General features: G+C 35.1%; 1 protein-coding gene across 1 annotated transcript; it reads left to right on the top strand.

Moving 5' to 3' along the window:
- Positions 1–1,025: 1,025 nt before the first annotated feature.
- LOC106661644 lies at positions 1,026–42,261 on the top strand. Its single transcript, XM_014385180.2, has 9 exons — positions 1,026–1,101; positions 36,756–36,808; positions 38,673–38,805; positions 39,059–39,189; positions 39,327–39,436; positions 39,533–39,678; positions 39,750–39,948; positions 40,018–40,134; positions 41,936–42,261. Exons 2-9 carry the CDS (start codon positions 36,758–36,760, stop codon positions 42,051–42,053), a joined length of 1,005 nt encoding a protein of 334 aa, XP_014240666.1. The 5' UTR covers positions 1,026–1,101; positions 36,756–36,757; the 3' UTR covers positions 42,054–42,261.
- The last annotated feature ends 29,828 nt before the right edge of the window (positions 42,262–72,089 follow it).

Below are 72,089 nucleotides of genomic sequence, written 5' to 3' on the forward strand. Positions count from 1 at the left end.
GTTGTTTTCTCTCTATTGCAGTCCCAAATGACTTGGACTTTACCGCCGATGCGGCAATTGCCTTCAATGTCGGCTGGCTTGTTCTTCTATTGACAATCCCCAGCCATTTTACCTCCTGCACAGCTTTCAATAGCCACAATTTCCACTTGAAAGACGGTGGCATATTGTCCAAGGCTTATATGAATTCTAGTCCTTGGTTTGTTTCCATGAATGCCAGCTCCTGACCCATATTCGGTTTTGGAACCATCTGCAAGCCATATGTGGTCGGCATTAACTGGGATCCCTTTCTACCAAAACCAAGGTGCTCTAACAGGTGTTTTTTATTAGAAATTTTTGGAAGTGAATTTAGAGGTCATGGCATCAGGCATCATCCTCAAAGTTCTGTGTAGTCTTATAGATTATGTAGGCATATGGTATTTAATTAACTATGACGTACCAAATTAAATAAAACAAACACTTCAAAACAAATTCTACTCAATGCTCAATTCATGGTACGTAAGGAATAGGGAATTATATAGGGATTTTAAGATTTCAGAAGTCACGGCGAAAATCCAAAGATTTGTCGCCAAACACCAGTCTCGCCTCGGCCTACACGAGAACGCGGAAGCAAGTCAGAAGGAAGAAAAGCCATTTGAACTCATGTAGTGATTTAATTTAGAAAATTATAAGGCTAATTAAATTGTTTTTAGACCAATGTACAGTTGACGGAGTGTCTGACTGATGCGGTTTGCCAAGGTTTAATGAAAGCTCTTCCGAAGATATAACAAAGACTTACTTTCCCTGCGGAAAAAAGCTCTTCCAAAATCAAACATAAATGCTGAAAAATTATACGTGACGGCAAGGTCAAAAATATGCGTGAGGAAACGCAATCCGACTTTTTCTAAAACTGTTGGCCCAATTCTTCTCCAAAGGCCAGAGCAGGCCGTGCCCAAAATTCGCGTCCCCACCAAACTTCGAAGACGAAGACTAGGGGATGATGCACTGCGCACGCAACCACACATCCCCCGAAGACCCACGAACGGCATCCCGCTCTTGCTTCTTTCAGTCTTCCTGCTATTGTTAGTCAGTGACAACATCTTCATTGGATACAATAGGACTCAGGTAACGCTGTCTGCAACAACTAAGTCAGTCGTAAACAATGGGGGCTCGTTGAGTTTCGAGCTGCAGGCTATGCACTTCTTAATCCAGATTCTGGCCTACTTCCGCCCACTTTAATCACTTCAATAGTTTTTTATGATTAATTAGCCTTTGAGATCAAATAAAAAAACCAAAAGTTACCAATACCATGAAAATCGCAGCAAAAATCTTTTAATTGGGAGAAATTAAACCTAGAGTGACCAATGATTTGAAAAATTAAACAAAAAATTGACTCCAGTATGATGATTGAATCATGAATATGATCCATTTTATGATTTTTTCTTAAGATTACAGATTTTATATTAAATTAAATTGAAAATCACGAAATCTCTGATATCTTAAATTTGCAGTTTCAAGGTTGTAAGATGGGTTTTTAATCATCAAACCTCGTACATGATTATACCTTGACGATTTCTTTTAACTTTTAAATTTTGAAATAACCTTTTCATTGTAAATTGAATATAATTTAAATATTTTTTCTGCAAAACGTTCGTAATCATAAATAGTATAACAATTTTTAAATCTAGTGTGTCTCGCATTGTTTAATTATATATCAGTCTGAAGGGAAAAAAGGCCCTTTTTAATGAAAATTCTACAATAAACTAGAAATATTACCAATAAAAAACGTAAAACCTGCCCACACATGCTAAACTTGTTCTCTCCTTTGCTAATTAAGTTAAAACTGCCTTTATGTTGTATGGTTTCACCATGAAATTTTTGTTTTAGCTAGGTCGGCTAATTTGGATTGAAGATTAAAAATTGGTAGATTAATTAAACATAAGTGAAAAGTCAATATACACTCAAACACAAAAACAACCTGACACTCGTATTATTTCAACTATATGTATGTATTTTTATTGTCATATCAATTACAACATACTAATATTGTTTTTTGGCCTTTAAGTATACATTTTTTTTTTAAGTTGACTATTTTTTAATATGTTTAAACTTGTGTTTTGAGGAAATATTTTAGACGTTTTTATAAAAGTAACCCTTTAATCGAGATAAAAATACATACGCAGAATTCAACTTTATGAAGCGATATTCAATAATAAAATAATAAATCATAAAATGCACCTTAAAGAAAGGAATATTGAAGAAAAATGAAATTTTTTTAAATTATACTGGGATTTATTCACAAATGATGCTGTCTATATGAATCAATAAAAAGAAATTAAATAAACGGTTTGATATACTTACAAAATGGGAGTCTTTTACACAATGTCATATTATACAAGAACGGTTCAATCAATGTTGTCTGAAGAAAGAAATCTGATAAAAATAAAAAGTGATCTTCATAGACAAAGTAATTAATTAATTCTGCGAGTGTCCAGTTGTGAATGCAGTTATGCCTAGAAAGACATCCGCCTAACAGTCAACGAATTAACGTACCCATCACGTCGTCGATTTGGTCAATTTCGAACCGTTCCAACTGGGTCGGGGCCCTTTAGCGGCCAAGTGTGATGATGACATGATAATAGAAATCCAACGTGATCCAAGCGATATTGCAAGGTAGACCGGTTCACTCGAAATGGATTTGTCTCAGAGCCGGAAATCGCCATGGTTAACTTTTTGAAAAACTCTCGAATCAAGGTCCCACGGCAATAGGGTCCGATGAACCTGAAATCTATAACTTCGAGAAAAGAGACAATTTCTTTAAAGCTCATTCCTTTAGGAGGATAAACAGGCCAGAATAATCCAGCCAAAATATCCAAAATACAGACACATCTGGTCTGTCTAATATCGATTTTTATACGAAGGAAAACTTGTTCTTCCCAAAATCTTTTCCTGTGTCCTAATAGACATTAGTCTTATATATTTTGTTAATGTACATTCCATGAAGCTGTTTTCGTATTCAAATGTTTGCCAAATATTCTCAAGTTGAACTGGAGGGTTAATATTTCACCAAGCCATTAGAAAAATTGAAAACGGGTTCTTTCCTTCTTCCACATGCCAAACGCCAGGCTTTGACAAAATATACAGTCTTAAAGACGATATTTTCTTTTCCTCTTTGTCAATGTAAGAATACATGGCGTAAATAACTCTTCTTTAACGGGCGATCCGTCTTGTGTACAAATTTAACAAGTTGTAGTACAATTTGTATATCCTTTAACCAGTTTTGGTGATGTCACCTTACAGCTTACGATTCTCGTTTTATTTCATAATGGCTTCATAAACATGCGATTATACTGACATTTGGTATGATGCATAATCATTTTAAAACAATTTGTCAAGCTTAAAAAACATATTAATACATATATAATATTTTTGCGAGTAAATATATTTCTATGTTTGGATTCTCATAAAGCTTCATAATTACAAATAATGTGTTTAATTTTTGTTTGTTAAGTTAATACATTGTATAGTAAAGAGATAGTGATCAAAAGTAGTATTGGTCGAAGTATACCAATCTTTAAAAATGTATGTTTAAAAAAAAATCAGGAATAAAAATATTACACCTACATGATTATTCGGAGATCGTGAGATGCGGTCTGGTGTGACCTGGGTTTAGAAAAACATTTACTTCTTTTTTAAAAGATTGTGTTTATTTTCTGTCCTGTTGAGAGTGCCCACGACACACAAGAATGACACAATTACGCAGAAAACAATCACTTTGAGCCCTGAAGATGATCCCAATAAAGATCGAAACGTTGGCACGATAATGAAAATGTTTTTCTAAAACCTACTTCACACCAGACCGCATCTCACGATCTCCGAATAGTAATATTTAGTGACCGTTATGTAAAGATTATTTACATCGTGTTCTCACTTTTATGAACTGAATCAACAGATTCACACATGGTGTTATTATACCAATTACTACCGGCGCTCCGAAGAAAGTGTGAAACCAAAACGTCAGAAATAAATCACAACCCAACGAACGATTCATCGGGAAGAAGGACAAGGATTTATCGGGCTATCATTTCAGCAGTGTGATTTTACTTTCATATAAATTGTCAACATTTAAACGACTTACTAAATTTGGCTGTTAGATTTAATTTTTTAAATCAATTTTCTATAATTACTACTAATATTTCGTTTTATACACCAGACAGTTAAAGGCAATACTTCTAATTAATATACTAATAGACACAAGTAAAATTGATAATATAATAGTATTCGTATTAATTACGAATACAATGTACAATCCTAAATTTTATTTGTAGAGATGGCCGCGGTTCCAATTTAATTTAAGAATCTATTGTTTTTAAGTAACTAATTTAGGAATGTACATTGTATTCGTATTATTTGGCTGGAGCGGAGGCGTTGTTCTTGGCTGGTCCTCTTAGTGAATCCTCGTTGCGAGGGATGCTCACACACATAAAAAAAAATAATTAGATAATTAATTGAATATTTACAGAAAAGAGAAAAGAATAGGAGAATCGCTCATAAACTACTCATAAACGACTCCAGAAATGTTAAGGCACAAATTCGCTGTTATGACAGTTTTACCCATTCTTTATAGTATTAAAAGATAAAACTTATTCTGAGCAAATTTTAACCGTCCGTCCACTATCTTTACTCGAAATGGAATGTTGTAAAAATTAGAGGAGATAAAGATCAGACTCTTAGGAAACTAATCAAATACAGCTATAAAATGACTTTTTAAAGTATTTAAAGGAAGTAAGTATTTAAGAAACTTAATTATGTGTGGTGATTAGTGACCGTTAGTCGATGATTATTCGGACATCGTGAGGTGCGGTCTGGTGTGGTGTAGGTTTTAGAAAAATATTTTCTTTATCGTGCCAACGTTTCGATCTTTATTGAGATCATCTTCAGGGCCTGGGATTTACAAACATTGTGCCACTCTCAACACGACACGCAAGAATGGCACTCTTTCGCAGAAAACAAACGCTTTGAGCCCTGAAGATGATTTCAATAAAGTTAGAAACGTTGACACGATAAAGGAAAATGTTTTTTTGAAACCTTTGTACATCACACCAGACCGCATCTCACGATTTCTGAATAATTATCGACTAACGGTCACTAATCACCACACATTTTTTCAATTGTTTTCGTAATCGGTTAGGTTTCGTGGTCTGATTGACCAAATAAATACTTTTCAATTAATTAATCTTTAAGTAAGGTATTGGTTGAGATAAAAAAGTCAGTGTCACGAGCGGGATTCGAACTCACAATCTTCGGCTAAATTCGTCAGTACTTTACCAATTGAGCTATCGTGACTTTTTTTTTGGATTCGAACCCCGGACCTTTATCTTATAGTGATGAGCGCCGTGTCAACGCCTAACCCGTTACGGCCACCGATGCCGCAGGTGATTCTTTAAAACAACTCTCTTGTTGCCCGGGCATACGAATACGGTATGCCTTATATCCTCTTGCTCATCACATGTCGGACATTTCGTTCCCGAGTACTCGTCGTCACAAGACTAGAGGATCTTTAGCGTACGCACCTGGCCTATTCGGCCTTATCGGACGTTTTGATTCTCAAGATGAGAGCTGACGCACCTCCGCATACGACGGAATGGTGTTATCGCCCGCCGCAGCATTGGCGTAGAGACGCCCCAGCCCCTAAGGGCCAAGACAACCTCGCCCTCCGCTTGTCCACTCCGAATGGTCGGGCCCGCATTGTGCATCGGGTCGTATGCTGCGCGCAAAGGGCTAACAGGACGAAATACATCAGCCTGTTCTCCCGCGCACTCCCTAGATAGAGAAAGCCACTCTATCTCCCAGAGTATTGGGGCTTCCCTAGCGTAGAAACTACCGGATCCGCCCAGGCCGCGGTTTTGTTTTAAGTGGAATTGCTAACCACCCCCTAGATGAGCACCGCCTACGGTATCACTGTCGGACAGTCGGGGAAGGTTAAGGTTTATGAGTTCGTGTAATGACCGCAGATGCCATGGATGTCCGAATCCTTACAAGGGTCTTTTTTTGGTGGCCGCAACGGTTAGCGTTGACACGGCGCTTATCACTAAGGTAAAGGTCCCGGGTTCGAATCCAGCGCCCTGCCCTGTTCGAACCCAACATACTTTAAATAAGCTTTTTTCAAAAACACCGGCACCTCGAGGGTTCGTATAACGTCGTTGTTGATATACCCTCGTCAAAAATAATTATGATAATAAATTAAAAAATAATAATGTTTGTATGTTTGAACTTTTCTGCAGTCAGTGGTATTGATGTTAATTTGTCTGACGTGTTCATCAGAACTTTCGTGTCAGTATGATTGAACTATTTACGTTTGATGTGGCCTGGTGGTTTTGAATTAGTGGTTGTTAGTTAGGTTAATAAGCTAAAAGTGTTTATGTGAGAGAAAAATATTTATTTTTGTACTTATATTTATAATTGTTATGAAATTTTATCTTTTATTGATTTGTGTATTATTATTGATAAATATTTTTAAAAAAAATTTGTTATTAAAGGATATAGTTTATCTAATGTTAAATGTACAACATCTCCGTTTAATTAATGTTCGAACGGAAAATCCCGGATGCTGAGAAGGCGAAGTCTTGCTATAATTCATACTTCGTCTATCCGCGACTCCGCCCTTATTTGACCTTTATTTCGAGCGAATTTCGTCCAGTTTAATCCCGACGGACCGTGGCATTTCTTGATGAATGTGTGTTGGTCGAATCGGAGATAATTATTACGAGGAGCATTACAAGAGGAAAGGTCGAGGTCCTTTGTAATAAAATCCGGACCCAAACATCGGCCAGTTGATACAAACTTGCCCTGTTTTAGATCGGCACTAATAAATTGTCAATATATGGATATCATTAGTCTCGGAAGTTATTACAAAACGGCAAATGTAAAGAATTTCGCCAAATTTACGAGGTTGTTGTAAAGACAAAGTTCATCCCACTTTCGCGTCTCACGGTCATCCACCGTTCACCCGTGATAAACACATGGGCGATGCTCCCGGTTGTACGGACGATTCAAAACCCCCACGTAGCACTTAAATTAAAACTTTAAAGAATCTCGTGAAAAATAAATAATATTGTGTCTTACTTACAATATTATTGTCTGTATTTTAAAATCTAGAATTAATAGGTAAAAGTACCGGTCCTATTTCCTCTAACTTGAACGGTAAACAACCGACAAACTAATTAAAAGAGGTTCTTCTTATCCGTATGCCCACTAACTTCTAGATATGTTTCAAATATTTCGTCACATTTTCAAAGCTGTTTTGTGATCAGCATCTGATCTCAAAACCTGCCGGATGAAGGAAGAAAAATATACATGGGGAATTTTTTCCTCTAAGTTAATGATCCCAGTATCGTGTCAATAGTCTTTCAATCCGCATTTAATTTCCTCTTTGAAATAAATAATCTTAAGAAGAAGAAGAAAAGGCATAAGGTAGATTTTAAAAATGTATTTGCCATAAAAATCCTCTACCAATCACTTATTCGTTGCCGTTTGGAGTATGCAAGTATTGTTTGGAGGCCCGGATCGCTCATGACTGAGAGGGTACAAAGTAGGGTATTTAAATATTTACTGTTTAAAATGATGACAGTAGCGAGCGCCTTTATACTGGAAGACTGAATTTGACCGGACCCAATTGATGACAGAAGAATTTTAGCTTCTGCCTTCTTATGGATGATGCTGAAAAATAGGAGATCTTGTCCTGCATTGGTATTAGCGTCCCCCAGCGTCAACTCCTCTCCCATGAGCTATTCTGTTTCCGTCATAGGACGAATTATGGATAGGAATCTAGTCTTTCTCGGGTAGTTCGGCATATTAATCGAGTTGGAGATGTCGCGGATACTTTTTCTGATTTTTTCCTTGGCGACAAGTTTCATTATTTTTATACAACGTTGTTTTTAAATTCTATATTTTTATGCTTTTGTCTGTTCAGTTTTGGGACATTTGACCCGTTTGAACTGCAATAAAATGAATTAAATATTTAAATTTTACATATAGACTATTTCATAAGTCATTTCATAAGTGCCCAGTATTTCCTAGGTTGCTTTCTTTTCCAGTCCATCCACACTCGTCGTCCTCCTTATATCATCCAATCCCTCCAATTCAACTCCTCACATCACACCCGTAAAACCCGCTCATCCCCAATCGACCTTATCCTTCCGCAACATACAACCCATACCTTCGAAAGATCCTTTCTGATCCGAGCCCCTAAACTCTGGAACTCCCTTCCCCTATCTATTCGTCACGCTGACTCCTTCTCCTCATTTAAATCCCATCTTTATAATCACCTCCTCTCCCTCCAAGCAGAGACCTCACGATAACATTTATTATTTTTGTCTTTGTTTAATATACCTCGTAATTTTCTCTTCTGGCCCGCCTTACTGGCATACATTGTGCCACGATTTCTATCTATCTTTTTTTTCCTTTTTTTTTAAATTATGTGACTTCATAGAAGGTTATTATATTTTGTCTCATGTAAATTATTCTAAGGGGACACCAGTCCCAGAATAAAGTTATTTTTCTTCTTCTTCTTCTTCTTAAACTATCATGATCTTCAAAATTTTGGCTTTATAGGATAAAATACATTTTTAATAGGGATTCGGTGTAAAAAGTGGTGTGAAATTTACACAATTAATTCAGGTCCGAATCTTGTCCTTCGGCATAGGCTAAACCTAATCCAAATCAAGGCCGAACAGGAGAAAAACCAGTGCAACGTCCACTTAATATACTCAATAATGGCCAACCGCTTGAAATCCTAAGAAAAATGTTTGTGCATAGGGCATAGATGAACAAGGTGTTTATTCTTATTATTATTTTCTTGAATTATTTGAAATATGAAACAGTGCAACGGCTAATCAATAATCTAATAATATTTTGTTATTTTGTTCGCCAGAGAAGGACCTTTTATTTATTTTTTCAAAATTCAGTTGATTTGTATCGTATTTGTAATTTTTTAAATTTAATTATCTGTAAGTTCAAAAATTCCATTTGTACGTAATTCCCTGGTCTGCAAGCTATACACATTGTAAATTTCTCAAAGCTAACAGATAAATTAAAATTATGTTTTTCCATAACTGAACTAACAAGGCATTACTAAATAAATTAGTGAAAAAACACTAATTATAGTTTGCAGTCGGAAAAACAACCCGGACATGGTGATAGACGGGGTTTTGATTAACCCGACATGCCTTCAGGGTATTAACACATACGACCAGATCATTCGCCATAATACAAGGCTTGTAATTGTAGGCTAGTCCCAGATTTACAATTTGGTCGTTTGCAATAAAAGCTTTGAGTGTTATTCCAATAGATCAAGTTCCACTTAAATGGATTAATTATATCCGTTTTGCACGTTTATACAATTCGCAATATACAATTAAAGGACTTAAGTCTTGTTTTTAAATCGTTACACTTTTCCTAAAACACCCATAAACGGACATTTACTACTATTATATTTTTATCTCAAGAAAATCTATCAAAATGGGAATCAAAAGTTTGTGTAATTCGGATATTCTTAAACGGGCAGGTCAAATCCTTGACATTTAAAAAGAAGGTTTCTTTTCAATGTTTGAGGATTATTAAATTTTCTTTATAAACGGAAGAACAAAACGTGGATTGTAATCCCTTTTTCAGATCTATTGGCTACGATTTTCAACAAGAGTGAGAATTTGTAAAATTCTGTGCTAGATAATATTTTAAATTATAATTACCACACACCCATTCTTATAATTATCAACATCAGTTCAGCTTTACTCTATTATACATTAATCCATAATTCCATCATAATTGAGTGAATTACATCTTCCCTATTTGACATGGGATTTCACGTTTGCTTCATGTAGTTTAAATTCCATTAAATGTGTACTATTTTTAATGTTGTTGTATCATATATCAATATTACATTAGTTGAGTATATTCACCGATGGCACTAACAATTTGAGTCAGATGACTAGTTAACATCGGGGCAGTTGTGGTTCGGTCATTGACCGTCATCAACGGCAAAAAAGCCACAAAGGTTTAACAAAAAAATACATTTGCTCCTTCCTTTGACGATCCTAGAGTTGTGCGCGAACGACGGCAAGATCTTGCCTTCAGCCGAGGTGTGGAAATCTGGCCTTGGCAAGGATGTCGGCCTCACCGGCATTTATGTAACCGTTTCGAACACTACTTGTATAATTTTGGCCAAATGGGTCTAGTACCGATCTTCATCTATTTAATTGTGCTAGTCCAAGTTTGCAAGGATTGCCAGTTTTCCACAGTTTTAACAATCTACCCAATGAAATTTGTACTTAATTTTTTATCACGTCTTAACAGAATTATTTTCAGGATTTAGAGTTATGGTAACTATTAACTTTTGACTTTTCTGTGCTGACTCCTCATATTACTATTTTTTAATTATGTTTCATTTTAAAAACTTTATACAACTTTACATTTATTTTTAAATTCTAGAATAGAGAAACATTTACTCAGGTATACATTTTTCTAATCTTTCTAAATTAACACTTATTTTTTCAACCGATTATTTCAGTAATAGATCGGGCAATAATGTACATCTTTTTAAATATTTCATGTGTAATTATAGTAAATTATAGTATGATAGTACTTGTTTTTCAAGGTATAAAAGAATCCAGTGTATTGATTGACCACATATACGCATGTGATATGTATATTTGTGTGGGTATGTGTCCACCATTTTTATATATATACATTTCTTTTTCTCAGATAAAATTATTTATCATATTAAGTTTATAATTTATCTGACGATTATTTTTTTTAAACTTTTCAAACTTGTGGTTAGATTTTAATAAGATTGCAGGATGATGCATCTTTTGTGTGTCTCTTAAGGCGATTTTTGGGAGTAGTGGTCGAGACAAACCGGTTGGCTTTGAATATTTGTTTATTAATTTATATAAAAATCTGTTATATAGTTGGGTGGTATCCAATTATCATGGTATTTTTTATTTTTTATGTATTTTTACTTTGCCCTTTTTTTGCTAATACCACTGAAGATGAAAAATGCTGTGATGCGTTTGACAGACTAAACAGATATAGCAGTTAAAATACAGGACCCAAAAATTTATTTCTCAAAAAGTCTTTAGCGAAAACTCCATATGGACTTCAATCGGCACATATATTGTCTGAGATCTTGGAAGCACAGGAGAATAAAACATATTTTATCTTCCTGAATCTTCTCGCTGTTTTGCCTTGTTTTGTAGAAAATTCTTATTCATTAGCCTGCTCACTTATTTAACTATCTGTTACTTAATAACTTATAAAATTATTTACTGATTATTTTTTTTTTCCGGCCGGTTAACTGCTTCGGTCATTGCCGGCACCACGCGTATATCTTTCTCACATTTTGAAAAATCTGCACTTTCTACTGATGACTTCATTCTAATTGGCTACTCATCGGACCTTACGGTTTTTGTTGCATTTCTCTTTGTATCCCTCGACATGTGGTAAATTGAAGTATTTGACCATTTACATACACACACTTCATAATACACATTTATACTAATAAACCTATAATAAACCTAGTTTCCTAATATTACAACTAAAGTGGAGGTCGGTAAGATGGTTCTAATCCGACCTCCTTCTATTCTCGCGAATAAATACATTCAAACTTTTTGGACGGGCCTGTGGAGTACTCGATATTCCTCGACAGCCACGTCCGTTCACACATAACCTCTCACGCTAATAAATACGATCATATTAGAAAGGACGCAGCATCTCGGTAGTATTACTACAACCAAGACGCAGTCGACCCTTCCCACAATCATACTACAAATGTATTATCATTAACCTAAATCGGTGGGCCTGTGAATTACTCGATATTCAGTCACAGCCGCACCCATGCATGCTAAACCATTCACGCTAATAAATACGTTCGTACAATACAATGGTGGGGTGAACCACATGTGGGGGTTATATGCGGCTGTAAGCGTTTGTTGATTTTAAATATGTCATAAGTCGATTTGTTAATTTATTAAACTATTAATTTGTTAAATTGTCAATTTATTACTAATTTGTTAAACTAACTTATTTATTTAATTATTTAAACTAACTTATTTACTTATTTATTTTAAACTAAATATTTTACTGTTTATACTGTATTAGACCAACTTATTAAATTAAGATCTATTTATTTTGCTAACATAACTGTTAGTTCTTGGGAAAATTATTAAGTAGTTTTCCCAGTTCTGAACAATACCGTAATGATTTTGTTAATGCAAAGGATTTGTTAATGTAATAGTAAATGGGTGTTTCGTGAACATTTTCCCATTAATATCGACAAAAATGTTTTTCAGGAGGTATGGTACACAAATGGAGATATGCAATAGAGGACGCATAGGACCCCGCCTCTTTCCCTCAAAAAATATATTTGTACGCAAATTATTTATTGTTAGAAAATATGTCAAATAAATTCAATTCATTCATTCAAATCAAACTGATATACAGATCAGGATTATAGGAAATGACCAATTTAAATCGATCATAGGAGGACATCACTTTTACAATTTGCCATTATGGGGCTACATATTTTCATTTTTCCGTACGTCTGAACTTCTTTGTTTCATGTCATATGCGTATCGCCGACTTACATATTACATTATTAGTTCGTACCACGATGATAATAAAGTGTAGTAGATGTCCTTCCAGGTTGTTCTACGTGATTTAACACTCGAAGAGACATTGAAGTGATTTGAGGGTTAAACACGAGCGTTTGCAATATTTCAGAAGAGCGGCCAGCTATTTTATGTATTAGCATATGTAAATCCGATACCCCGGACGGTAACCGATTCTTTCTAACGGGGAGCCCGAAGGACGATACAATAATGACCGGTATTTGGGGCGTCAATTCGCATCCTTGCAAATAATTCTACTCCCGTTTACGCCTTTTTTCGACACATTGGTATTTTAGTCGAACGGTAGATTATCACTGAAAACTGTAATACCGGTCTCGCCGCCTTGTAATTATGGTGAGTAAAGGATAACCGGGGTTGAGTTTTACCAAATAGGTACAATTTTGTATGGCAAATATTTTTTTATAGGCAACTTAACTAACTAAAAATATTAAATAATAATAAAATCGAAATTAGAATTGCATGGAAAATACAAAATTCGGCACCAAGTTGGGACCGGACGGCAAATTGCGTTTGCACTTTTTGTAAATGATGGGGATTCTAATGATTCTAGGCGGATGGGCCCAAAAAAGCTGCTGGATTCATTTGGCTATGAGCTTTTGAAACTCCCATTAACGCCTGCTAATAATAAATAAGAATTACAAACAATTAAAACCTTGGCTAAAAACAATGGATATCAAGAAATATTTATCGATAGTTGTTTGGAGATCGTGAAATGCGGTCTGGTATGACGTAGGTTTTAGAAAAACATTTTCTTTATCGTGCCAACGTTTCGATCTTTATTGAGATCATCTTCAGTACCTGGGATTTATGAGTTGTTTAAATTAAATTGTTTAAATTTTACAAATACATGTAGGATGTGAAAAAAGTGAATTTATACAATGCTAGAAATTTTAGACTCAAGCAAAGTATTTGTACTCAGCATTTGTACTGTAGCATTGTATAAATTCACTTTTTTCACATCCTACATGTATTTGTATAATTTAAACAATGTTTATAAATCCCAGGCCCTGAAGATGATCTCAATAAAGATCGAAACGTTGGCACGATAAAGAAAATGTTTTTCTAAAACCTACGTCACACCAGACCGCATCTCACGAGCTACAAACAATCATTAACTATCTGTCACTAAACAACACACATTTATCGATAGGTTCAAGTACAATGGATAAACAAAATAATTTTAAAAGAAGGAACAAATGGACTCGGCCACCCCACCAAAACTGAATCATTACGTTTACGTTGCTTGCCATACATTGGTGAACTATCAGAAAAAGTAGGTAAACATTTTTACACGAGAAGGTTTTAGAGTAGCTTTTAGATGTGCGTGTTCATTAGAAACATCCTATCAAAACATAAATACAAGGTTAACCACTTGTCAAAAAGCGGGGTTTACTAATTTGATTGTAATGATTGCGATATTAAATATATAGGACAAAGAGGCACAACAAATGAAAACGAATCGGCAGACGGATTGTGATCCATGCCTGTATTATGCTTTGCTAATAATCATTGTTATATTCGTAGAAATAAAAAGCATATAAAAAAAGAAAAAAGATAACGAATTACTTGCCTAAATTGAAATACCATCTTAATGAAACAAAACACAATTTCAAGTTAAATTTAAATGTATTGTTACACAGTTTCAACAAAGAGAGGAACTAGATTGGTTTGAGAAATTTGAAAAAAAAAATTAACCATGAAGTTAAATGCTTAAATAATACAATAGATTTTGATAACCAGCTTCTCACTGGAACGTCGCGTTGGAGGTGGATCGGCGGATCCACTCTTACAATTCATGTCGAGAGACGTGTTTGTAACTCCTTCAAACTGATGATGAGCGTTTAATGCTCGAAATCCGGAACATCGTAAACAACAAATCTGTGAGTAGAATCATCATTTACAAAATGGAATCTACATAGTCACCCCACCTTCATAATTTCTACTACAAATTGTTGTCGAATGCATTAATTTTCTCTTTGATCGTGTCTCCAATGTAGCCCAATAAAAATAATTTAAAAACTTAATTTCACAATTTCGACGTGTTTGTTTGATATTCGATTTATATAATCGGAAAATTAGAAATAAAAAGGGGGTCTGAGCTACTTTGGTTCTTTTGAGATAATTTTGTTCTGTCTATCTTGTTTGGTCTGACAGACGCGTCTCGGCATTTTGCTTTCAACTCCTTTTTTGTAACATCAAAACATTACTTTATGCTGATATTAAGATTGTATTGTCATAAATCCAGCACTGAATGTAACGTCTGACAGCTCAAACTAGCAACCAGGCCGCAACTCGAATCGATGGTGGGATGTTTAACATTTTTGAGTTTATAAGTAATGTTTATTTAAAAAACATAAAATTGGTATAAGTTGTATGTATTTCCTTAAAAATTTACACTTAGTCATGGATCAATGGTGATTGATTTGTAACTATTCGTCCACCAGGAATAACAGTTTTCCCTGAAGGAAAATGTATTTCGGTCTCAATTATGTAAATTGCGAAAAAATGAATAGGGTAATTTATTCTTATTCTATTGATTTTAATTAAGTGGACCGATATATTCTTGTTAGGTAGATAAAACAACATAGAAAATACAAACCAAAAACAAAAAATTTGTTAATACTCATTTTTAATAGGATTTAATTAAGAATAGTAAACATGAAGATTACTCATTTTGTAAGCAAACACCTTTTCTCGTATTTTCTCTATTTTTATCTAGTTGTATTCTCTTTAACCATAAAAAGAACTAGAAATAGAACCATCTTAACCATCTTGAACTAGAAGTTCGCAATATTTTGAGTGATCGAGGTCCCAGGCAAGTGGATGTCGCAGAGGCAGTTGACGTTTTGCAGAGCATGGTATCCCGGGATTTAGAGAAGTAAATGCCAATACGAGGCCTGATAGTGGATCTCAGCCTATTACGACGCAAAGGGAGGACAGAAATATTGTCATTGTTGCAAGATAGAGCAAGGCCTTTATCAACACAAAGGATTCGAAATTCGGAAGTTGCCCTCACATCGTATGCCCCTTTGGGGCGACCTGCAGTAACAAGCCGCCACCAGCAACTGAGGAATGTGGTGCATTCCGTTCCCGATTACTCATCGTCAACAAGACAAGAGGATCTTTAACGTCCGCACCTAGCCTATTCGGCCTTATCGGACGTTTTGATTCTCAAGATGAGAGCTGACGCACTTCTGCATACGACGGAAAAATGTTACCGCCGCAGCATTGGTGTAGTGGTGTCCCGGCCCCTAAGGGTCAGTAGCCACGCTCTCCGCTTGTCCACTCCGAATGGTCGGGCCTGCATTGTGCGTCAGGTCGTACGCCGCACGCGAGGGGCTAACGGGCCGAAATACATCAGCCCGTCCCCCCCCTCGCGTACTCCCTAGATAGAGAAGGCGACTCTATCCCTCTGAGTGTAGAGGCTCCTCCAGCGTAGAAACTTTCGGGAACGTCCCGACAGCGGTTTCGGATTAAAAAGTGGGATTGCTACCCACCCCCTAGATGAGTACTGCCTACGGACAAAGGTCTCTTATCAAGCTCAGCCTACACCTGCTGCACGTAATCGAGGGACGCCATAGGTCTAGCCTAGGTGGTCCGATCCTTCGCTTCCCCAAGGGTACCACGCCGGTCATACGCACAACAATGCAAAGCATACTCGTCAGAAACCGCCGATACCACTACCCTTTTCCAGTCGCTTACTCACGCATTCGAGGGACTGTAGCATGATCATGACGTCCTCAACGCTTACATGCTGTCGTCCGGTCGCAACGTTTCCCGTGAGGACCGGGGATAATACATTGGCCATACGCAAGCTTCACGAAAGGTCCCAGGTAGAAGACAGCCTCTCTCTAAGTTCCCGCCAGGGGCGTCACCACAAGCCACCACGAATCCATCCCAACGTGACAGTGGGCTGGATTCTGGAACATTTCTGTCACCCCGTGGTACAGATGGCCATACAACCCTCCCCCATCTATGCAGACAGGATCTGGTGCACTGGCCCTCGTGTGACTCTGCTAAGGCACCCGACGTCCCTGCCGACCCTGAGGCCGACATAAGACAGCTTGTGCTTTAGAGAGGTTGCCACGCCCTCAAGGCTACACCATTATTTTGTGCCTGGATACCCCCCTTGTAACCAAGGGTTAGGAGGGGTCACAGGATAGAATGAAGGAATTCGGATTGAGAAACAGGGCCGCGGAAGAGAACACGAGGTGAGCCGTATCGGGGTCTCGAGTCTCAACCACATTATACCACCCGTTGTCGCCGTGGTTCCACATAGAGTGGGCCATGACTCCCAGGGTGGGTGTTTTTTTTTTGGTGGCACGAGCGGGATGTGGTGCAACGAGCGCCTAGAAGAGAACACCAATTGGAATGCTGTTATGTTTACTTATGAGTCACGTTTCTGTCTGTAAAGTGACAGCCGGCTCCAAAGAGTCTACCGAGAACGGGGATGCGTACAATGCCCCAGTTCCGGCTCGCTTCTGTGCAGTTTGGAGGAGGCGGTGTAACGGTCTGGGCTGGGATTTACACCGGAGGACGAACTGGACTCCAAAATGTTGAAAGCAACCTCACCGCAGTCCATTATGTCCAAGAAATTATCGAGGAATACATTTCTCAAACCAGGGATCTTCAGGGATTTTCGATATCTGACAATGGCAGATCTCAGAGGCCGAGGTGTTCATCACTGTTTAGAAAACTTAAGAATTTCCCATTGCACCCTTCCCCCATTTTCACCAGACCACATTCCCATTGAGCATATTTGGGATGCGTTGTAGAGAAGGCTTTTCGATCACCATCCGCAGCCAGTTGACCAGCAACAACTGAGTGCAGCGTTAGAACATCTATGGAATGAAATTCCTTATGAAATTAGTGAAAACCTTATTAACAGTATGCCTCATACTGGTGCTCAGATGTTCGGAAGTTGGCCTCATATCGTATGCCCCTTCGAGACGACCTGCAGTAACAGCCGCCACCGTCAACTCAGGAGCACATGGTGCAGCGAGCGCCTAAAAGAGAACACCAATTGGAATACTGATGAGTCGCGTTCCTATCCGTAAGTTTCAGTTTCTTCTTCTATCACTACACGAGATTACGAATCGTTTGATTGCTTCGATGCCTTGCCAAAACATCATCTTACTTCATTTAGGATCTGGCAGGAACTATGGAATGGGCTCCGTCTTGCAGCAATGACAAAATTTCTGTCCTCCCTTAGCGTCGTAATGCGCTCAGAGTATGCTCTGAGAAACGCCAAATGCCTCTGCGATATCCACTTGGTGACCGCGACCTCATTCTCATAGTATTGCTAACTTCTGGTTCAAGATAATATGTCTTTTCACGGTTAAAGAGAATACAACTAGATCAAAATGGAGAAAGGTATTCGTTTACAAAATGAGTAATCTTCATGTTTACTATTCTTAAATAAATCCGTTATTAAAAATGAGGATTATCAATTTTTTTGTTTTTGATTTGTATTTTCTATGATGTTTTATCCACCTAACAAGAATATATCGGTTAATTTAATTAAAATTAATAGAATAAGAAAAAAAATAACTTAAGTGTTGTTGTTTTTTGGGTATTTTTATTTTTTAACAATAAATTGGTGGCTTATCGAATCTAATAATGAAAAGAAGTTACGTTCGGCGCGCGTTCTGGTACTTGTAAGAATATACCAAGGCCGCCGATAGGGTACCTTTTTTTGCGGATGAACTTGAACCTAGAAAGAAACCTGGCAAGAACTCTTTACTTCGAGGTTCATTGGGTTGTTCTTAGATACTGAACAACATTTATTCTTAGGGCGATGATTAATTCTTAACAATATCATTTAAGGTAAATATTGTCAAACGTTCTTTCAGTTTTTTGATTCTGTCAACGTGATGTTAAGTGTGAATTTAACAAAGCTTACGGTTACCACATGTATGAATTGTACTTTATAATTTTGCAAATTTTCATAAAATAAAATTGGCCGTTAAAGTTGATAGCGTCTTTACTGAATTTTATAAGTTAATAACGAAGTTGTTATTTGAGCGTTAGATAATTAATATTAATATAGAGTCATTAGTCCGAGTTACTCTTTCTATGGAGAAATTCAACGTGCCTTCTATTATAAATAATGCCGTTTAATAAACGTCGATAAAAACAAAAATAAAAGAGGAATTCACGCCAAAAGTTATTTAAATTAAGTGTAGCGTACCCTTGGTGGCCGGTGGAATTGGAAAATAAAATAAAAAATAAAATGTGTTCCAGCCACACCCGATTTACTTGCTAGCTTTGAAACAAACTCGTTTCTTTTTGAGGATTGTATCGAAGGTCCTTCTGCAAAACGGAATCTCCGGCTGTACAACTCAACTATTAAAATTAATCTAAAACATTATTTAATTTAATTTATTACCAATGTAATAGTTATTTTTACCTTTACTTCAAACATTTTTTTGGTTCATCCTTAAATAATTTTTGTGGAAAAACCGAAGATGGCTGACTGAAAATCCACGCTGATCCGTCAAGTATAAAAGTATTAAAAATATTTCAATCATTTCAAGTAAATAAAATATTATTTCTATGTAAAACTAAACGTACTCACAAATGTCACGAGCGGGATTCGAACCCACAACCTTTGGCTAACTACGCCGGGGGGTTCGAATCCCGCTCGTGGCACTGACTTTTTTATCTTAACCAATACCTTACATAAAGATTAATTAATTGAAAGATCTTATTTAGTCAATCGGACCACGAAATCTAATGGATTTAATAAGTTAAATGAAGCCAATAAAGCTCTCCGTGGCCATTTCATTTGTCGCCGAGAATCAAATAGATTACACGACATTTGAAAAAGGGAAAAAAGGTGGGAAAATTCGAAAGATAGGTTGAAATGGGAATTGGTGTCTGAGTGGATCGAAGTCACTTTAGCTCAAGTGGGAGGGCAGCGGCATATTTAGCCGAAGGTCGTGGGTTCGAATCCCGCTCGTTCCCCTGACTTTATTATCTCAACCAATACCTTACATAAAGATTAATTAATTGAATGATGTTATTTGGTCAATCGGACCACGAAATCTAATTGATACTTACAAGTTTTTTTTTCAGAGCCGAATTAGTTTTAAACAATTCCATTCCTCCATTAACGCACGTTAATGCAGTAATGTACAAAATTTAAAAAAAAGGCAAAGCTATATTTTAACAAACGTGCAAAAAAGTCAATAAGAAATGATTTCACTTAACTATCTTGAAACTTTAAAACAAATAACGTTTTTGTTTATAAATTTCGTCACTTAACGTGCCTGGCATTCAGGAAGATGGCTAAGTTTTTGTAAATTGTCCCGCTAAGCATTTCTGCTATCTTCTAAGTGGCATACCAAGGATTACTTTCGATTAAACTTCCGAGCTGGTCGTCATGGGCCATATGGCTGTAATCTTTTGGGTTATAAACATGAAGGACTTCACAAATTCGGAAAATCCATCTCGCTCGATTATTTTAGAAGAAAAAAAAGTTTTTATTCCGTTCCCTTTGGCCTAAGAACGCTCCCTATTTCCAGGAACTATGTTTTTATATTATTTATTATATTTATATAATTTTCTATTGATTTCCCCTTGTAATCCTCATCTTTTTGATTCTATATTCTGTTGGCCAATTTTAGATTTACAGATATAAAAAAANTTAATTAGTAAGAAATTAATTATATATAATTAATTACTTACTAATTAATTAATAATATGTGAAGAAATACGTTTTTTGTCTGAGCCTTTAAGAGTTCATCTGAGCGTCTTTTAACAAAAACCTTTGCTACTTCACCAAACTTTCGGTATTTATCCCTCCTCAGGGCTTACGCAATAAAGTAAATAATTATTTGAAATTTACAAATCCTTTTTTATATTTAATAGTCTTAAACGTCATATCAATGTATATTATATTCCCAACACATTGCCATTAACAATCCTTAATTTTTCAAAGTTCAGAACATTCCTGAAATATAGTTGCGGTTATGAATCCATCTATGAAATTTCTAAATTTTTTAAGTTTTAGAAAAATAATTTTATATTTTAAATTAAATTTTCAACTTGATTACGAATGCAACGACCTTCAAAATGAAAAAATAAAAACCCAAGGGTTGAGCTTTTTTTAAAGATTACATATTGTATATGGTATTATACATAACAAGGCATTTTTTTTTTATAAAAAGGTTTTGTTCTTTTTAAACAGCTGCATCATTAAAGCCAATTGACCACATATAGCGGTTTCGAAAATAATTAAAAAAGATACCACACCCTTCTTCCAAACTGACGTTTTCTAGGTCATATGTTGGCATTTTGTTTTCCGCCTTCGAATCTATTTTTTTATATATTACAGTTAGCAAATTGGGGATTTGGATGCAAAAATAGAAATAAAAAGTGATTGAATTAAGTACTAAAAAATGACGGTTCAAATTTGTCAGAAAACTATAATAATAACACACACTGGTGTTCACTAGTAAAGATTGGTTGTTTTGATATTCAATCAATTTGCATTACAAGTACTTAACAATATAGAAACTTCATTGTGAAAACTATTTACTTATTTTAGTGTAAACCAGCTGTGAAACACCTTTATTAATTTTTCTTCGCTAACAATTCACCTTAGTATAATTTGGTTAAAGTGTCAACTGAAGATCCGTGCCTAGGCAGGAAATACATGTGAAAGGAGAATACCATCACGGCTGATCATGATTATGTTTATTCACAAAAGCAGCGTGGACGTTTAGAATACCTTTCCCGAATGCTTCTTAGTCTCACCTGAGAGTTTTATTAATCATCGTTTAATGGAACGACTTTGCAGTTGCATCTAAAGAAAAAGACTGCTACGAATTTAAAGAAGAAATGAAGAATGTCTCTCTCGTGCTATTCTACACTTATGCTTTGGTCTTTTCCCTGCTGGAGGCGGTTGTTTTATCATTTCGTCATGATCTCGTAAGTCCCATTGCTGTTGAGAATTACCAAGAGGGACTTCCATCGATAGATTTATATTTAAATTATATACTTAAAAGATAATAGGTTATAGTAACTCGGCGAATTGCATGTACTCGACAGATGCCCCACGGGCAAATTTATTCCAAAATTAAGCGGTAGTGCTTTAAAAGACGAGCTAAGCCCATTATATCAGTCAAAAAATGATTCATGCGAGTCATATTGAACTATAAAAATATCATACCACTGACAAAACTACAAATTTATTATCCTTCAACAAGAAATCCAACTACTAAAAGTTACGTTTAAAAATGATATGCTAATCATAAAAAAAGATTAGTTATATTTTCTATTTGTTAAATTGAAAAAAAAAAATTGAAATAGACTCGGTTAAAAACACCAATATTGTTCTTACGATTTGTACACATCTATCTTTCAAAATAAATCGGTCCTCCGGATTGTTCAATCCTGATATTAAACACAAACATTTTATTGACAGCAAGTATCGTTAAATTTCGCAATATCGATCTTCGTGATCTTTAGAAAGTGAACGATATTTTTCATCTCCCTTGGGAAATACGATAGGAAATTCGCAATCGGTGCAATCTGCTATTATCTGTGATTTAGTCTAAAAATAATCTATATGATATCTAGAGTGCGGTTTAAAAGCGGAATTTACCCGGCCTGTGTCTCAGAGATGACCACCTTTGTCTTTTAGGCCCCTTTTCTCTCGTCTGGCGAATCATAGGACAATAACGTAGCTTTATTAAGGCCATTTCCGGTGTACCTACGCAGTGTATTTTCTAGTACTACTTTCCCTTTTGCCTTTGTGTTAAAAGTATTGAAAGTTAACAATTTTTCGCTAATGTTTTTAATGTAATTAAGCTGTTCACATGTTTATACGGAGATCGTGAGATGCGGTCTGGTGTATCGTAGGTTTTAGAAAAACATTTTCTTTATCGTACCAACGTTTCGATCTTTATTGAGATCATCTTCAGGGCCTGGGATTTATATACATTGTTTAAATTTTACAAATACATGTAGGAGGTAAAAAAATTAATTTACACAATTCTAGAAAATTTTAGATTAAAAAAATGAGTTTATACAATGCTAGAACATTTTAGATAAAAAAATATGAATTTATACAATGCTAGAAAATTTTAGATAAAAAAATGAATTTATACAATGCTAGAAAATTTTAGATAAAAAAATGAATTTATACAATGCTAGAAAATTTTAGATTAAAAAAATATGAATTTATACAATGCTAGAAAATTTTAGATTAAAAAAATGAGTTTATACAATGCTAGAAAATTTTAGATAAATAAATATGAATTTATACAATGCTAGAAAATTTTAGATAAAAAAAATGAATTTATACAATGCTAAAAAATTGTAGATAAAAATGAATTTATACAATGCTAGAACATTTTAGATTAAAAAAATATGAATTTATACAATACTAGAAAATTTTAGATTAAAAAAATGAATTTATACAATGCTAGAAAATTTTAGATAAAAAATGAATTTATACAATGCTAGAAAATTTTAGATTCAAAAAGTGAATTTATACAATGCTAGAAAATTTTATATAAAAAAATGAATTTATGCCAGGCTAGAAAATTTTAGATAAAAAAATGAATTTATACAATGCTAGAAAATTTTAGATTAAAAAAAATAAATAAATTTATACAATGCTAGAAAATTTTAGATAAAAAAATGAATTTATGCCAGGCTAGAAAATTTTAGATTAAAAAAAATAAATAAATTTATACAATGCTACAAAATTTTAGATAAAAAATGAATTTATACAATGCTAGAAAATTTTAGATTAAACAAATGAATTTATACAATGCTAGAAAATTTTAGATAAAAAATGAATTTATACAATGCTAGAAAATTTTAGATTAAAAAAATGAATTTATACAATGCTACAAAATTTTAGATTAAAAAAAATTCTAGCATTGTATGAATTCATTTTTTTTCACCTCCTACATATATTTGTAAAATTTAAACAATGTTTATAAATTCCATGCCCTGAACGTGATCTCAATAAAGATCGAAACGTTGGCAGGATTAAGAAAATGTTTTTCTAAAACCTACGTCACACCAGACCGCATCTCACGATCTCCGAATATCATTGACTAACGTTCACTAAATACCACTCATTTTCACATGTATATGTACAAGAAAACCAAACTCTTCTTAATAAAATAATATGCCTATTTGGGTATTCCAAGAGCAGTTTTTGGATAACTACTAAAACAGAATTGCTGCAGAGGCTTTGATCCAATGGTTAGGTCACACCTACAAGAGCATTTTAGAGTTCGTCCATGCAAAAGAATTTGATTTTTTGAAATTAGATTAATTGAACTCCTGGAAAAGTAACATAATCAAATCGGAAGACATTTCTTAAATTGCAAAACAATAAATCAGACAGGCAACTTTGGCCACGCCGACCTTGGTCCACCCTTAAAAACCGCATTAATTAAACCGGCAACTTCTATTTTTAAAATTTCTTCAATAATTGATTTTATAGTCTCTTTGTACAATTGCATTTTTGCCGATACCTTTGCTGGGCTACTTGAGAAACAATTGGTATTCAAAAAGAAGCGCGTTGCCAGTGAAAGGCTTTACGTGCACGTTAATCTGATTGAGCCCTGAGATGGATTTCGTCTCACCGTTATTCCTTTGAGTTATTATTTATTCAAATAGTGCAACGTATTCAATTGTAAATTACGTCGGCTATTGAAATAAAACCTCGACGTCCTCTGAACTATAGACAGACGTCCTTTCGTCCGTTTCCTTAACAAAGAAAACAAGCCGGACTAATTGCACCTAAATATTTATGTTCAAGATTTCATGGCGTCCGAAGGTTAAGAATTATGTAATAAACCCTCGTAAACCTCAAAATGGTGGTTAAAAATTAAATAAATCTTTTCTCGCAGAGAATTAAAAACTATAAATCCATTGCTAAAAGTAACATGTGTCAAGTTTGTTTACTTACAAATCTTACTTTAGAATGTGCAAATAGCCACTTTACGTAATATTTATTAGGTGTTCAAAACTCTACTTTTAGTCAAACATCAAAACGAGTATTACAAATAAACTTTAAGACAATAACACAGATTTATCGAATTTCGTTTAGAACTCGTATGAAAAAGCCTTTCAAGGAGAACCCACGCTATCACTTGTCTTCTAGTATAGACGATTATGTGTCTGTCCATAAGTCAAAACCAGATTTCAGTTGACGTTAATCCATCAATTTCGTTGGGACAATGGTACTTGGGCGGAACGCCAAAACAAGGGGAAGTACGTCGACCCTAACTTTACTTTTCTAAATCATCTTGTAATAGAAAGTCAGAATGTTGTCGATCTTGGGCAAAATATAACGATTGTAAAACGAAAACAAAATTTTTAAAAATTTACGAGCTGTATAGTCAGAAGCTATATCGACATATTTTATAAACTCTTATACATTGTCTATGTAAGGAACATTTTAATTAGTTGGTTTGACCTTGGTTTTAACACTTAATTTTGTATCAGGTCATACAATTTGATCTTGTCTTTATTTGCATTTCATTTCAATAGTTGAGACTTTGCACTGTCCTGTCCGTTTTGTTCTTTAAGTATGCTGTAATTTATAAGTCCATTAGATTTCGTGGTCCGTTTGACCAAATAACCTATTTCAATTAATTAGTCTTAATGTAAGGTATTGCTTGGGATAAAAAAGTCAGTGTCACGAGCGGGATTCGAACCACGACCTTCGGCTAAATACGCCGCAACTCTACGACTTGAGCTATCGTGACTTCGATCCACTCGGACTTCCCATCGCTTCGAATTTTCCCTCATTTTTGCCATTTTTCAAATGTCGTGTAATCTATTTGGTTTTCGGCGACTAATGAAATGGCCACGGAGAGCTTTAGTGAAGATATACTTCATTTAACTTATTAAATCCATTAAGACGCTGACTTTTTTAACTCAACCAATAAACCCTACATAAAGATTAATTAATTGAAAGTAATTTATAAGTTTACTATTTTTCGTGGTCCGCTTGACAAATTAATATCATTCAATTAATTAAGGTTTTGAGTTGAGATAAAAAAAGTGGCAAAATGGCAAAAAGGAGAGAAAATTCAAAAGGTGGGGGTTGAGATGGGAAGTTAGTGCCCGAGTGGATCGAAGTCACGATAGTTCAAGTGGTAGAGTAGCGGCGTATCAAGCCGAAGGTCGTGGGTTCGAATCCCGCTCGTGAACTGACATTTTTATCTCAACTAAAAACCTTAATTAATTGAGTAATTTATAAGGTTAGTAGTGGGTCGATTATTATCTTCCTGCTAATATCATGGGTTGTACGAGCAGCTTATGACGCAGTGGTCTTTGAATATTAGATTTAAAAAAATTAATTGTGTGTATGCTCAGATTAAAGGATAACTACTCAGGGACAGAATTTAACTGTGGCTTAACGATAGATGTTGATGGATTCGTATCACACACATGATACGTTTGTTCGTCTATTCATAATACGTATATCACTTACCATAAAACGAAGGAAGTGCTGTAAATAGTCAAATAGTAACTGATAAATTTATACTCCGGGGGATTTGGAAATGTACGGTTTATCAACTATCGGAGTTCGATGCTTTTGGAAAATATAAATTTTTGAAGTATTTTTAGACTACGGTGTCCACTCCTTCACCGTTGCAGCCCCCGGCGTTTTCATGCCTCTTAATAATTAATGTAGTACAATATAATTAGATTATGTCTTGAAATAAAACAATGGATTAATATACCATTCTGACACCCAGCATACAGACCAAACACCGAAAATGATCGAAACTCGTCTGACAAATAAAACGCACGACAATGGACACATTATGGTGATTAGCACAATATCTCAGTTAAGTTTATCTGTGTAAACCACTTTTTCAGCAAACTTCACGAGTAGTGAAAGCAGGATAATGGTGCCTCATAACTTTTTACGTTTTAAACTTAAGTACTGATAGTGATGATGATGTTGGAATAACGGTCGCTCAGGCTAGAAAAAACCTTTATTTCATTTAAAAAGAACTCTGAAATAAAGATTTCATATAAGAGTAAGTCACCATTAAAAACAATATAAATAATACTTAAAATCAAATTATACAATAAAGAAGAATCAAGCTTAGTATATGAAATTAATCGTCAAAATTGTAATGGTGTTAGACGGCCAATAATACATGAAAGAATTTACCAACATGAATATAATGGTCAGAAATGAGATAGAAAAACAATTAACTTTATCTACGCAAGCTATCTCACTAAAACATAATTTTGACTTTAAAAACGGGGCTAAAATAAAAACGGAAAATAATTGCCAAAAAAGAAGATTGATCAGAGGTGACAATCGATATTAAAATTGTTACCAACTAGATATATATTGTAATATGACACAAAGAATGACAAATGTGATGTCATCCAAAAGCAGTTTAAAAGGATGTATTTCACATAGCCAAAAACACCTGAGCACGTTTTGTAAATATACACCTGACTCACTCCTTTAAAGAAGTTAATAATTGGCAATGATTAATATAGTTTTGTCGTAAAAATCTCATTGTTACTGGCTGTTAGATTGTTTGGTTTGTATTAAGTTAGAAATTAAAATACTTGTTATAATACAGTTTTAGTTTGATAATTTTCTTAAAATTTCATCACAAATGTGTATTGTGTTCCTAGACGTAGCCTTGAGAAAGGGAATATATTTTCCGAATCGTCGGTTCAATGGAATAGAGGTTTTTTCTAACCTACGTGACCGCTATCCCCACATCATCATCACTATAATCATCAACGGTCATCACCTAGCATATAAAAAATAGAACGGTTTATTTGCCTTAAACAGTCTAGGGCTCAAAAGAAGACCAAAACAATTGGGAACTACTTTCTATTCTGCTTGCAGTTATTCGTCTTTTGTTATTATTAAAAAGTCCTTATACAAATTACATACTTCCGTTTATATTAAAATTGTTAGTGATACCGAACAAAGGTTATAACAAAATATTTAAAAAATCAATTCTATAAAAACGCGAATGGGAAATGAATATTCAATATTTGGGGAGTGGCCTCCGGAGTTATTTGCAATCTTTCGTTCTAAACACAGTGCTGTCAAGATTTCGGACTCGTTCCCTTGGTATTTACGTTCCCAGGCAACTTCCTTCTAAGACAGCCGAGGGCCGTGTCAAATCCAATGTTTTTTTCTGTTTTGCTAATTCAACCATATATCACAGCTTTTTTTTTTTGTAGACTATTTATTTAGTTAGTAAATAGATATAATATTTCTTTTGGGCATTTATTCCTGACGCGCATAAATTAGTTAACGGACAGCCGAGTTTATTTATTTATTTTTTAAAACGAGGGTTCGCCACAGCAGAGGTCATATAAACACTCAGGGTGCCGGTGTTTTTGAAAAAAAGCCCATTTGTAAATATGTCGGGTTCGAATGCAGGGCCGCTGGATTCGAACCCGGGTCCTTTTACCTTACAGTGATGAGCGCCGTGTCAACGCCTAAACCGTTGCGGCTACCGACGCCCCCAATGCTTTGTTTATTTCCTTTATTTATTTTTGTACAGATCCCATTTGCACATAAAGCAGTATTATGCCCTTCCGTTCTGCCTTGCCTACAGAGCTTTTTCCTTCGTTGATTTCATTTGATATTATTCTTATTCTTAAACCTTTTTCAATGGCGCCAGACAGACATTTGAGGGAGTAAGGCAGTGTCAGGGTCATGATATTATTGAGGAACCCATTTGTAAGTATGTTGGTTTCGAATGCAGGACCGCTTGATTCGAACCCTGTACCTTTCAGTGATGAGCGCCATGTCAACGCCTGAACCATTGCGGCCACCTACGCCCCCGACAACCGAGTTTACATGTGTAAATAAATATACCTGGTATGACGACGATAATCATTACAGCTAAACTGCTACAAGCCTAGGACAGGTATCTGAATTACAAAACCAAAATTATTACGACACTTCTCACATATTCATAAGTCCAAATAAACTGCTCAACAATGACTAGGGATATTGCCAATTTTATAGTATTTACTTTCCCTAGCATTTTTATTGTAAACTACATTAAAATTTAATAAAAATTATTGTTTTGAAGGAAAATTTAATTTAGGGATTTTGAAAAACAAGAAAATAAAAGGCTTTAATTCCATAATTTTGCTTATTTGGCACAATAATTTTTTTAAACAATTAATATAATAGTGTGTATAAAATCCTCTGGTAGCTAAAACCACTAAGCACCTGTTAGGCATACTAGGCATACTGTTAATAAGATTTTCACTAATTTCATAAGGAATTTCATTCCATGTTCTAACGCTGCACTCAGTTGTTGCTGGTCAACTGGCTGCGGATGGTGATCGAAAAGCCTCCTCTACAACGCATCCCAAATATGCTCAATGGGAATGTGGCCCGGTGAAAATGGGGGAAGGGTGCAATGGGAAATTCTCAAATCTGGCATTGTCAGATATCGAAAAGATTCTGAAGATCCCTGGTTTGAGGGGTGTATTCCTCGATAATTTCTTGGACATAACGGACTGCGTGACACAATACAATATGGCGTCCTGTTCGTCCTCCGGTGTAAATCCCAGCCCAGACCGTTACACCGCCTCCTCCAAACTGCACTGAACGGAGCCCGAACTGGGGCATTGGGCGCATCCCTGTTCTCGGTAGACTTTTCGGCGCCGGCTGTCTCTATACAGACAGAAAGGCGACCCAGAAGTAAACATAACAGCATTCCAATTGGTGTTCTCTTCTGGCGCTCGTTGCACCACATTCCTCAGTTGCTTGTGGCGGGCCGTTGCTGCAGGTCGCCCCAAAGGGGCATACGATGTGAGGCCAACTTCCGAATTACGAATTCTTTGTATTGATAAAGGCCTTGCTCTATCTGGCAACAATAACAATATTTGTGTCCTCCCTTTGCGTCGTAATGGGCTGAGATCCACTACCAGGCCGAGTATTGGCATTCTCTAAATCCCGGGATACCATGCTATGCGAAACTTCAACTGCCTCTGCAACATCCATTTGCCGGTGACCTCGATGACTCATAATATTGCCAACTTCTAGTTCAAGAATAAAACTGGGTAAAATGGAGAAAATACGAGAAAAGGTTTGCAAACCGAATAATCTTCATGTTTACTGTTCTTCAGTAAATCCATTATTAAAAATGACGATTAACAAATTTTTTGTTTTTTGTTTGTGTTTTTCATTTTGTTTTATTTAACTAATAAGAATACTATGATTTAATTAAAATTAATACATTAAGAATATATTACAAATGACCATATTCATTTTTGAACATTTTATCAGAAATTCCTATAGCGAAAAATAGTTCTAAAAACAATAGAAAACGTTCTTTAATAATTAATTTATATTAAACTTACTTTCAACGAGGATGTATTAAGTAAAGGTCTTTTTTAATTATTCTTACTCTTATAAATTTACTAGATATATGAATAAAAAATTTAAACAAAGTAATATCTGTTACTCTAATCGATTGAAGTTTCATACAAAAACAAAAAATTTCAATACGTGTCATAACTAGAGTCTGGATATCTGTGCAATAAAAATCCTTAAATATGCCATATGATATGCTCTAATAAAATCGCAAATATGCAATATTATACGATCTAAACTACCTTCAAATATACTTTACAATTTCCACTAAAAATATGAAAATAAGCAGTGTGAATGTCAGAGACATCACCGGCTAATAATTAACTTTTTAACCTAGTCATATATTTTCTCTATTGTCTAGTACGTTTTCATTTTGAAAGGAAGTCAAACAAAAAATCCTATAATTTAAAATATTTTACAAAATAAATAATTAACTTTCATGACTTGAATTAAATTTGACGAGAAAGTTGAAAGTTTTCTGTAAAACTACAGTGTTTATTATCGCTCAAAAAATATTTGTACGCCAAAAAAGACTTTTAAACTTCGACAGAGATGACGGAAGCTTCTTGTAGAAACTTACATAACCGGATCATCGAATCCCTGTTTAACTACTTTAATGTTGTCATTAAAGATTTTTATTTCCACCATCCAGTCAATCTGGAATTTATATCAAAGATGTTTTTTATATTTCTTTTGTAATAAATATAAATCCTTCATCCCCAGGGATTTTACTAATTTCTACGAGTTTCAAATATGCAAATTTATGCAATATTCTTCAAATATGTAAAACTATGTAGAATAAAATTTGAACTATTGTACCACGGAGGTATGATTCGGATATGTGATCAGTGATCACCATGGTCGCAAGTGTTAGCAAAAATAATATGCATAAAAAACTGCTTTGATATTCACCTCATCCACTCGTATTCTTTCTATTATTAAGCCCTCGAAAACCTACTAATCACTGTAAACTGATTATGAAGACTTCACACACGTGGGGCGTCGGTGGCCGCAAATAAATAAATTATAGGCAAAATGGGAAAACAACAACTAAGCAAAATTGACCAAGAGCGATAAAATGTTCAACTGACAACATGGCATGACAGTTATTTACATTCTCTCGAAGAAAAATTTCCAAATTTTTTTTCAATATATTTTCTATTTACTAACAGATTTTTGTCGCACTGTCAGAATATAATTTCAAAGATTAAACAAGGAAGGGGTTTGTGTAAAAAAATAATTAATGTTTCCACGCATCATTGTCATTTTTGAGACAATATAAACATGTTGGTACATAACTTAACACTGGAAATTTGGAGGAGAATTCAGACAGAGTTGGCTATGCTCTTGGATTGTATAGTTAACAAAAACTTAAAAATTTTTAAAACGAATATTCTTTATTGATACAAAAACAATGACAGAAATACATTGCCAATTTTTGTAAAAATCAGGTACGGATCATGCTGAAAAATTGCATGCTACTCGACAACATCATTAAAACGCATCGACATGTTCAAAGTAGTTTGGGGTGATCAGGAATTTCCTTGGACATTGAAATGGTATGTCCTGTGCATAGAACTCAACAAATCACCTACAGTTAAAATTTCACCTTTTTCGCGACCTCGACAAGTGCTTTATTAGATCTCTTCAAACCAGAAGACAAATGAAATCTTGTGATTACCGACTATTAGGGATAGGGATAAAAGATCTGGCCACAAGGCCTTCTGCACCTCGATCTAGTGTGCTTCTCTGTTCTTTTTTATAATTTGCCGGTAGCTTCATGTTAATCCACCTCCATAGCCTTGCCAGAGGCTCCTTAGTGTAGGATCTTCTTATGGTTTTTCTTCTCCTAGTTGCAAGAATCTGCACCTACATAGACCTTCACAAAACCGTTGAATGTGTTCTGCGGTCTCCTCTTCTTTCAGGCAGTATCTACATAGTGTTTTTTCGGTCTATACTGCATGAACTTCTTAGGCACTGCACTGTCTTCAATAATTCCTTTTTAAGTTTTGCGGATGAAACTCTTCGCGTGCATTATGCCTGGTGTATTGTCCCATCAGGTCTTGCACTCATTAAATGTCCATTCGTTCGGGGCCAAGAGAATTCATATTGGCTCCTTTTTTTGCCAACATGTCCACTTTCTCATTGCCACTATGTCCCGAATGCCCAGATCCTTGCCAAGTCAGGCCATGTCACTAGAGTTACTGACTTCTGCTAGGGCTTTTATATGATTCCATACAAATTTTGCCTTTACCATGCATGAGGCTAAGCTTAACTGCCATTTGATTGTCAGAGAAGAAGGGTATTTTCCGGGAATGTGTTCCTAGCCTTTTTATTTTTCTGGCGCAGCGTTCCATTGCTATAATTTCACATTGAAAAATTGCAGCATATTCACCTAAGTTTAGCACAGAGCCTTCTGCCCCCCCCCAAGCAATTTTGGCTCTCTGAATAGTTTTGATTAGATGTGAATTCCGTGTAAGCTGTTGGCTTAGTGGGAGCCTTACATATTTGGTTCCTTGGAGAATGGAATCGGTGTCCCGTTTAGGTTTAGAAGTTTTAGGCTTCTCATCGCCCCCTTCCTTCTGTACGGAATCATTAAGGTTTTGTGGGGGTTAATAGACAGCTCCTCCCTCTGCGCCACCAGTATACCATGTTGAGAGTTCGTTGTACACTGTCTATCACATGTTCATGGCAGCTTTTATCACTACGTCGTCCGTATCATATGCAGCAGAATCCTTCTTGTTCCATTATGTGTAGGAATTTACCAGCGTTGTCCACGGTAGGTGTGAAAGACCCCCCCCCCCCTTTGAGGGAATCTTCTGGGCTAGTCCTTAGGTTCTTCACCACCCATTGGCACACCTTTTCCGAAACTCCCTTGTTTTAATTGCTTTAAATAAAGACGATGTAGTTGCGTTGTTGAATGCCCCCTCTATATCCATGAAGAATGTCACTGCTGTCTCCTAGGAGATAGCGCTTGTCATTTATTAACTTGGTTGTGTGTTTAGGTCGTCCACGGCTAGCTGTGTGGATTTTCCAGGGGCTTGTTGCTCAGTGCTTCTCTATCAGTTTTTCTAAAGCACGTAAGGATGGTAGGTCTGTACGAGTTGGACTTGTAGTGGTAAAACGTCATACTTTTGTTATGTACACCACTGTATCTCTTGCCAGTCAGTCCTTCGGAATATAGCTAGGCAGGCTAAGAATATTCTAACTAAATATATCATGAGAATTTCTGGACCTTTTGGTAGTAGTGCTGGGTAGATTCTGCCCACTCTTGGCGCCTTATATGGGCGAAACATCTCCAGTACCTAGCTTATGGCTTTCGGTTCTACTAGGTTTGCACCTCCTCCCACTCTTCTTGTGTAGATCTTGTTGGTGTTGAGTGTTTAATTACCAACTACTACTCGAGATTCTTTGAAGCCCACCACGTTGGAAAAATGAGAACTTCATAATCAAAATCAAACTACGTTCGAAAGATATGGAATTCCACAACTCGTCTACTCAGAGAGTCGGACACTATTCCACAATTCAAGCGAATGGTGCCGCGGAGGCGGTCGTTAAGGTCGAGAAAACCCAAATTAAAAAGAACAGACCCAAGAAGGACGAAGCGTCAGCTTTCTGGATATAACGTATCGGCAACGGTTTCAGCCCAGCCGAAATTTTGCACGGTAGGAAATGAAAGACGAAATTTCATCCATTCGTCGAATTGAGGTTACACCTCCAGAGAAGTTAGCTAAAGCTGCAGAAAAATACATAGAGCAATAAAAAAGAAAAAAATATGACAATCTACATGGAAGTAGATACCCAAGCCAGCAACATTGCAGTGGATTTGTGAGTACCACAGGTTACAGGTTACATGCTACGGAAAGATCGTTAAGCCGATGAACCAATGGTCGTTATCATGGGCAGACACCAATGAGCACAAGAAATCGCTTCAGTCTAATTTCTGTACCATACCTCAACAAAAACCCAGAGCTACAGAAACGTCGGAGGGAACCGAAACTAAAATAATCTGTACCGGACCCGCGTTGTTTACTGATGCCTACCAGCGCTCGATCAGCCAGCACAGAATTCTACACCTGCAAAACAATCCACAATCGTCAAAAAAAGTGCAAACGTGGCGGGATATACAGATATAAGGCCGGACGACTACACTTCCGGGAGAACCATAGTTTTTATCGTATGTTAAACTCCTACTAAAACGAGATTGACGATTACACAGTTGCTACCTACCTGATACTATCTTCAGGGAAGATACTGTATACGCTATGGAGTGCAATAACATTCGTAACCCTGTAATAGAAGTTACGGAAAGAATATTGGCTTTATCCATGGATTATTTTTATTGATACAAATACAAACCGCATGTAGTAAGCTCAAAAATTTAAAAGAAGACTTTTTCTACTGGCATTAGTGTTAATTTCGTAGAATGTATACATACATAAATATATTTTGTTGTTTAAATAAACTACTGTATGTCTATAATGATTAAAATATATTACAACCAGTTAGACTATACTCGACTACCTTTCAAATGTCATGATCAAGAGATCAAAATTCGAATGCACCTCAAATTAGTATTAAAAAAATCGAAGGGCAGAATTGAATAACAGGAATACAAGATGAACAACTACTTAAAGATCTTGTTTATTAATCCATTTATGTTTTGAAAATGGCAAAAAGAGGGAAAATTCGAACGGCTTAGGTTGGAGAGTTGTGTACAAGAGGATCGAAGTCGCGATAGCTCAAGTGGTAGAGCAGCAGCTTATTTAGCCAAAAGTCGTCGGTTCGAATCCCTCTCGTGACACTGACTTTTTTATCTCAACCAAGACCATACATAGAAAGAATAATTAATTGAAAGATCTCGTTAAATATTGAATCTGCATCGTTGTATACTAGAAGTTGATGTGATTAATGTGCGGCACGATCCCTCAACTTGACTCCGCTTGATTTCTGCTTGTAAGGAACCATCATAGCTTATTCAAGAATCATTGAAACTCGATAAATCTAATAAACAGAATTGTCAGCGTCGTTAATTATATCTTAACTATTAAGAAAAAGTCATATCGCCGTCAGACAAGAGCTTTGGTTACCACAAGGTGTGAACACGTTTTTTTTTCTGTTGGTAAAAATTTATTTTACACGTGAGCCTTGAGGAGAGTAAAAACATAAATTTTTAATATGAAGAATGGGTTGTTTATGTTGAAGGCTGTTTATCTCAGCAAGTATCAAATCTGGCAAGTACATTAAAGAAAATTCAATTGCCTACTACATGTAGAAAAAATGTTTATTGTCAAAAATTAAACGATCCGTTTTTGACCGTGTAAACTCAACATCACTTCAACTTAAGTAAGCTCACTAAGTTTTAACTGAACCTTTGGGGGGAGGGACTGCGCTGAACAATATAAATATATATATTATTCTGGTTCGTCTGTTTTTTTTTTAATAAATATTTTTTATTTTATAATGTCATATTTTCACGTGACCTACACGAAAAAAAATGGACTGACGAAAGTTACTAAGCTCAGACCCAACCACATCAGATGCCGTTAAGGTGAAAAGTCGTTATTTTTGTAAGAGAACAAAAAAAGCATTAATTATTTTTATAAATTTTCAATTTAGAATGTATTGCAACTTCTTTAAGGGTAAGAAAATGTTTTTTGTAAAATTTTTTTTACTTTTATGACCTGTCATTTTTCTTCCAACCATGCAGGGTTATGCCATATGAAAAGCAGATTAATATAATTAAGTTTAAGATTATTCGGAGATCGTGAGGTGCGGTCTGGTGCTACGTAGGTTTTAGAAAAACATTTTTTTTAATAGTGCCAACGTTTCGATCTTTAATGAGATCATATTCAGGGCTCATAGTGTTTGTTTTCCGTGTAGATGTGTCATTCTTGTGTGTCGTGTTGAGTGTGCCCAAGACACACAAGAATGACACAATTACGCAGAAAACAAACACTTTGAGCCCTGAAGATGATCTCAATAAAGGTCGAAACGTTGGCACGATAAAGAAAACACCTCACGATCTGCGAATAATCATCGACTAACGGTCACTAATCACCACACATAATTAAGTTTCTTAAATACTTACTTCCTTTAAGTACTTTAAAAAGTCATTTTATAGCTGGATTTGATTAGTTTCCTAAGAGTCTGATCTTTATGTCCTTTAATTTTTGCAACATTCCATTTCGAGTAAAGACAGTGGACGGACGGTTAAAATTTGCTCAGAATATGTTTTATCTTTTATTACTATAAAGAATAGGTAAAACTGTCATAACAGCGAATTTGTGTCAACATTTCCGAAGTAGTTTATGAACGATTTTTTTTTTGTAATGAGGGTTCGCAACAGCAGAGGCTATATCAACCCTCGGGGTGCCGGTATTTTTGAAAAAGAGCCTATCTGTAAGTATCGGGTTCGAATGCAGGGCCGCTGGATTCGAACCCGGGACCTTTACCTTACAGTGATGCGTGCCGTGTCAACGCCTAAACCGTTGCGTCCCCCGACGCCCCTTGTTTTTATTGTTAATTAATTTTTAAATATAATTGGAACTGTAATTTTACCAATGACTGAATACTATATCCAGTAAGAACTTAAAATAATGCGAGTAGTGATAAGTCAGAAAGAGTAAACTGTTTTCTTAAATAAAAATATTGTAATAATTATTTCTTATCATTATTTTTTAATTGTATTTGTTATTTTAATGTGTTATTTCGTTTATGTTTAGGCATGATACCCCATTGGCTGCAGTACATAGCTGTATTATGGGCTTCTTCACAGGTATTGAAACATATTTATTCCCTTTTGCTCTTCCCTTAGCTTATTTTTAAAAAAAATATTTTTCTTATATTTCTTTCTCTGTTTTATCAAAGCCGGGTACTGCAATATTTTGAGGAAGCATTGAATATATTACACTGCTCACCTCTCATTCCCTTGGGTCTGTTGTGCCTATATTGCTTAAAATGTTTACTTGTCTTTTGGTGAATAATAATGTCATCTTCTTGCAGGGTATGACAATACTTCTCAAGTGGCCAATTTAATATTCTACACCTAATCATGTTGTTTCTGAGAAAATTATTAATTTCTCGGGTTGCCTGTGTTTACTATTACCCCATATCATTCATGATTATGGGAAAAAATGAAACACCTGAATTTAAAAGTTAACAGTCATTTTTTATAATCATGAGAAGTGAATATAGTGCTATGCTGAATTTCTTTAGCTGCTCAAAACTTATTTAGATTGCTACACAGAATTTATTTGAATAATTTATTTTCAATAAGTTAATGACAATAAACAATTTTAAATATGTAGTAGATTTTGTTGATATGTCCTTCCATCTTTCATATAGTTTCACCTGAACTTAGGAAATTTTTGATTTAAAAATTATTTTTTATTACATTGTCCATAAAATTTAACATACAATGATTATAAATTATTTTAATTGATATGAGTAAATGGTAATAAAAATATTAAAGTTGAGCTAATAAGCCAAATGCAACAATTTTTAGTGTATAATAAGATGAAAACACTACTCTCTAATGATGCACTTTTCCTTTTTTCTTCATGGCGTTGTGCACAATATTTGTCGAATCAGGATTTTTTTTAGGTCTGTTGGTTTATTTGATCTGTAAAACATGATTTAGTAATTTTTCAGTATTGATTTTGTGTAGGCATAAGTCTGTCCTTTTTTCTTGGGTTTATAAATTGGCGAAACATCTGACATACCAACCAGCATCGGCAGACAGACGAAGCTGATCGTGAACAACCGAACCTACAGTATTTATTGAGTTTGGTGATCAAATCTAATTTGCTTAAAGAGAGATCTTTTGAATTTGAAAAATACTTACACGTTACATTCCTGTTTTTATACACTGGCAACCCGCACTAGTCTATGATATGCTGAGCATAAATCTTCCATATACAGAAGTTTATGACATAATTAAACACATGATTTTTTATTTTTGTGTCGAGTTAATTTTAAACCCTTCAATAATAAAAGAATGTACATGGATAAACAAATTATGACACACTCTCAACCCCCCCCCCCCAAAAAAAAAAAAAAAAAAAAAAAAAAAAAAAAAAAAAAAAAAAAAAAAAAAAAAAAACTGTGCTTTTTGTTTTAATGAACAATGAAAGTAATACAGCTTTGAGTTCCTCAATCACATGTGAAGCCAAAACACATTTGAGTGAAATTTAAACCTGTAAGAGTAGACAGACCCAGTGGACTGATTGAGGGTTTATCAGTTTAACATGCGCTCTCTGACTCATTCACCAACATATATAATTGTATATAACTTTATTTTAAAGCACTTTTCATAAAATGGCATTAATGATATGCCAGTATATTGGTGGACCCAAAATATTACCAAATATAGTAAAATAATTAATGAGAAAATTAGTTAGTAGGCAGTTTGTACAGGTTATAATTTTATCCTCTTATAGTCGTGTTTTAAGGATTGTTTGTGATTTTGTATGAAATTTAAAATTCATGTTTTATTTCTGTGCTTGAAAATCAAGAGTATATGTATAGATAGGAAAGTTGATTTACTGCTTTGTCGAAAACCAATATATTTTTGGGTGGTCTTCTACTCAAAAACATATTACTTATTGTGAGACTGTTTTCATTTACTTTTGAATTTCTAGATATTCCAGGAAACAGGAGTTCATGGACATGGTAGACTGATGGACCCACCAGCTCGGAACAGTATGTGGAGGTTTGGTTTTCCAACACCAGTGAACTACAATGACAATGAGCTCTATTGTGGTGGTTACGCAGGTTCAGAAAACAATTTACTTTCATTTAACCTAATTTAAATAACAATTGAATACGTTTAAGAAAAAAGTTACTAAATTGCATATTTGAATGACTGTGTATTTGTTGATCAAAGCATAGATTTGTGTTTAATTATAGATAAAATTATACAGAAAACATTTTATAAACTATTTTTTAAATAAGCCAATTGGGGGTGCCAAAATATTTTTCTCACCAGCTTCTTAAAACATTTTTACCAACCAACTTTTCATTCCAGTGCAGTGGGAGCAGAATCAGGGGAAGTGTGGAATTTGTGGAGATGCTTACAGCATTTCCGACCCACGTCCACATGAAGCTGGTGGACAATTTGCCAAAGGCATAATTGGAAGGAGATACAGCTCTGGACAGGCAAGCTTTAATAATAATTTTCAACAAACTAATCACCGTTTTTTTATTAAATATATTGTTATTCTTAAATGTTCTTAGTTTGAAGATATTTTGATTCTAATTAATTTTTAATTTATTTTATTTTATCACTACTACAGGAAATAGACGTAGAAGTGGAACTCACTGCAAATCACTGGGGGAGATTTGAAATGTTCCTTTGCCCAAATAACAATCCAAATTATGAGGCAACACAAGAATGTTTTGACAGGTATGGCAAACAAATTGTATATGCACTTTAAACATGTTATGTTACCACATTATAAAGCAATTTTTTGAATGGCGAATTTTAATTTTAATTTTTCAGGTATCCATTATATATATCAGGAACAAGAGATGTCAGATTCTTAATTCCAGGAGAGGCGAAAAAGAAAGCTGTATTCAGATACAAAGTTAGGCTTCCTCCATATGTTACTTGCACTCAATGTGTGCTTCAATGGACATATTACACCGGTGTGGTGATAATTTTCATATGCCTGCAGCTTCTTGAAATACTGTTTGTTATAATTTTACCACAATTTTAGGAAACATGTGGGGCATATGTGATAACGGTACTGAAGCTGTTGGCTGCGGTAAGCCCGAAACCTTTAGAAACTGTGCTGATATTAGCATAGTGACTAGCACATCTGGTTTGCCACCTTCATTTATAGAATTGCAGAATCCATTTTTGTTGTATTTCAGGGATTTCAGATCACAAAATTTAATAACACCTTTAGTCATAAGGTATTAATGCAGAATATTTTTTTTTTAAATTCATCAGCATAATTAATGTTACAAATCTGAAATTTTAAGGGCCCAAGTTTGTATTCCTAGAGGAAGGTACAAATATTTACCTGGCATGTCAGAATGGTGCCAAACTAATTGTTTAAAGTATCCGCCACATTGTCCTGCTGAATTGTGCCATTGCCCGTAAGTTTATTATACGACCATTTACAAAATAACATATAGTTAATATAAATGCACAAATTTGACAAAGAGTACAAAAATAACTTAAAAGTTGACTTAAAAGATGAAATCGAAAATTAGGATTTTGGATTCACTGTTGTAGAGATTATTGCATTGTTCATCACAATAGTGACTCAATAATAAAATACAGAAATGATAATGATGATTCTATATGATTCAAATATAACACTTTTTGGGTGATATAGTGTTAGCAATAACAAATTATGATGGATATTGAATTTGAATAGACATAAAAAAAAGCATGAGTGAGGCTTAATATTGAAAACCTTCAAAATTCCTGTCCAAAATTAAATATAGATTGCAGTGTTGTTTCAAAATCGTGAAAGGTTGCATTTTTTCACTTCATTTGAGTTTTAATATTTGCTTTCATACAAAAGTTTTGTTCGTCAGCAGTGGTACAAGTCTCAAAACTGCCACCTGTAGAGTAGTGCAACTAAACATATCAATATTTTGTAATTGAGGTTTCTTCCTTTTCTTTGCAGATTTTTATTTATAATTCATTTACATCCATCTTTTATGATATATTGCGCAAGTGATTGCCACCCTTATCTTTAGTTCTAAAAATGCCTTTCATATTTTCCATTACAATTTGACGAAGAATTTGGCTTCTGTCAATCGGACAACAGCATCATCACTGGCAAAGACTCTTACAATAATTATCTAAAGGGGCGTCGGTGGCTGCAACGGTTTAGGCGTTGACATGGCGCTCATCACTGTAAGGTAAAAGGTCCTGGGTTCGAATCCAGCAGCCCTGCATTCAAACCCGACATACTTACAAATGGGCTTTTTTTCAAAAACACCGGCACCCCGAGGGTTTATATGACCTCTGCTGTTGCGAACCCTCGTAAAATAAAAAATAAAAAAATAAATAAAAAAATAATTATCTAAAGAAACGTTTCTGAATCCTTCTAATTGACAACAACACAAATGTTTTGTAGCATTTTAACAAAAATTGATTTTGTGAAGTGCTTAAAATAATATAATAAACGATACATTATCAAACCTGTCAAAGTCTCAAAAGTAAAGACAACTGTGCTAAGTCTAAAAACCTCTTGAATCAATGGAACATCAACAAAATTTTTGTCATCAGTTAGATCCTTGATCCTCCTTGCTATATGTTTCACCAGGTTAGGATTTTTTGCATCATTATGTGATCATGGAGAAATAATGAAACATCAAACAAAAAATGACTCAGAATATAAAGGGGTGGTAATTAAACAAACAAATAGACTAATGCATCTTCCTAAAGATCTTAGCCAAATTTGGTCAAACTAAAATGAAAATCTTAGATAAATCAATCAAAAATCAACATTTGGGATGGCTACAATCGAAATAAACAGTTTTCAAAATTAGCATACCCAAGCTGGTGAAATCCATATTATGAATAAACATTAAGTACATGCAAAATAATTGTAAAATGAATTGTAATTGTACTTGTCCACATACTCACATTTAATTTGTTTTTCATTAATAAGACAGATAAATAAATATACTAAATTAGGTAATTTTTTCCCCGATTTAAGAATGTGTGGAGTCAAGGAATAATTAGTTAGTTGTGCTTGTGTTACACAGAGGGGAGACACAAACCAAAGAATTATGCTAGAATTAATAACATACACTAACTTCAACGTTAGACAAGGGAAGGCGAAAAAAAAACAACAATTAATTCCATTCAATTGCTATTTCTTTAAATACCAGTTTTTATGTTTAGATAAACAGTTATAAATTATTTTTTATTTTGCAGGCAAGAATGTGATGCTATAGGTGAACTTAAAGGAAGGTCAGGAGCGGATGTTTACTGCCAAGACCAGTGCATTATCTATCCTTCAAAATGTCCAGAAAACCGGTGCAGATGTTATTAATCCTTTGCATTTCAATTGCCCGACTTCACATTTTTTCAACATGTATGATTAAAGAACAAAAATTATATTGCAACATTGCTGCAATTTCTGTTGGCATAAAACTGTAATATATTGAACAACCGTGCTGTGCCAAGGAAATGGTCTAGATCTGAATTGTTTAATCTGATCCCATTTGTGTGCTTTCATTAAAATTAAAATTTTGTAATTATTTTGACAGTAAAAAAATATACAAATATATACATATGTGTGTTGTGTGTGTTTTAGCGATTGGTTTCTCAATAATTGATTGAAGTGGTGAGGAGCGGCCAGGAATGAAATATTTTAGAAAAAAACGATTTTCATTTTTTTGCCGATGTTTCATCACGGTCTTCATTCGGGTCATCTTCTGACCCTGGGTGAATTACAAAACATATGTTCATTGAAAAAATACAATTTAAGATATAAATATAAATTTTGAATCAAGCATTCACATAAAGTGTGGTGCTATTCTTCTTGTGTCGTATTTGTTTCGTGTGAAATTGAAGTGAAACGTAAATTTGTATTCTGCTGTTTTTATATGATTGTGACAGGTTCGGGGACGGGGCAAGTCTGAAAAATTTACTTTCATCAAAGGCGGTTTTATTTAACTAAAAGGAAGTCGAGAATGGGAATTTTTTGGATTGGATTTGTGATTCGGTGTTTATTGAATATTGGAAAGGAAGTTAATTATGATGGACGAAACGAAGGAAAGGGAAATATAAAAATAAAGTTTAATCTTTCAATTAATTATTCTTTCTATGTAAGGTTTTGGTTGAGATAAAAAAGTCAGCATCACGAGCAGGATTCGAACCCACGACCTTCGGCTAAATACGCCGCTACTCTACTACTTGACCTATCGTGACTTCGATCCTCTCGGACATCCATCTCAACCTACAACCGTTCGAATTTTCCCTCTTTTTGTCACTTTCAACAAGTGGGCTTACAAATGGGCTTTTTTAAAAAACACCGGCACCCTGATGGTTTTATATGACCTCGGCTGTTGCGAACCCTCGTAAAGAAAAAAACAATCATTATTTATTGTTTATTTTAACTATGATAGCTCTTGTAGCTACCTAAACCTAGCTTCCAAACCATCAGTACAGTTTAAAAACTATTTACCAAGAATTAAGTATGAACTAAACACTGTTTGTGAACTGTTTTTAAGCTATAGCGGTCCGATGCCATAATTATCGGGTCCAGGCAATTCCTCAATTCCCTCCTCAGCATCCCACCTCTCATGCTAAATAACCATCCCATCCCCTTCTGCTCTTCGGTTAAAAACCTAGGAGTAGTCTTTGACCAAAACCTTTCCTGGCATTCTCACATTTCCCAAATTTCCCGCCATTCCATTGCCTCCTTCAGCCTGTTTTGTCGGTCCTGGCTTCTCTTACCTTTCTCCACCTGCAAACTCCTTGTATCTTCCCTTATACTTCCCTTCTTCGATTATAGCTGTTTGGCATACGGTGGTCTCTCGGAGGGGGAGAACGCGCGATTGAAGCGTATTTTGAATTGTTGCGTAAGATTTGTGTACGGCACCCAAGGGGATCCCGGGTGTCGGGGTTGTATTCCTAACTTTCCTGGCTATTACCCTCCTTCCGTGCACAGTATTTCCTAGGTTGCTTTCTTTTCCAGTCCATCCACACTCGTCGTCCTCCTTACATCATCCAATCCCTCCAATTCAACTCCTCACATCTCACTCGTAAGACCCGCTCATCCCCAATCGACCTTATCCTTCCGCAACATACAACCCATACCTTCGAAAGATCCTTTCTGATCCGAGCCCTAAACTCTGGAACTTCCTTCCCCTTTCTATTCGTCACGATGCCTCCTTTTCCTCCTTTAAATCCCACCTGTATAATCACCTCCCCTCCCTCCAAGCAGAGACCTCACGTTAACATTTGTTATTTTTGTTTAATATTCTCGTAATTTTTTCTTCTGTCCTGCCTTATTGGTATACATTGTGCCAAGATTTCTATTTTTTTTTTACTTTTAACTTCATAGAAGGAACTTCCTTTATTTATTTCATGTAAATTATTCTTAGGGGACACCAGTCCCAGAATAAAGTTATTTTTCTTCTTCTTCTTCTTCTAGTGTTAACATATCTATAGGTTCGTGTTGTTGAAGTTTATTATCCACTACATTATGTAAATACTATATAACCTCCGATGGAAACACCGACGCTAAGCGCTCCTCGCAGGAAGTGTGTAAAAGGAAAAATAAAAAAGACCATCCCTAAGAAAGGTTGGTCACTTCAGTGTAGTACAGTTGTTTATCCTCGTTCGGTTGGTTTTCAGGATTTTTTTACCAACTCTGCTAGCTGCCTTAAAACCTCATACTCTAGGCGTGGAATTGCGTCTTGGAACTTGCGTTTTAAAGTGGTAATTCTCCCTGAAGCAAATACGGCATCGCAATGTAAAAACCATAACTCCGGGTCCTGTTTCCAGCAACTCGGGAGACGGTCTGCCAAACTGGGCACAACAGCGGCTAAAGAAGCCTCATCAGATTCCTGGTTGATTAGTTTTTGTTCTTCTTAACTCATTTCCAATTAAGTAAAATTTGTGCAGACGTTACATAAAATTTTATAAATAATCAACAAAAATATACAAACGTAATAACATACAGAAGAACAAAAAAAATAATTAAGAAAAATGAAGGAAACATTTTTATACAAAAATTACAAAATAAAAAAATGTTACTAAAGAAAGAATTAAATATACTCCTATACAATAAAGGATATGTTTATTAAAGAATCAATATGACAATTAAACAGAAATCACGTCGGAGACACCAATTATTGCGTCTTTTTATTAAGTCGTTCTAGATTCAAGATTATGATGATTAAGATTAAAACACTAAATGAATAACGCAATGACATTCTTTATTACATAGCGTTTACAAAATGTTATACAAAAATGATCATGAGCACAATTAACATTTGGAATGGATGTTGCAACATCGGTACCTTGGGGTGTAGACGAACTTCTTAATACTCAACCAAATAGGACAAACGACTGTAGTACACTAAAGTGACCAACCTTTCTTAGGGATGGCCTTTTTTATTTTTCCTTTTACATACTTCCTGCGAGGAGCGCTTAGCGTCGGGGTTTCCACCGGACCGCTATAAAGCTATAGCAAAAATTTTAGTCAATCAAAAAGGCTAGAAAATTTGTAGCTAATGAGGGAATTTATTTTCAATCATTTATTTTTTAGGTAGGTAGAACACGGTCAAATTACAGGATGAACACCTCGCAGACGTGTTCATATATTATTCAATAATTATGGATCATAGAAGAGAGAAAAGAAGCGATTTTGAATTGGATTTGACACACTTAAAGATTAAATAAAAAACAGACGAGTTGCCTATTTTTTAAAGGGCAATTATAACAAAAAGTGATAAAAAATTGTGGCCGTGTTGAATCAGAGATCTGTAACGATGTTTTCTTATATTTTGACCTCAACAGTTAATCTTATGATTCTTCCTTCTTGAAGGTGGGATAATAAGTCATCTCAAAAAAACCACAACCAGTTTTTATCCACAACGTTTCGGATTTATTTGAATCCTTCCTCAGGTGAGTTAACGCCTGTACACAGAACAAATATTTTTTACATTTTTATGTCAACATGGTTATCATTGTTTCTTCACTACTTACAATGGTTAAAAAAGTGGTCGTCAGTCATTAATATTTTATAACAATTTATTTTACCACTGATTATCAGAGATCTGTGCCCAGGAGAATGTTTTAAGTTTGAGTTTAAGTTTGGAATCAGCTGAAGTAGTCGAGCTTGCTGAAATGTGAATCTAGATTTACCCGTGTTCCAGATTAAGACATAACATATATCATTCTCTAACTAATCAGAAGGAATAGCAGAGAAGGAGGGGGTCGTGGGCATTAATTTGCAACACATAGATCACAGGATTATCAGAGAATAATCTAGGGCATATTAGACAGCAACTCTATAGTTTATCCAATATCTCTCTCCGCCTGCTAAAATATACACTTCCAGTTGCAAGTTGAGCCGATAGCAGCTGTCTCTTGGTGATTTATTGTTAATTACTTTATACACTCAGTCATAACAAAGGAGCAATTATTACAGTAAATCATGGACACCCCTCGGTGTCTGTCTTGCCTTGGGTGATAACCCAACCCTTCTCAACGTAAAATTGTTCACTCGATAAACGGTTTTCATTAAACTCCCCGGCCCGAATCAATCCACCTGGATTCTCGAGCAGTTTCTCTCGATTCTAACTTGCTACATTTCAGTTTTCACAATTCACCAGACTGATTATCTCTTCAAGAACGGATTAAGAAATAATAAAAAACGATTTTTTTACTTAATCGTTGTTGTTTTATTATGGACTAACTTATTTTAACATTCCGTTTAAACAGTTTAAACATCTTTGGTCTATGATCCCTTGTAAACATTTTCACAGTAATGTTAATTTTAATACTATCGACTCAGAGCAATAATTTATTCAAAATTGATTTTGAATACTTCATTTTTTTTGTAAAAAATAATTCTTGTTATAAGGTGGGAGGTATTAACTCCAACTACCCGATAGGTGTCGCGGATGTCGAGTTTTACGTTTTTTTAAATATTATTTTCAATTAAAATCCATGAGTGGTTAGTGTGGCAAACACGAGTGCGAATAATATAATAGACACTAATTTTTTTGTAATATTGTTTAAAACATTTTTGAATTATTATTTATTTTTCATTAAAAGAGTAGTAGCTGGAATGGCGCTGGCGTAATCAAAGATGGGGTCGGAAGGGTACTGGGCCGGTGATTTGTGTCAACGTTAACTCAGGACGAAGTAACCTTAATTAAAATCAACTTTTTGTTTCTCATTAAAAGTGCAACATCTTGTTCTTATTAGGTTATTAAAAAAGAGGGCTGTTAGATTGTAAGAATTTTTCTTTATTCACCTGCAAGTGATCACAAGCGTACAACATGCAATGCGGAAAAAGCGTTAACTGTTGTTCATAAAAATTTGATTTTTTTTTCAAGTTTTTAGAATTCTCCTCGTTCCTCATAGCATTTCTTCCCTGATGAAATAAAATATTTGAGAAGAAATCTTTTCTATTTTACCATGCCAACGAAAATAGTGGACGGAAAATTACTGATGATTAGTATGTTTCCCATTTGGGGTCGCAATGTCATCAGAAGGACAATGAGGCATAACTTAAGCACCTGACTCATGGCCTTATCACACGTTTAGATTGTCAAGATAGGAGCGATATGCCTCCGCTCACAATTGGTCAGTGTTCATCCTGTGTGGTTTAGTGTAGAAGTCACTGCATGTCAGACCTAGTGACTTTCTCTCGCTTGCTTCGTCCGAAGGGGTGGGGTCAACATCTACGCACTCGACCATGTGCCTTATAGCTATTGGCAAACCTTTCACTTGTTGATGAAATGCATCATCTAATTAACTGTGCTATACTATATCACCAGGGTCGGAACTACCGGATCCGCTCCGGCCGCGATTTTGTTTATAGTGGAATTTCTAACCACCTCCTAGAGACCCTAGGTAAAGGAAGCCAATGAAGGCACCACCGAACGACAGACACTTCTATAAGTACCCGCGAGGGGCCACACCTACGGCCAACGTACTGGGCTTGAAACTTAAAACACTATTGCGCTACCTCGCGTTGTTCTGTTGGTTATGCACCCTCCCCCCTCTTTGCAGATAAGATCTGGTACCTTGGTACCTGGTAATGTTGCTCCTAAGATGACAAGCGACCAAATGGCTCATTAGACTGATCACCTATACGGAGGAATCACTTTACATTGCGCAGTCCTGTGTTGTACCGGTATGTCGTCGGTATACCTTGGTCTGCTACTGTTAAGTACCTGGGGGTAATACTTGAATGTAAGCTAACGGGCCGCCCATGTAATGGATAGCGTGAATAAAGGCAAAGTTGAAATTCGTGTCTTGTTTCCTTTACTGTACAAAGACTCTTAACTGTCCCCAATAAACAAACTTTTCGTCTATAAAGTAGTGGTTACACCAATGATCTTGTATGCTTGCCCTTCAGGGGGTTTGACATCACGATCGAACATCGCCTAGCTGCAAATTACACAAAATAAGTTTTTACGTCTGGTGACCTCATTACCACGCTACACCTGCATTCTTGACACAGACAAGGATTACGTTGTATACATAAAACGCACCACAAAGAATTTCTTTGAACGGTGGGAGATAAGAAGTAATCAGTTAGTTCAACAAATTGGGGTCTATGACTTGGACTTTGTGTACAGGTTATAGTATAAAATGACACTCCTATGCAAATATTTTTAACCTGTTGTAAATATTTTGAATAAAGATTCTATTCTATATGGAGGAATGGGGGTGTATTTTTAAAGTAATATCATTATTACTATCATTATTATTTAGCATCCCTTGTGGATCATCTCTAGAAAAAAGCTCTGCGAGGTCGATCCTAGGAAAATAAATTTTCACGTGTCAAATGAACTAGGTTTTTACATTCAAAAAAGAGAGTGCAAATGATAAGGGCATGTAGAAGTTCCATACAAGCTCCAACCACCTTATTAAACCCTGTTACTGGCCAAATCCTTATAATACTTGAGGATAGCTACCTCTACGGGAATATTAGGTTTTCAGTGTTTTAAAGAAGTGTCAGTTACTCGTTGACCTTTTTGAGTCCTTTCTTTCTAGAACGTATGTAACATCATCGTCGGCGTGTTATCGAATAAATCACACCCTTCCTACAGAAGTGAGCTTGCTCCTTCAGGCGGCTCTCTGTTCTGAACATTGTCCACTTCCTTAAGGAAAAATGCGTCATTCACACGACGTAAAAGCTGGAGTAGTCGACTTATTTCAAGCGAACTTTAATGGGCGGTGCCACGAGGGAAATCGACAGCTTCTTCTTGAAGGATCTAAAATAATAAGATATTAAACGCATCAAAGAGTCATTGTTTTTACTCACCCATTATAATTTTTTAATGTGTATTATTTTTGTGTTATTGTACAGGTTTTAAGAGGGGGGGGGGCAAAAGATACGTTTGCTTGTACTTTCTCAAATTGATTTAATTTTCCTGCTTATTTGTGCTTTGGAGTTTGCTAAAAAGCATTTGTACGGTAAGAAATTGTTATGGAAGAATTTGAGGTTAAAAGTTCGTTAAGATAGGGGTACCTACTACTAGTTGGGGCTACGTGCACCCATCCCCTTCTATGGGAGTTCGGGATCCACCCTTTAATTACCAACAGTAAATTAAGGGAAATGTTCGATTGAGCATTGATAAGAGCGCCTCGACGCTTCTCACGACGGGAAAACACGGCGAAATTTACGCCCTTCCTCAGTGATAGCCGATTATACATCCCCGTCCCTCTTCCTTTGGTTAACGGTAATTCAACCCCCTTCACTCCCCCTTTCCCTGACTCTATATCTCCTCCTCCCTTTCCTTCTGATTTATTGTAATGTCCCTATACTCTTTTTACTGTTATCGCTTTAATGCTTAAATTCATTTTGACGGGGACTCTTCCAAGTGGTATGGGGCGTATTGATTGGGCGGTGAATCATATTTATGCGAAGTCGATCGGAGATCACGGGGCTCGGTCGTACTTTATTTTTGAAGGTACAGTACTTCACGTTCAACGTCTTATTCCCTCAAGCATCGCAAACACTTCTATATATTCTAAATTATGCTACACTGATTCGTTCACTATATTCTTCGATTTGGATCCTGCAATATGAATAGCAAACAGCTATTTTCTAAAATTCACAGAAATATAAAAATATTATTGGTTACAATAGGCCCAGATCCCACATCGAACATGACGAAAAGGGGAAACGCGTCTGACAGACCAACCCAGCGATCATAGGCGAACTAAATTACAGTAACAATATACATCTATAATTTTTTAAAAACAAATATCAAAAATAACGATTTTTCCAGCAGTTTCTAATACAACAAAGAAAGAAAAATAATTTAATAAAATTTTGTACATTTCACATTAAAAAATTCTACTGCTTGCCATAAAACAGATGTTGAGGTTTTTGTTGTCTAATTTGCAGATTCGATACAAAATCCCATAAAAAACTAGAAAAGGACTTAATTTACACACCCTCCATAGTTCTATAATTTTGTATCGAATAAAATATTTTAAAAATAATGAAGAAACAACAAATTATGTTAAGTACAAACTTGTGTAGTTTGAAATGAACGAAAGCTCGCCTGATAAACCAAAGTAGTGAGTGAGTATAGGAGTTCGAGGGGACGCTGGAAACTAACGATGGCTTCATCGTACATTAAGTAAAGTACTTATAAAATATTGTTGCCAAATTTTAATGTAGAAAATAAAATTTACATGAAAAAAATATTTTGCGACTTGTTGGGTTTTAAATTTATACAAATTTTGTTTCGGGGAAATTATTTATTCCATTCAACTATTTTTTAAATTCCATTAGAGTTCATGGTCCGGTTGACCAAATAACTTTTGATTAATCTTTATGTAGGGTACTGGTTGAGATAAAAATGTCAGTGTCACGAGCGGGATTCGAACCCACGACCTTCGGCTAAATACGCCGCTGCTTTACCACTTGAACTATTGCGACTTCGATCCACTCGGAAAATTCGAAAGGTGGGTTGAGATAGGAGGTTGGTGTCCGAAGAGATCGAAGTCACGATAGCTCAAGTGGTAGAGCAGCGGCGTATTTAGGCGAAAGCCATGGGTTCGAATCCCGCTCGTGACACTGACTTTTTTATCTCAACCAATACCTTACATAAATATGTTTTAATATTAATGTCAAGGAAAAATATTCATTTTGAATATGAAATAGTGATGGGTACGTATAAATTTATGGAATTGATGACATAAACATTTTAAAAAAGCCTTAGAAACGTGTCGGGATTATGGATTAAAATCTACTTCGTTTTTCAACCGGTTTCAAGATATTTAAAGTTGGTTTTATTTTTCTATTCAGTGTGGATTTCCATTTTAAGTTCCGTTCCGGGAAGCAAGTAGGTGGTGGTGATTTGCTTCCTTTTTTTTATTTTTTATTAAACTGTCTTCGCATTAAAGTCTGAAGGGAAGAAAACAAGCGGCTATAAGTCAGCCTCCCGCTTTCCTCCACGGTTTTGCATAAATAGAGATGTCGTAAAACCTAATGTAAAGTCGGTGATAAACCTAAACGACTCCGGCTATCCTCTGTAATTTGTGAGCAAGCCATCCGTAGTTTAACTAACTAAATACGTGACGACGCTTTTTTTCTCAACTTCGTGGCTCCGCAGGAAAATGGAAAAGAGATTAAATAAATTTCTACCCCGAAATAGCTTTTTATGACGGTCATACATTTCTTTTAATATTTCTTTCAAATCAATAAAAGTGTGATCTCTTAGATCAGAATTACACGGGTACAACTCAATTGTCCAAATTAAGCAAATTATTCAATGATGGTTGGTTCATAATAGTAATAAAACTTATTCATACATAAATTTAAAAAAATCACCAAATCATTAAACCACAAAATAGTTACTAACTAGAACATCCTAATAGTGTAAATAAAAGACACCCCGAATTTTACCCATAGGAGAAGATATAACGACATGAGATATTTCCAAAAGACAAAAATCTCTATGATGTTGTGATCTTACTTTCTGTCACGATTATGCTCTCCTATACTTATTAGTTACTGTCTTGTCATAGAATCGGGAGACAAGGACCTTTGTATACATAATTATTCATCTAATTTCAATTTTATCATGAATTGCTTCAAGGAATACTTTTTTTTTCTGCAAAAAGTGAGAACGCCTATTATTTGAAATTAAATCGCTTTCTAGTCCACTAAGAGTGACCCTGCAAATTTCGATGTCGCACCACCATGAAAAATAATTGTTCAAACCGGTAAGATCGAAATTTTTCCAAGCCGAATACTTTGTACTTTTTATTGCTACTATACTTTTTTTAAAAAATAACTTTTAATCTCTAAAATATACGTTGTAAATTCTTTTGCCAAGCACTCTCTCATTCATGTAAAAGATGAAACGTTCGAAAAAATATAAACTAAGTAATTGAAGTGAAAGTTTCCGAGATGAAAATTCGGCGCCTTATCGAAACATGAAACAGAGACGGTTAATAAACAGTGTATAGTTTTTCACGTAATAATTAATTTGAATTGTTGAATTGAGAGATTTATTGCCTTAAAGTATGGATGTAGGGGGCCGAGTTCGGAATATTGAGTACCCATTGATTTCTTTATGTTTCTGTTTAACGTGTGTGGTGGTTAGTGACCGTTAATCGATAATTATTCAGAAGTCGAATTTCATGCATAATTTTTTATTTAAATATACAAATTTAAATAGAACGCTTTTTATAAGATGTATAGTTATACATAGGGCGACGGATGAGTATTGTGCCGCCATCGCCCTACGTGAATGAATCGTCTGTATATGAATAAAATCGGAATAATAGAAAGCGAGTGTAGTTAGGTTCAAAGGTGGTTTCAAAAATTGTGATCTAATCTGCCCTAGCTGTCTATAGCTCCGGAGCTTAACTTCGGTGAACTGGAGAGAAGGCGGCCTTTCCCCCGATTTCGGCTTTAATCCATCTTCAGTGCTGGGTCTGTTCTTTTTGTGATGATAATGTGACGTTTTTTGTCTTTCAGTAACTTTGTCTAAGGTCGGTCCTTGTAATCGTCGGGCCTTTCTTTCTAAATTGTATATCTCTTTTATCGCCCGGGGTTGTACATTGGCCCTTAGAAGGGATGGTGTTGAAGAGCTGTCGGGTGCCGTGAACTCTCGGGCAAGCGACTGCAGCGATCAACGTCTCCTTTGTACCGTGCGCTGTCGTGAGTGCAGTGGTAGGTGTCGGTAAGTCGATGTTGGACGACGGTACAGACTTACAGAGTGCAGGGTCTTTGAGAGGACCTTGATACTTGTTCTATTGTAGAACTGGTCGACGCGTCTGACTTAAGCCAGGTGAGTCCCTGCTTAAATAGAAGGGTGCTACGTGTTCATTGGCTGCTGTTCGGAAGCCGGAACTCATGGCTGTGGAGTAGTAGATAAATACTGTAATACATAAGTACATTTTTTAACAAAAACAGGAGAGAATTATGATAATAATAATAATTTAAAAAAATATAGAATTAAGTTGATACTTGTCAATAGAAGAATAGAATAGCCTTAGAATAGGTTTGTGTTTTTAAATTAGAAGCATTTTTATTAAGAAAAAAGTCTTATTAGTATTTTAAAAAGAACTTCGTTTTCAATCATTTTTCGGTTTTTGTAGCCTTTTATTGTTAATTAATTTAAATTAAATACGCATTATAATCAATACTAGAATAATTTATAAAAATAGATTTCGGGATTAGTAACATAAATAATCAAATAAAAGGAAGGTAGCTTAAATTTTTCGTAAATCTACTATTATGGCTTAACGCTTTCTTGTACGTAAAGTATAGGTACGTATTAATTGAGGTTAATATTCAATACATGTTTATTCTATTAGCGTAAAGTAAGTTAATAAAATTTTTACAAATTACACAACATAAAGAGTGATCAAAGAAAGCAGGGCTAGATGATTTAAGATAGTGTTTCTATGATAAGGAACATATTTTCAAATTCTCCTCTCTCTCTCCTTCTCTCCTTCTCCCAAAGGAGTAAACGAATTAAAGACATTAAAGGAGTAAAGTAACAATAATTATAAATTAACCGTAGTGGAGGTAATATCTGAAAGATCGTTAAATATGTTAATAAGATTACCTCATGAATTCGAAAAAGTAATGATTTCAAAATGAGAGGCACACTTTTATTTGCATTGGATGGGCGGACGGGCAGGCGGGGGCGGTGGCTCGTTTTTCCTCACGAGAATATTACTCAGAATCCATTAAGGAATTAGTATTTAAATTGAGGCCACTTGTTTGAAAGCGAAGACGTAGATGAGAGGGCGGGGGTAGTTTTTACGATGACTGTCGTCGAAAGTGCAGGGGGCGGAAGTGGGAACCCTTGAATTACGGTCGCAATTTCGGCTGAGCATCAAAGGCCATAACAAAGATAAGTTTATGACACCATTTAACACGTTATCTATAATAAGTCCGGGGGCTTAATTGTAATTGAGTCTGAGGGTCGGGGGAGGTAAGAAGTATCGAACGGGCCGAGGCGGCCATTTTGAGTGACAGATCAAGAAGGGCGTGCATACAAACGACCGGCATTTGCCGTCGAAGGAGCCGCTGCCCTCTTCCAGCAGATAACCTGCTATTAATTGCCGGGGCTCCTGAAGGAAGGCGTAGAGCCCGCATGTTTACGATGGGAGCGTGGCACTTGTACAAATTCCGACCGAGCACTCTCTGAACCACTTCTTGTGCGCAAATCCCCCCAAAACTTATTGCCGTCTCATGGAACCCTCTTCCTCTCTCAGCAAACCCGCCCGGAATACACTCTCTTCTAATTGTCATATCGAAAGGGCACAAAAAGCCACCATCAGCATTCTTTTTAGCACAGTGTATATGTGTAAAATGGAGGTGAGAAAAAAGGCCAGGATTACTGACGGGGCACTGCAAACTGAATGGGCATTTGAGAAAAAATTAAAGCAATCAACACGCAATTAATACTGCGAGGAAGCAGAAAATATCATAACATAACAGACAGTGGCATTTCTCAGCAGGACATACAACGCAACCATCGAAGACTAACCACCGGGCCTAATAAACAAATTTCTTGAAGGATTAGGACTTCCTGGGATACTGTAGGTAGAGAACGGATCATTTAATAGTTAATAGATATGACATGACTAACATCAGGCTTCTTACTCCGGTGAAATTGCAACAAATTCATTATAAATTCGCTATATCGATATACAGATACAGTCACTATCTACTTCCAAGTATGTCAGTTGAAACACACTGATAATACAATGATGTTCCAATTTAACGCACCACCGAATTTATTTAGTTTAAAGTTACATCCATTATCTTTCTGCATTAGTTATAGGTAATAAGGAGCTAGCGTAGTAAAACTAAACAATAAATAATGCTTAGTTTACTTTTGTACTGATAAATCCTAGATGCACAAAAAGCAGCATTATGCTCTTCCATTCTGCTACGCCTAAAGTTCGCTTTTAGTTAATCTTTTTCGTCCGTTGATTTCAGTTGATATTATTCTTATTCTTAAATCTTTTTCAATTGCTCCAGTCAGCATTTGAGTGAGTATGACAGTTTTAGGGTCATAACATGATTAAGGAAGGACATAGTCTTCAGGCTCGACGAAACCGCAGTATTACGGAAATGAGATAAGAAATCTGATAAGACAAGTCTGAAATGTTTCGATTTGTTCCAGGATGAAAGAAAAAGGCTCAATGAAAATAACTTCAGGGCCCGGCAGCCAGCCTCTTTTTACCACAGCTCAGAAAATAGACAGGGGACAGAAATTTGCTCGGGAACATGTAAATTGGACATCGGAAGATTGGGGACGAGTTCTCTTAGCAGATGAGGCCTCAAATCTTCGGATGGGCGTGATCTCATACGGAGACACAGGAGAAAGTAAGCCCCATGATGGACGGTACCTCAGGTGGTATTCCACAGTGGGTCATTGATGTTCTGGGGCGGCATTTCTTTGGACCCCGCACCGAATTGGTTGTTGTGCGAGGAAGATTTTCACAGATGTACTTACAAGTCATAATCGAAGACCATATGCCATTTGCCCCCACATCGGTGGGAGATTCTTACTAATGCGGGATAATGCTGGATCCATATGGCTACCAGAATAAGGTGGGAATTGAGTGCTTGGTGTGGCCAGGTTGAGGTCCAGATCGAACAAGGTTTTATAAATTTGTTTTTGAATTTTCTGTTGTTTTTTACTCAATAATTGCTTTTAGAATTAGGTAATAAACATTTTTTTAAATTTCTTATTTTTACAACCAAGCCTATTTTTGGTATACAAAATATGAATAAACCTGAATACATTAAAATTTAAGGGTGATGCATTAATTTTGTCCATCAGTGTACATATCAGGTTCGTTAAAAGTTTCCTTCTGATCTTAATACCCATGAATTGTTGAAAGGTCCTGATGCTGCATTCAATCGAGCTGCGCCCGTTAAAACAAACGGCTGCACGATTTCAGACGAAAGGATAAAAATTTATTAGAAGTATTGAGCTAGATTGAGGATTGCGTGATAACAGTTTCAAGGAGGGAAAGGAGAAAAGAGTTGAAAGAAATTGAAGTTCCAACTATCCGATGTATTTTTCATATCATGGACTGATCCGAGGATAGGTCGGATCGACTGAGACGAAGGGGGCTGTTTAGTTTTATTCGGCAATTGGGGCGAGGGTGGATAGAGAATCCCATCCCCTCGGTGCTGGTGAAGTGCACGCTTTGCATTGTAAACCCCCTCCCAGGTTCATCTCCTTTATGTCCCGTCCCTCGGGACCCCCACACCTGAAATATTGAACGAGTTGCGGGGAGGGGCCCTCCAGGCCGCAACACGGTTTCCAAGTCAAATATTTTGATGGGGGCTGAGTCGAGCCGGTTTCTCCTTATGGTAAACTCCACGCAGGCCCGACTCTCCCCTTGTCATCGGCATCAGGAGCCAACAAGTTATGCCCTTCGATACTCTTCCTGGCTCTTTTATGCCCCCTCCTTCTATCTCTGACAGTGACGAAAAATTTAGAAACTTGTTTTGATCCATTACATTGTATGAATAAATCGAAATCATAAATTCTTGATCATTGTTTATATTCTGCAAATAAATCTCACTGATGCGAGTATATTCTATTTCTAGAACCATAAAAGTCTTATCATTTTAATATTAAAATATACCGTTAAATAAGTAAAAAAAAAGACTTCTAACATTCCGAAATTTTTTGGTTAATTTATTTATAACGTCTTCACAAAGATCGTGCCGGCCCCCTGAGAAAAATGAAGTGTTTCTCGGGATATAGTTTTTTTTATAAATACATATAATACATGTGTTTTAGTTTGATGTGAGGTTGAAAGTATTTATTGGTGTTAATCTGCGGTGTGAGCAAGTCAATGGGGGAATATTGAGTACTCAACCCTTACTTAGATTAGTTATATACACTGATTTCGTGGTCCGCTTGACCAATTAATATATTTCAATTAATTAAGATTTTTAGTTGAGATAAAAAAGTCAATGGCACGACAGGGATTCGAACCGGGGATCTTCGGCTTCATACACCGCTGCTCTACCACTTGAGCTATCGTGACCTCGATCCACTCGACACCAACTTCCCATCTCAACCCCACCTTTTGAATTTTCCCTCCTTTTTGACTTTTTTATCTCAACTAAAAACGTTAATTAATTGCAATATATTAACTGGTCAAGTGGACCACGAAATTAGTGAATTTAATGATTTAAAATGAAGTATACGTCACTAAACCTCTCCGTAGCCATTTCATTTGTCGTCGAGAATCCAATCCGATTACACGACATTTGAAAAATGGCAAAAAGAGGGAAAATTCAAAAGGTGGGGTTGAGATGGGAAGTTGGGTCCGAGTGGATCGAGATCACGATAGCTCAAGTGGTAGAGCAGCGGCGTATCAAGCCGAAGATCGTGGGTTCGAATCCCGCTCGTGCCATTGACTTTTTTATCTCAACTAAAAATCTTAATTAATTGTAATTAGTTATATAGTTAGTATATAGTTTTTTTATATTCTCTGCTAAGAGCATTAAAAATATATATATTTCAAGGGAAGTGCTGGGATTCAAGCCAAGTTGGCCACGGCGGTTTTAAAAATATTAAGTATTCGTACTATTAAATTGAACGTTATGCCCATGTATTGGTTAGGTTGTAAAGATAATATATATGTAAATTGTTATAATGATAATAATGTAATTATAATAATGTTAAATATAAACTAAGGTGATCTCTAACGCTACTAAAGGTGTATTTTAGTCCGCGTGGATAAAATTACCTTGTATAATGCCAGTGCATCATCAATGACCATATTTCCCTGATTGGTTGAAACGCGGAACATGTCGGGAATAGATAGAACCACGCTCTGCTACCGTATTAATGACGGACTATGTCGTGTTACTGACAAACCAAACAAAATTAAGACCTAATTCTTGTGGATCTTTCTCGTCCTAAGAATACTGGTAAAGGAATTAAAAAATAAAACTTTAATTACAATTGCGTATAAAAAAGGACTAAAATAAAATATAAAAAAAAGTAACAACAAAAGAATGACAGTCTCTCTGAGAAGTTTCCTGAGGTCGGAAATTGTTTTTGATCGGAAAAAATTTGTGGACTTGAGCCAGTAACTTGGATGTTTTGGACTTTTTTTCAACACCAGTGGGCCTTTTATGTAGTTTTTATTAATGTATACGTTTAGTTATTTATTTCTTGTTTAAAAATAATGTGCTGAAGCCCGGCAGAGCCGCCATTCTTTTGTTGTTGTTCCTTTTTTTATATTTTAATTAAAGTCTTTTTTTTTTATATACAATTGTAATCAAAGTTTTATCTTTTACTTTCTTTGCCTCTATTCTTAGGACGAGAAAGATCCACAAGAATTAGGTCTTAATTTTGTTTAGTTTGTCAGTACGACGACATAGTCCGTCAAACTTTTTTAATGGACGTATAATTTAATTCTTTCATTAGGTAATACCGTTATATTTATTGAATTATTGATGTATATGGTGTTTATTTGTATTATTGTAATATGTTATTAGATAGAATGAAATCACATTAAACGATCTTAGAAATTGAAATACAAGTCCATTATTGACTATTAACTGTGGGCTTATGATATCCCTCCTAACATTATGTTAGGATGCATAACCAACCAGTGTTTTTAATTACCGACCACTAAGTTAATTTTCCGGTTTGACGATCTTTTTTGTAAATTTTCTATACTATTTTTTGTTGTAAATTTGGCGTATTTTTCTTTTATACCATTTTTTTGTACTGATTCATTTTTCGTAAACTTTTTATAGTAATTTTTTGAGTAATTTTCTTTTTTTACTAATTTTTGTAAATTTTACAATTTTCTTTTTGTACTAAAGTTTTTATGCTAATTTTATATGTAAATTTTTCATTCACTGATATGTTGTAATTTCATTTTGCGTAAATTTTCTATACTATTTTTTTTTGTAAATTTGGTGTATTTTTCCTTTTATACCATTTTTTCGTAAACTTTTTATAGTCTTTTTTTCCGTAATTTTCTTTTTATACTAATTTTTGTAAATTTTACAAATTTCCTTTTGTACTAAATTTTTGTAAATTTTTTATACTAATTTTTTGTAAATTTTTCATACTGATATGTTGTAATTTTATTTTGCGTAAATTTTTTATACTATTTTTTTGTTGTTGTAAATTTGGTGTATTTTTCCTTTTATACCATTTTTTGTACTGATTAATTTTTCGCAATCCTTTTATACTAATTTTTGTAAATTTTACAATTTTCTTTTTGTACTAAATTTTTGTCAATTTTTTATACTAATTTTTTGTAATTTTTTTATACTGATACGTTGTAATTTTATTTTGCGTAAATTTTCTATAGTATTTTTTTGTGTAAATTTGGCGTATTTTTCCTTTTATACCATTTTCTGTAAATTTTTTGTACTGATTAATTTTTCGCAATCCTTTTATACTAATTTTTGTAAATTTTACAATTTTGTTTTTGTACTAAATTTTTATCAATTTTTTAAACTAATTTTTTGTTCATTTTTCATACTGATGTGTTGTAATTTTTTTACACTGTTTTTTGTAAATTTTGCACAAATCTGGAAATTAGTTTTTACTTATTTCTCAAATATAAATAAACAAATAAAAAAAAAAAGAAAAAGAAAAAAGAACACAAAGCAAGAGGCTCCAAATAGAAAACCTACATCGTCCCATTATGTGACTCTCTGAATTCAGCCTTATCGACAAGAAACGCAGCGTCCTTCAGAGGAGCAACGTATTTCTTCAGCTACAGCGTTCTCACTCTTCTTTTATCACTGATGCACGGGAGATGACTCTTCTTCTAGAGCTGAAGAACAGAACTTACTGTTGAATATTAGCCGCTGCGGAAGAATGTGCAGCCTGGCAGTTCAGATTTCGCCCAGCATATGTTGCCGTTTTTTGTCAATTTTGAGCATGCTAGTCTAAGAATTTTCTTTTTTCTCCTTTTTTCTTTCTTTTTCAAGCCGAAAGAGTATTTATGACAAGCCATTTCGTAAAGGCCGCCAAAGTGCCATCCACAACATTAAGAAGGCAGAGAGTTCCGACGATTAAGGAGACAGAAGAAGAGTACGGGTGAGCGCTGGGGAGAAGGGAGTCCGGCTGGCTTGTCAGTCACTGTAAGTTAGAAAAAGCAAAAGTAAAAAAAGTTTGTGATGTGATTGAGAGTCAAAAACACTAGGCTACACTGAACCTTTAGTAGTATTTTAGTAACCAGTATAGTTACTTGCTTCATGTTGGTATGAACATACATATATTTAAATATTTTTGCGTGGGAGACTGAATCTACCTGTCTGCTGTACGACAGTAGAATAGCCTAATTATTAAGAAACAAAACGCATATATACATTTATTTTTCTCTTGGAATCCACTCCACTGACATTTTACATCTCTATACATACGGCCCAGTTTTCACGACACATCAACCTGTATTTTATTATCTTGTCAGGTTGCAAACTTGTACCTAGGATTAAAAATGAGTATTTTAATATTTTGTCTCTGGCGCAACTGTTTTTTGATTAGCGGGTTAATTTTTTATATGTATGAAGTTTATCAGTTTTGAATGAATCGAAAAAAATGACAAATAATAATAACGGCTTAATAATTTGTCGGATTCGTGACGTGCTGTTAAACCGGCCGAATACCTTATGAATACAACAAATTAGAGATATCAGTAGTATGTCTCTATTGATTTGACGCAAAACAAATTTTCCGGAAAATAAGTATGCATATGGGTTCATTCACTAAATTAAATAAAGGGAAATTTGCTTTTTTGTATAAAGAACTACGATAGATTAACAAAAATACAAGGGTTGCAAAGGAGAGGTTATACTCTCGGGTTATTAAAAAAACCTTGTAAATATAGTCAATTAAAATACTGGTAAATATTTCAGGACTGCTGGTTTCGAACCGGAGACGTTTACTTGACAATGATGCCTTAACCGTTGCGGCCTCACTGACTTACATAGCTTGATGAGCTGCTTGACATCTACATAACACACCAGAACATAATTATGTATTATAAATACCATTATAATTTTTGGCGTGACTCGAGCAGCAGGTGATTCTTCTGTGTTCAATTTGAATAAGGGAACGACTACGACACAACCTTCTGAATACACTCAACGACTGAACACTGTCTGATGACCCAAAATGCAAACATTTAGAATAAATCACTGGATATTCGTTGTTGTGAAAGTTGTCGAGAATAAATTTCATAGGTTGTTACGGATAATATTGATTATATTACACCCTGTTGGACAGTCTGAATTAATAACAAACTAAATGTACTAATTTATCAACGATGGCATACTCTTCTTTCTGAGCTGTGGCTGGCATCTGAATATAAACTATTTGTATTGATCCCTTTCTTTACAATCTTTACCAGTATTTGTCCTATTCCTTTATAACAAGTTACTAGTTTCGTCTGTTACGTGATAAAACAACCTTAAAATCAGAATTAACTAATTATATTACAAAAAGTACACGTACCAACCATTACAGTCACTCACCACTGAAGATGACGAAATACCATAGTCTTTCAGACAAAAGCGCATAAGGAATGGAATAAACTATATAAAATATTTTTCAGTTTGTGTAGTGTTTAGTGACCGTTAGTCAACGATTATTCGGAGATCGTGAGATACGGTCTGGTGTGACGTAGGTTTTAGAAAAACATTTTCTTTATCGTGCCCACGTTTCCATCTTTATTGAGATCATCTTCCGGGCCTGTGATTTATAAACGTTGTCCAAATTTTACAAATACATGAAGGATGTGAAAAATGAATTTATACAATGCTAGAAAATTTTTAGATTTAAAAAAAAATCTATTCCCGACTTTTCTCCCCACCCCTTCAAAATCCAACGTATGTAAACATAAAACATGAATATCTCACTGGCACTCTCAACACGACACACAAAAATGACACATCTACACGGAAAACAAACACTTTGAGTCAGTACAAATACTTTGATTGAATCTAAAATTTTCAAGCATTGTACAGATCAGATTTTTTAAAATCTAAAAATTTTCTAGCATTGTATAAATTCATTTTTTCTCATCCTAGATTTATTTGTAAAATTTAAACAATGATTATTTATAGACATATTTATTGAAGATGATCTCAATAAAGATCAAATCGTTGGCAGCATAAAGAAAACGTTTTTCTAAAACCTACGTCATACCAGACCGCATCTCACGATCTCTGAATAATAATTTTTCAATTTGTTGAACAAATAACATAAATTTAATTTTTTGATGATGATCATGACTTTCAATGTGTATTTAATTATACGTTTATGCTACAATTTGCAAAAAAAAATGTAATGTAACTTTCAGATTGTTTACTTAGGGTCAATTTTTTAGGAGTCTTACATTTGATGTATAGTAGTGCAGAACGTAGTTACTCAGTTACTGATGAATACTATAATTTAAAAACTCGCAAAATCCTGTGTACATCCTGCACATGTAGAAGTAAAGTTACAGAAGCCTTGAGTCAGCCGTATTGCAGGAGGAAATGTTAATTGGCCAAAAACAACAAGGAGTTTTGTGGTTTGAGTCGTTTTCTTTTGTTACAGTGAAAATGACTAGTAATCAGTGCTTATTTATTGTATTTGTGCTTATGACTATAATGAACGTGGTAAACGGTCTTTGGCAGTTATCAAAAGCATAAGAACGTTGTTTTCAGGTAAGCTTTAACTTTATAATTGTTCTGGACGGTAAGGGATTAACGTTGTTACGAGTCAAGTGAGTTGATTGAACTGTTTGAGGGCTGTTGTGTACTCCTGGGATAACTGAGTGGGTAATTGTAGGTCGAGGGTGTGGGTGGTTCTCCTAAAGGGATGTACCAGTTCGCGGGTGGTTCTATTGACACAGGGCCCGGCCAGCTATGGGCACATCTACTTTACGAGCCACCTGTTGAAGCGGCCCCTCTTCGTTTTTTCACTCTCTCTCCCTCAGGGCCTAACAGCCTGAATCAAGTGTAAACTGTCAGTCGTGTCAGCATTCCCTCGCCGCCCGGCTCCCCGGTGCAAACACTTGTACCGCGTCGCTCCGGCCCGCTTAGTCCCGCATCGCTTACTTTGACATGTCGATCATGCCCTTCATCAGGAAACAGGACTTTTCTTTCATAAATTTGCGCGTGTAATCTATTAATTTTCACAAATAAGCCTTGAAGGTCTTTTACTGCTTCATTGCCTTTCTTATCATCCCTTTACAATAATTTTACAGCATTTAGGATTTATANAATAATAATAATTTATTTTTGTCCTCATACATACATGATTTATGAATTTTACATTTTTTCTTAAGTATAAACGTACATATTTCATGAGTTTGTTTGTGATTTTGGACCATGCAAGATAGCGTTATGCTAGTTCCTTGCATGGAGTTGTACCCAAGTAATTGTTCTACATTTTATATAACATTTGTGTTTGCAAACACATAAATTTGGTATAAAGCTTTAATCTAAATTATATGTTGCAGTTGACATAATTTAATATAATGGCAATCAAAACTAGTTTAAATACATGGTACTGGGAATTCTCATGTAGGTAAACAGATTAATTCGTATTTGAACAATTTAAAATCAGTTTCTTTTATCATTATGTAAATTCTTTTTTTATAACAATTTTCTTTAGAATAGTTCAGTAATAAATTATATAATTTGGAAAATAAATTATTTAGTAATACTATTGCTTTAAACAATGGAGAGTTTTGGCTAATAGTTTTTTTTATCAATGATAATTTTATTCTATAAGCGGTCCCTCTAGTAACTCAAGTGTTCTGTAGAATTAATTTTTTTTCTTTATATAAGAGCATTTTTAACATATAATTTATGATGGAAGTCTAAAACCTCTCTTTGAATAACATTTTTATACATCTTTTTTGTAATAAATAAACAGGTTGAACTATATATCTATATGTTCCTCCCCATGCAGTTATTACAAACTGCATTATAGACCAATTGTTTTATTTTGTCAGGAAAATATTTTACGCTGTGAATTATACACATGCATTTGCGTAACTTATTACATAAATAATCTACGTGTTTATTCCATTTCATATTTTTATCAATTATTACGCCAAGGTATTTTGCTTCATCAACAGCATTAATTGGTTGGCCATATATATATATATGTATATATATATATATATATATATATATATACAGGGTGAATTGCTACTCGTGCTACAAACTTCTCCAGTAGATTCTTCACCCTAAAATGAACAAAAAAGTTCATATTGTCCATGGTCCGATTCTCAACCATTTCAGAGTAATTTCGCTTTTTATCGATTTTGAAAGATATCACGTCCTGNTTTCGGGCCACTTGGGCTTAAATACCGACTTGTCAAGCAACCTAACATGATGTTGCTGCAATTTTTGAATTGAGATTATATATATATATATATCTTAGGTAAAATATCTAGCACTGTTCCCAAAATAGGTCAAATTATAAGAGGTATTCCAGAAATGAAGTCTAAAAAGACATGGCATATTTATATGTCGCAGACGACATTTGTAAAAAGAAAATTAATTATTTCTAGTACTATTAATGGGCTCCAAGTACGGATCCACTGTCAGAATCACCGTGTCCTGAGAAGCCTATTTTTTAAGATGAAAACATTTTCAGGAAGAATAACTTCTGACTCCTCCAAATATTTAAAAATATTGAATCCACTCAGGGTTCAATAATTGTTTGGTTATTTAAAAATAGAAGAGAAGACATGTTTTGTTTATCTAATTAGTTGTGCATCTAATTAACAATTAATTGGTTAAGAGTATTGTATTTACTGTTTTGAACGATCAGAATGAGGATAGGTAAGGAAAGCTTAATAAATGCGAAATGATGAAGACGGGGGAAGAAAGCCCCGTGGAGCTCTGAGGCGGCTTACAAAAGGTTTGGCAGAAAACACCTTTTGGCAGTGTAGTCACCAGTAAGTATTACAACACAAGTATTGAGTGCCACTGGTCAGTTGGTAACGAGTCTGTTATAGCTTAGGGTTAAGTCACTGGTCAGTGAGGTGTTAGAAGTTGGATTTTGAATGCGACAGTTGTTGGTTGTAAAAATGGAGATAAAACCCAAAACAAAAAAAAAAAAAAAAAAAAAAACATTCACTAAAAACGGAAACAAGTGGGCTAGGCCTTTGTAAGATTTTTATGGAATGAGCGAATTTGGAAGACGACTGACTTCGGCTTAGATATCTTCTTTTTGGATTTTAAGCAGTTCATAAACGTTGTTTTGAAATGTGAAGACCTGGATTACTTTATCATCCCTCCAATGACGGATTATGAAGAAAAGCCAATCCCTACTCGGAACAGTCATGCGATCGACTCTCCGAGATCCGTCTCACTGACTCTAGTCCGTCCCTCAATTTATGACATATATCTGTGGTGATTAGTGACCGTTAATCGATATTTATTTAGAAATCGTGAGATGCGGTCTGGTGTGATGTAGGTTTCAGAAAAACATTTTCTTTATCGTGCCAANTGAAGATGATCTCAATAAAGATCGAAACGTTGGCACGATAAAGAAAATGTTTTTCTGAAACCTACATCACACCAGACCGCATCTCACGATTTCTAATTAAATTACGACATGTAGTTTAGTGTAAATTGCTTTTGTACGTATATCTATTATTAAATTTTTTTAAAAATTTGAAATTAATATATTTTATTTCTAATGTTTTTTATTTTTTAATAGTAGAGTGTAATCTAAAGCACAAAGATTCAGCAAGAGAATTTAAGTAATTAAATATAATATATGCATTTGCAATTCAGGAAGTTTACAAAACGGACATAAGGGTGTTTCTTAGAAAACGAAGTATTCTGCCAGTAAGCAGAAATAAGAAGACAATAATTTTTGACAAACCAAGAAATATAAGTTATTTATTTATTTTTTTTAAGAAGGTTCGCAACAGCAGAGGTTACATCAACCCTCGGGGTACCGGTGTTTTTGAAAAAAAAAAGCCCATTTGTAAGTATGTCAGACTCGAATGCAGGGCCGCTGGATTCGAACCCAGGACCATTACCTTACAGTGATGAGCGCCGTGTCAACGCCTAAACCGTTGCGGCCACCGGCGCCCTCTGACCGTTGGTAAGCATGTGAAGAGTCGAGTTCCAGATTAATTGCACTTTACTAACTTAGAATTTTAACTGAAAAAAGCTGAGGTTGTCTACATGGTAACAAATAAATATTATGTATAGTTATTAAATACAAGTCGCGTCAGTTTTTGAGCAAATTATTGTTAGAAAAAGTTTTATTTAATATTAAAAACATTTTATCAATATGATACATTTTTGCAATTCAGGAGGTTTTGAAAAAGTCAAATTTATGGAAATGATGAAGGTGGGGGTGAACATAACCAATCTTGTAAACAACAAATCTGTAAGAGGAACATCATATAAAAAAGTGTTTAAAACGATCTGTTAAAAATCAATAATATAAATTAATAGGCAGACTAAATTGTTGATAACGAATGCAGAGTCCGTGCTTTGATTATTCCAAATTTTAAAATAAAAAAAAACATTTAACCATCTAGCAAAAATTGTCATATTTAAGCCAATAAATCTACATCTAATGCCTAGCATTTGGGTCTGATTTATCGCTATTAGGTAAATTCTGTATCCTTTTCTTTATTTATAATAACAAATTTCTTTTTATTAAAACAATTATATAATTTCTTTCATTCTTCAGTACAATTATAAATTCATTCGGTTCAGAAGATGTTAAATCATGACTGTCACCCTGTACTAATAAAAATAATAGAACATGTCGAAAATGATTAGTAAGGCAAAGGGTAATGATTATCGTAAATACAAATTATATACATTATATAATGAGATACAATTCGATTTGATCGTTTACTTTTATCCTAAGCGGAGGAATTAATGTTGCTCTTCTAGCTCCCGCTTCAATCACCTTACTGGGTTTTAATGGCGGGTAATGCTCGACTAGGCGGCTAATGGGTTAGGATGTGAAGGTTGTTTTTCAAGGAATGTGGAAAATTTTTCTTTGGAATTAGGTTTAAAGGAAGGATATTTAGAGGCCATTGTGAAGGGAAGTGATGAAAACGCGTACTCGTTTGAGCTTTGACAGTGGTTCTGAGTACTTCGATTTGGAAGGACAGTACTATTTGGATGTTGGAAGGTTTATCGGTGCCCCATAGTTCTAATCCGTATGTCCAAATCGGTTTCAATAGTGTTAGGAGATTATATACAATAATCTAAATATATTTTTGTTATTCCCCTCACTATAATACCCAAGACATCGCTGATTTCCGGAAGCTTAAGATCCTGCGCGTACTTTAATATGTATTCTTTAGTAATTTACTCCTCGTTAGTTTCACATCTATCCTAAGGTTTCGAATTGCATATCCTTTTTGCCATGTCTGATACTTTTCGAAGGTATGTGAAACACACAGTTTTGGAAAGATGAGTTCAGAAGCACTCCATCTTTTACACAGCACATAAACTTACCCACAGTGTCTGACTTATAAATTTGCATCTAATTATAAGGTAAAATATGCAATACGCAGAAAACAAACACTTTGAGTGAGTAGAAATACTTTGATTGAATATAAAAAAAATATTTTTTGCATGGTATGAATTCACTTTTTTTCACATCCTACATGTATTTGTTAAATTTAAACAATGTTTGTAAATCCCAGGCCCTGAAGATGATCTCAATAAAGATCGAAACGTTGGCACGATAAAGAAAATGTTTTTCTAAAACCTACGTCACACCAGACTGCATCTCATGATTTCCGAATAATCATATGCAATACATTTTCAATAACGTAAAGAATTATCAACATGTTGTTTTAAACATTTCTACGAACAATTTTGATGAAACTTTGGTTTCTGAGTGATTTAAGTTAAAAAAGAATATATGCTAGTTTTACAATATTAGCAATTTTCTTGTTTGGGTCTGTCAGAAGTATTTTAATAACTTTAATAATATGTTAAAAAAATATAATAAAACAGTGGAAGGATAAGGTTCGGATGAGGGCAAAAAAAGAGATGGGGAGATATAGATCTGTAGAGACGGTAATCAGGGGCCCGGAGCAGAGCCTAATTCCTACCTCGGTGGCAAATTCTAATACAATACATGAGTTTAATATCGTAAAGTTTGTTTTTCCGCAGAACTATGTCTGCTGGGGGAGAAGGAGGGGGAGGAGATTAAAATTCAGGTGAGGTGAGCTGTTCTTGGGATAATTGTAGCCATCATTCCTTAGGCAAAAACAAACCCTACCCGCTATCTTGGACTGGCTCAATCAATATCTATCCTTATTTTTGATTTAAAAAAATTCTACAAGTCACAAAACTTATAGTGGTTAAACACATTTATTTTATACATTGTAGAAATAATAAAAGCTCATTTATTAAATGCTTGTAAGTGTTATTGCTATCGTTTACGTTGTTCAAATCAAAAATCATGCTGTACATATAATTTTTTAATAAACCGAAAAATATAGATTTGAAGGTAACACATATAATTAATCTTTAAGTAAGGTATTGGTTGAGATAAAAAAAGCCAGTGTCACGAGCGGGATTCGAACCCACGACCTTCAGCTAAATACGCCACTGCTCTCAATACCTTAATTAAAGATTAATTAATTGAAAAGAATTTATTTTGTCAATCGGACCTATATTTAAAATTTAGAATTTACATATCAGTCTAAAAGACGAGTACTGAAACGAAGATACGGACAACATAGACAGCTACTTCCCAACACAAATCCACAATGAGTACAGCACAAACTAACCTTCGTTCTCCGTTCCCCTAAATTCACTCAATGTCACTAACCAAAGAACTAGACATCCCATTCGTGACAGACAATATCCCAACGCGATTCTACAACTTTCACTTTAAGCTCTCCAACACGGAAAGCTCAAATCTTCTCTTCAACGTCCCTTCAACTTCATGCCGCCTAGGCAGTGGCCTGACTTCCTAACCCTAAACCTCAACCAACATTCCTAAACATTGAGAGTTCCAGCAATGGCTGGCTCCTCTCCCCCCTACAAATCTCCGTGGGCCAACAGTTCCTGTCAGATCTTTTATTGATCGCTACCAACAGATTGTTAAGTGTATAAAATTTTTGTACAGAAAGCAATAATTAAAAACAAAACAAAACAGTATGTTGATCGAATGTATTAGTTTTTTCTTCGTAAATGGTAGCAATTGTTGTTGTATCACTAACTACATATATTAACTAGATTTTTCCTTTCAACGTCTGTGCAGCTTAATAACCCACCTTAAGACATTTAAGGTCATCTTCCAACCATTTCTAGGATATTTAGCAAAAATCTCCCAGGCTTAATTTTATTGGGCGCGTAGCAATAATGTAATTTATAAGACAAGAATTATGCCTTGTTGTCAGAATTTAATATTTATTCAAAGTTGTAGCTTGCTTTAGATTTTTTTAAAATGACACCCCTAGTAATTATTATGAAATTTTATCTTTATAAAAATAACCAGGAAATCAACTGCTAAAACGAAAAATTATTCAACCATGTGGATAGCTCAAGTGGTAGAGTAGCGGCTATTTAAACGAAGGTCGTGGGTTCGAATCCCGCTCGTGACGCTGACTTTTTTATCTGAACCAAGACCTTAGAAAGAATATTTAATTGATTGAAAGATATAATTTGGTCAATTGACTACGAAAACGTAAATGGATAAATATTTAAAAAGTAAAAGAAGTATCACTTCACAAAACAGCTCCCCGTGGCCACTTCATAAGTCGCCGAGATTCCAAACCGATTACACGACATTTGAAAATTATAAAAAGAGGGAAAATTCGAACGGTTGTAGGTTGAGATGGAGAGTTGGTGTCCTAGAGGATCGAAGTCACGATAGCTCGAGTGGTAGAGTAGCGGCGTATTTAGCCGAAAGTTGTGGGTTCGAATCCCACTCGTGACACTGACTTTTTTATCGGAACCAAGACCTTAGAAAGAATACTTAATTGATTGAAAGATATAACTTGGTCAATTGACTACGAAAACGTAAATGGATAAATATTTAAAAAGTAAAAGAATTATCATTTCACAAAACAGCTCCCCGTGGCCACTTCATAAGTCGCTGAGATTCCAAACCGATTATACGGCATTTGAAAATGGCAAAAAGAGGGAAAATTCGAACGGTTGTAGGTTGACATGGAGAGTTGGTGTCCTAGAGGATCGGAGTCACGATAGCTCAAGTAGTAGAGTAGCGGCGTATTTAGCCGAAAGTCATGGGTTCGAATCCCGCTCGTGACACTGACTTTTTTTATCCCCACCAAGACCTTAGAAAGAATAATTAATTGATTGAAAGATATAACTTGGTCAATTGACTACGAAAACGTAAATGGATTTCTACTTAATATTATTATTATTATGGATAGATTCGTGGCGAAAGGGTTTTAATCTGGGTAGACGCGTATATCATTGATCAATGAAGAGTTAGTAAATAATACGAGTTAGTCACCAGGGTGCCTTGAAATGACAAAGAGGAGAGCTAAGGAAAACAGATGACGGTCAAATGGGGGTTCCTTGCTTCAATGACACCCGCGGGTTCACCTGACCCATTCCGACTAAAATTAAATCCATGTTGCCCTCGGACGATTTTCGTTTTGTAATTAGCGGAGAGACACACAGCTGGGGACGGCATTAGACCCCGTTTTGGAATTAAGTTGATTACGATAACTGTTATTCATAGCCCACTTTGTTGCCGCAGTTGGTTTTGATGCCCGACACACTCACATTACAATACGCCCCGTTACAAGCGCACCTTCTACATGAAAACACTTAAATTTTATTTATTTCCTTAACAACCGTTTCAATATGAGAGCCGGTTCTCATCTCCTAAACTAATTCAAATTTTCAAACGTAGTCTGCACAATCTGAAAAGTTCCTTCCTATCGTTGTTGAACTAAGTTTTTCAACCGATTGTACTTTTACTCCCTTTGTACTTACAAGAATGGGCTTTATTTCCGATATTAGTTTTTGAAAACGCATAATTATCTATATGAATTAATAACTTTAATTGTCTATGCGCTGAAATTAAACGAGTTTTTTCGTCATTTCCTTGTTAGGTTTTTTCTTATGTACACATCCATGCATTATTTATATATATTTTCCAAGTACTACCTTTCAATGTACTAACTGTAATATAATCTTTATTTGCAAGAATGTTCATTACATATAAATTTACAACAAAAAATAATGTGTGGTGATTAGTGACCGTTAATCGATATTCATTTAGAAATCGTGAGATGCGGTCTGGTGTAATGTAGGTTTCAGAAAAACATTTTCTTTGTCGTGCCAACGTTTCGATCTTTATTGAGATCATCTTCAGGGCCTGGGATTTACAAACATTGTTTACATATTACAATTACATTTGGATGTGGAAAAGTAAATTCATACAATGCAAAATATATTTTATATAATCAATCAAGTATTTCTATTCACTCAAAGTGATTGTCTTCTGTGTAATTGTGCCATTCTTGCGTGTCGTGTCGAGAGTGCCAGTGAGAAAAAAAAATATTTTGGTACATCCCTGCCTGCTGTCAAAAAGCAAAGCTTGTGCTACAAAGCAGGAGTTTTTGGAGATCATCAGAGAAATAAACCGAATATATCTTTACAAAAGCATAATGAAAAACAAACAAATAAACAAACTTAATACAGAATAAACATGTAGCCTAAAAAAACACAACAAAATTAAATCTTGGCTTTAAAATACGATATCTTAACTGCAATTTAAAATTTTTGAAATTATAAATTTTTTGCCTTCTTTGTAGTTTTTGAAATTTTGAATAATGATTTTATAATGAGAAAAAATTATAATATTGCATAGTTTTTACATTGTAAGAATGTGAGTTTGCCAATCAATTATGTCTTGTG

This window comes from Cimex lectularius, unplaced genomic scaffold (assembly GCF_000648675.2).
Source record: "Cimex lectularius strain Harlan isolate CLEC.00 unplaced genomic scaffold, Clec_2.1 scaffold16, whole genome shotgun sequence".
NCBI lineage: Eukaryota > Metazoa > Arthropoda > Insecta > Hemiptera > Cimicidae > Cimex > Cimex lectularius.

What these genes read in the sequence shown, in the direction of transcription:
- LOC106661644 (XM_014385180.2), top strand. Translation starts at nt 36,758, where the DNA reads ATGATACCCCATTGGCTGCAGTACATAGCTGTATTATGGGCTTCTTCA. An exon ending in CTATTGTGGTGGTTACGCAG is followed by an intron (nt 38,806 to 39,058) that starts GTTCAGAAAACA and finishes TTTTCATTCCAG; the next exon opens with TGCAGTGGGAGCAGAATCAG. An exon ending in ATAACACCTTTAGTCATAAG is followed by an intron (nt 39,949 to 40,017) that starts GTATTAATGCAG and finishes TGAAATTTTAAG; the next exon opens with GGCCCAAGTTTGTATTCCTA.